Source organism: Anomaloglossus baeobatrachus, chromosome 1 (assembly GCF_048569485.1).
Source record: "Anomaloglossus baeobatrachus isolate aAnoBae1 chromosome 1, aAnoBae1.hap1, whole genome shotgun sequence".
Classification (NCBI taxonomy): Eukaryota; Metazoa; Chordata; class Amphibia; order Anura; family Aromobatidae; genus Anomaloglossus; species Anomaloglossus baeobatrachus.
This window is the reverse complement of record NC_134353.1, coordinates 162,239,743-162,311,831: the sequence shown is the minus strand read 5'-3', so window position 1 is coordinate 162,311,831 and position 72,089 is coordinate 162,239,743.

Here is a 72,089-nt window from a genome sequence, read left to right as displayed (position 1 = left end):
GTTACCCGATGTTTACCGTGGTTACCAGCGTCCGCAGAAGCCGGTTCCTGACCGGTGACACAGCCAGTCAATAATGGAAATCACCGTTGCCATAGCAACGCGCTTGGTAGCGGTGACGGGGACGTCCCCCTAACAAACGCAGCGGCACCGGAATCACGTGATCGGAGCACCGTTGCTATGGCAACCTGTACCACCGCTTAGAGCCGGGAGCCTGTGGTCACTCTCACAGAGTGATTTCTGCACGGAGCACAGTGTCCTTTCTCCCATGCATTGCTGTCTGATGGAGCAGACAGAGCTGCATGTGATGAAGGAGAAAGAAGACGGAAGACCATGGATCGTGGAGGGATGACAGGGGGTAATAAAGATGAAGTCTCAAGTGTGTCTGTGTATTTAATTCTATTAAAGTATTTTTTCTCTGTGTGGTGTTTTTTTTTTTAACCCTTTATTGGAGATTCTTAATGGCTGGGTCAAACTTGCCTGACATTAAGAATCTCTGGCTTAATACTAGCTAGTAAAACTAGCTACTATTAACTCATTATTACTCAGCAAGCCACCCGGCTTCAGGGCTGCTGGAAGAGTTGGATACAGCGCCAGAAGATGGCGATTCTATGAGAGCGCCATTTTCTGGGGCGGCTGCGGACTGCAATTCGCAGCAGAGGCGCCCAGAAACCTCAGGCTAACCTGAGCTACGGATCCGTACCCGGCTGGACACAAAAATAGGGCGAAGCCCTTGTCGTTTTTTTTTTTTATTTCATGAAGTTCATGAAATAATTAAAAAAAGGGCTTCCCTATATTTTTAGTTCACAGCCGGGTACAAATAGGCAGCTGGGGGTTGGGGGCAGCCGTACCTGCCTGCTGTACCTGGCTAGCATACAAAAATATGGCAAAGCCCGCGTCATTTTTTTTTAGTTTTTTGGCAAAAAAATGCTTCCCTGGATTTTCCCTTGCCAGTGAAGGTAACACCAAGCAGTGGGGGTTAGCAGCCAGTAGCTGCTTGGATTACCCTTAGCTAGTAATACAAAAAATGCAGCGGGAGCCCATATATTTTTTTTTTAATTATTTATTTAAATAACTAAAAAAAAGGGCTTCCCTGTATTTTGATTGCCTGACATGACAGTGCTGTAAAAATAAATCATTAAAAAAATGACATAGCACTCCGTGATATTATTGATTCTCAGCGCAGATAAAGCAGACAGCTACGGGTTGCCAACCCCATCTGCCTGGCGTTACCTTGGCTGGCAACCAAAATACAGGGAAGCCCATTAATTTTTTTTATTTAAAAAAATAGTTTAAAAAAAAATGACGTGTGGTCTCCCCATTTTTGATAGCTAGCTAGGGTAAAGCAGAAGGCTGTAGGCTGAAAACCACAGCTGGCAGCTTTACCGTGGTTGGGGATCCAATGTGGAGGTCACCCCAGGCTCTTTTTTATAACTATTTTATACATAATAATAATTACAAAAAAAAAAGTAGGGTTCCCCCCCAAATTGGATCACCAGCCAAGGTAAAGCGGACAGCTGTGGTCTGGTATTCTCAGGGTGGGAAGGTCCATAGTTATTGGCCCTTCACAGCCTAGAAATAGCAGGCCGCAGGCACCCCAGAATTGGCGCATTCACTAGATGTGCCAATCCTGGCACTTCACCCCAGCTCATCCCATGTCCTGGTGCAGTGGCAAACGGGGTAATAAATGGGGTTGATACTAGCTGTAAAGTCACCTGACATCAAGCCCAGCAGTTTGTGATGTCATGGCGTCTATCAGATACCCCGACATCAAAAACTGTCAGTACTAACAAAACAAATAGACAAAAAGAAATGTATTTGAAAAAACACTCCCCAAAACATTCCCTCTTTCACCAATTTATTGTAAGGAAAAAAAATAAAGGGGTCCCACGATGACTATGGACCGTCTAGAATATAGGGGTACAAGCTCAGGGAACGTATACCCCATTTTCTAGGAGTGCAGACCCTCCATGTGAGGAGTGTGGGTGCAATGAATCTGCACCCACTCTCCCCAGCTCCACAGCAGCAGAGTCCATGTCATAACTGTTGCTACCAAAGCTGCAATGCCCTGCTCATGAGGTAAGGGCATGCCTAATCAGGAGAACTATTCTACATTTCCAAATATTGGTACTTGCTGATATTATTGCTATTCCACCTACTATATATTGGGGATAGGATCTTGGAGATGAAATACCCCTTAAAGTCCAGTTATCCAGCTGAATGAATACTAAACAACAGAGCTCTCTATTTAGACATGTTTTCTTGTGGCGTATAACGAACTCTCATGTTTGGTAGTCGTTCAGCAGGACAACTATAAAAGCAAATCCCTCCATTTGGAAATGTAGTATAGCTCTCCTGATCAACTATGTTCCTTACCTCATGAGCAGGGCATTGCAGTAGCTTACAGATGCATGGTTATTACCACTTCCTGTGTCTGAACACAGGAACTTGAGCTGACAGCCGCTCTGTGCATATGTCAGCGTTTATTGTGAAGGAAGGGGCCGCGGGGGATCAACTCTGCACAGGTACTGTGGGACACCGGGGAACACCGGTGGGGTTATAGGGGGTGACCTGGCAGGGCCTGCGGAGGAGTTCTCTGTTGCATGTGTCATGGCACATGCCACAGAATCTAGAGGAGTAGGGTGAATGCGGCCGGCGCGCTGCTGTGTGCGCGGCCAGCTTGGATTTTCCGGGAGGGGGTCAGGGGGGGAACTTTGGCGACACCGGGGGACCGGGGAGGAGATTTATCTCCCATCTGAGATGTTTGTTCATGCCAGATGGGAGATTAATTTTTACCGGCGCTGTCATTTACTGTAATATGATCATCGGTATACGGTGTATACTGGTGATCACGTGACCGGGGACCGGACAAACCGACCTGAATCATGATCTCCAGGGTCTCAGCTACCCCTGAAACCCCCTTAGATTTTCTGACGCTGGGGGGCGCTATTCACTTATTTTTGCCTGCTGTTTATAAATGGCAGATTAGAATAAGGCTACATTCGCACGACCGATCCGTTTTTGCGGTTTGCAAAAAAAGGTCCGTTTTTTTCACGGGTGCATCCGTGTGGCTTCCGTTTCCGTTCCGTATTGTTAGGTCCGGGTGGTGGATCCACTGGGCCGTGCACCCCACCGGAGGCCTGGGTGCACAGTAGCCGGAGCACTAGCATGGCAGGGACTGCGTCCCACAGGGGACAGGTAGAACAGTCACTGGGGCTTCAGAGTTCCTGGAGACAGTGCAGGAATACGGCACAGGTGCTGAGTAGGAATGTCAGGCAATATTATGACCACAGGACATGGCACAAGGGGGACCTGAGCACCTAGCTTTCAAGACAAGGCTTACAAGACACGTTGATCAGGCCCCGCCTACATGGCAAGGCCAGTCTTATATACCCAGCACAGCCTCATGTCATATCCTGCTGCAGCAGTGCTGGGTTCATAAGACCAGATGAGTGGCCGCTGCCCGACCCTATACAGAAGCATGAATCAGACACATGAGACTGAGGACAGGACATAGGAAAGCATGAGCAGGAGAGGCAGCCGTGACCGGTGGACACGTGGACTGGATCAGTGGGTAAGGAGCGGTGCCGAGGCATCGGGAGCGTGACACGTATACGGTCCGTATGTCATCTGTTTGTCATCCGTGTGCCTTCCGTTTTTTTGGCATACTGCCAAAAAACTGAAGGAGGGAAAATACATCAATTTACCAAGGATCCATAGCTTCAACCTACATGAGGCGGTCACATGTTCACTCCAGTGCCATTTTCAACTGCTTTTCACAGCGTAGAGCGCTCTGGTGATTTTCCTTTGCTTGTACACTTCATATCAGTCTTTTCTGTCATTATAATGGCAGAAAGACACATAATGTCCCACTCTCCTGCATTTTGTAATCTTGCACCCTTTGGTGCCTTTCATGTTGCACTAAGGGGTGCTTAGCCTTGTATGTACCAAAAATAAATAAATAAATTTAAAAAAAAAATGACGTGGGATTCCCCCTATTTTTGTAGCCAGCTAGGGTAAAGCAGATGGCTGCAGCCTGCAGACCACAGCTGGCAGCTTCACCTTGGCTGGTAATCCAAAACTGAGGGCACTCCACGCTGTTATTTTAAATTAAATAAATAATTTAAAAAAAAAAAACACATAGGGATCCCCCCAAAATTGGACCACCAACCAAGGTAAAGCAGACAGATGGGGTTTGATATTCTCAGACTTGGGAGGTTCACTGTTATTGGACACTCCCCAGACTAAAAATAGCAGGCCGCAGCCGCCCCAGAAGTGGCGCATCCATTAGATGCGCCAATCCTGGTGCTTCGCCCCAGCTCATCCCGTGCCCTGGTGCGGTGGCAAACGGGGTGATATATGGGGTTAATACCAGATGTGTAATGTCACCTGGCATCAAGCCCCGGGGGTTGGTGAGGTCAGGCGTCTATCAGATACCCGACATCACAAACCAAGTCAGTAATAAAAAAAAAAATAGACGATACACACATTTTTATTTGAAAAAACACTGCTCAACACATTCCCTCTTTCACCAATTTATTAGAAAGAAAAACAAATCCAGGTCTGCTGTAATCCAAGCGGTTCCCATGACGATCCATACCATAGTCACTGTCCCAGTCAATGAAGAACAGAATGTTCCCCATTGGCTGGGAGAGCAATGCAGTGACCTGAGCTAACATCAGAAGGTCAGCCCAGGTCACTGCAGGGCATGACAAGTACTGCTGTCAGGAGCGAGGTACATTACCTGCGCTGATCTCCTGCACTGCTGATACTGCACACTGACTTCAATCAGCTTCACAGCCAAGTATCGCGAGCGGCTCGTGACGTCACCGCTAGTCACAGTCTCGGGCCGCATTGACAGATGTGAAGCGACAGCCATGGAGGACAGTGTCAATGCTGAGGTCGGGAGGGCAGGACTTCATCACAGCAGGTAACCCGAGCGGGGTCATGTGTGCGGTGCGATATGAGCGGAGCCTAGCGAGGTAATGTGTGCAAGTGCGAGGTGGGCGGAGCCTAGCGAGGTAATGTGTGCGGGTGCGAGTTGGGCGAAGCCTAGCAAGGTAATGTGTGTGGGTGTGAGGTGGGTGGAGCCTAGCGGGGCTATGTGTGCGGTGCGAGGTGGGCGGAGCGTAGCGGGGCTATGTGTGCAGAGTGCGAGGTGGGCGGAGCCTAGCGGGGCTATGTGTGCAGAGTGCGAGGTGGGCAGAGCCTAGCGGGGTAATGTGTGCGGGTGCAAGGTGGGCGGAGCCTAGCGAGGTAATGTGTGCGGGTGTGAGGTGGGCGGAGCCTAGCAGAGCTATGTGTTTGGTTTGAGGTGGGCGGAGCCTAGCGGGGTAATGTGTGTGGGTGCGAGGTGGGCGGAGCCTAGTGGGGCTATGTGTGCGGGTGCGAGGTGGGCGGAGCCTATCGGGGCCATGTGTGCGAGCGGCGGAGTGCGAAGTGGGTGGAGCCTAGCGAAGCCATGTGGACGTCAGTGCCGGGCGGGGACTGCATTTCTGGGGACAGGTGAGTGTGAGTGTGTGTGTGTGTGTACATGCTGAGTACAGGAGGGGGCTGAGCCTAGCGGGGAAGTGTCGGCTCCCTGCACGCGTAACCAGGGTAAATATCAGGTTACTAACCAAAGCGCTTTGCTTGGATACCCGATGTTTATCTTGGTTACCAGCTTACCGCAGGCTGCCAGCAATGGCTCTTGCACACTGTAGCTGTAAAAAGCCCTGCTTTTGCTGATAGAACTGTTCTCGAACGTAACTCGAACTGTTGCGCTTTTAGCAAAAAGCTCGAGTTCTAGTTCGATCTAGAACATCCCCCAAAATCATTCGAACAGCGAACTGGCGAACCTCGAACCGCGCTCAACTCTAGTTATCACCTTCAGTTCTATACTGGGTCCAAAAGGATAATCAGGGAAGTCGGTTACATAATTATTAGTCCAATACGTTAGACACTGTATAAACGGTTCAATGTCACAAAAAGGCTGAAAAAGTAAAGCCCTCATTTAAGCCCACAGGAGATTGCGAATTCAATCTGTAGATCCATTTGGATTCTTCTTGTAACAGCAACCTATCCAGGTTGCCTTTCCTTGGGCCCAGGAAAATTTTTCTAATGTCCCGGAAATGTAAATCCAAAGGGGTATCCTCATGTTTAGTTCTCATATGTATAGAGAAGGGCATATCAGCCTTGGTATTAATACAACTGATATGTTTGGAAATTCTTCTATGGAACGCCTGTATTGTCTTCCCCACGTAAAGTTTGGGACAGGGGCAAGATGCAATATATACTACCCCTTTAGTTTTACAATTAATATTGTCCCTTATTGTATATCTCCTGTTATCCGCTGGATTTACAAATTTGTTTATTGTCCATTTATATAATTTACTAAAGTTTATTTGATTATGTCTTTAGTTAGGGTACCTCTTGTTGCCCTTCGGGCAAATAGTGTTTGTATAATTACCCCTACGCTGACCGGGTGTGACAATCAGAGGATAGTGTTTATATTTATGCCAGAACTCTTAAGGCTGCTTTACACGGTACGACCGATTGTGCAATTTCACAATCGATCGTACCCGCCCCCGTCCTTTTTGCATCACGGGCAAATCGCTGCCCGTGTCGCACAAAGTCAGTAACCCCCGTCACACATACTTACCTCTCGTGTGACCTCGCTGTGGGCGGCGAACGTCCACTTCCTGGAGTGGGAGGGATGCTCGGCGTCACAGCGACATCACACGGCCGCCGGCCAATGGAAGCGGAGGGGCGGAGATGAGCGGGACGTAAATATCCCGCCCACCTCCTTCCTTCACATAGCCGGCGGCGGCCGCGTGACGCAGGTGAGCTGCTGTTCATCGTTCCCGGGGTGTCACACGGAGCGGCGTGTGCTACCCCGGAAACGATGAACAACTAAATTAAACGATATTATGGAACCTAGCGAGCAGTACATGACTCACGATTTGTGAGCGATACTGCGTCGCCAGGAGGTGTCACACAGGCCGGCATCGCCAGCGATGCCGTATGTGCGTCACAAAAACCGTGACAAACTGCCTTTGCTAAATCTATAGACTTGAGTTCTATCTTGATGCGATGCATCACATATTTAAATGTCCCACTGAGCAAAGTAATTCATTGACCCGCATTCTGAGATTACAAAAACTGAAATTAATTACATTTATTTTGGTAATTTAACACACCATTACAGTCACCCTACTGTTGTGTTAAAAATAAACGTAAAATAAAAATACCTTTAGAATTTTGCAAATGTGTGTACTTGCAAAGGGAAGATTTGTAAATTACCTATGAAATTTAATTAAGCTTTTTATTTTTATTTTTAAATGGGTGTTTGGAAAATGTAATAGTTTACTTAGTTCACAAAATGTAACTAAAAGCGTAACTAAATGAGAGCCATGATATACATTTTTAGCTCCCCAGTGTGATCTTCATCTTCATCACTGTTTGTCTTTTCTGGCCATTTGGCAGCAGCTCAAAATGAGAATGATGCCCGTAATGGTTCTTTGTGTGTTCTACAATGGTGTTGCAGTCCAAGCCTCAGATCTTGGGGAAAAAGTTTTCTTTTGGAAGCTGCTATTTCTTTGAATTCTCCTCACACTCATCTTTTATCGTCTTTTGTCTTTTTCATTGGAAAGGTGATTGATCTAAAAAAATTACCGGCAGCTTGATAGGTCACACAGTGCCAGGGTTTTAATGTTTATCTAGTTTTTTTAGGGTTGCTTGAAGGGTATCCAAGAATTATTGCTATTGGTGTCCATATTTTCTGGTGTTAGCTCAATTGAAATGCTGAAAAAACGATATACTGTACTTTTCAGATTATAAGATGCACTTTTCCTGCCAAAAATTGAGAGGAAAATGAGGGGTGCATCTTAAAATCTTACCTGGAGGTGGTGGAGAGGGTCACAGGATGCAGGCACTGTGCTGGGGCCTGTGCAGCGGCAGGCTGTGCTGGGGCCTGTGCAGCAGCAAGTTGTGCTGGGGCCTGTGAGGCGGTGAGCTGTGCTGTGGCATGTGTGGTAGCTGGTTGTGCTGGGGCCTGTGTGGTGGTGGGCTGTGCTTAGGGCCTGTGCGGCAGTGGGCTGTGCTGGGACGTGTGCAGCGGTGGGCTCCGCTGGGGCATGTGCGGTGGTGGGCTGTGCTGGTGCCTGTGTGGCAGTGAGCTGTGCTGGGGCAGGTGCGGCAGTAAGCTGTGAGGTGGACAAGACTGAAAAAAGTCTACGGTTCGGGGTTCAAATAATGGTGCCCGGAGCGGGCGCGTGCACAATTGGCGCTCTTGGCTTAAGATCTAATTTGCACATGCGGAAAATGACACCCGGAAGTGGCACGTGCTCAAATGACATCTCAACTTGTCATTGAACTGATTGCTCCATCTGCGCACGTGTCGTATTCGGGTGCCATTTCTTTGAAGTCCTCACCGCCAACAGTTTCTGAAAGTTACCTACCTCACAGCATCTGAGACACCTGCCTTTTATTTTTCCATCAATCTTGCCATATAAGGGCTTTTTTTTGCCGGATGAGCTGTCGTTTTAAGTAAAATCAAAAGTTTTACCATATAGTGCACTGGAAAACTGCAAAATAAGTGTGATCGCACAATTGTTTTTGGGATATTTTTGTCACCATGTTCACTATATGGTAAAACTTACTGTCAGTGTGATGGCTGAGGTTGGTGTGAGTTTGGAGACACCAAACATGAATAGGTTTACTTGTATCTAAGGGGTTAACAAAACTTCACAAGCTTGTCCAAAAAAAGTGGTGCACGTTTTGCGCCATTTTCCGAAACCTGTAGAGTTCTCATTTTTCGGTATCTATGGCTCAGTGATGGCTTATTTTTTGCATCTCGAGCTGACTTTTTTTAACGGTACAATTTTTGCGCAGATGCTACGTTTTGATTGCCTGTTATTGCATTTTGCGTAAAATTTGTGGTGACCAAAAACCGTAATTTTGGTGTTTGGATTTTTTTTTGGTGCTACGCCGTTTAATGATCAGATTAATTGATTTTATAGTTTGATAGATCGGGCATTTTTGAATGCGGTGATACCAAATATGTGTATATTTTTAATTTTTTTAAAGCTTTAATTTTCAATGGGGCGATAGGGTGCTGATTTGAACTTCAATGCCGCCACCATTATTGAGAGAAAGTGACTCATGTTAGCTACTCGGTCCAGGGCAGTGTATTACTGCAATGTGTCACTGGGTGATCGTTGCTCAGTTCTATGACCCTGGGGGTCGCTTGAAAGGGGGTTATGTACAGGGGAATATTTAATTAAGTGTTTTTTTGTGACGCCACTTGCAGGTTGCGGTTATGGAGATGGAACCGCCACTGCACAGTCTCGCACCGCTGAGGCTAATGGTAATGGCAGCCTGGATGTTGGGTCCTCCACAAGTAAGGCCAGGCCCCCAGGGGGTAGGTGATGGAGTTAAGCGCGGAAAGAAGGTAGGCCATACAAGGGATTGCAGTGTAACTGGGTTCTTTACTCACAGCAGTTTGATGGCTAGTATGTGGAGGAAGGCTGGTCCTCACCACTGGTTCCCTTAGTCCCAGTTCCGGTTTGGTGACCTGTTGGCTTCGTTAGTGTTTAGTCCGTACGGCGGGCAGTTTGATGCCTGTAGGGTCGGTGTTCCATTCCGGTCCCTGGTTCTCCTGTCACTGCTGGTGCCCCCAGACTTTACGGTCAGTGAGGTCCTCAATGGTCCCCTCACTGTGCAGATTTTTCAGGTCTGCCTGGAGCGTTTCCCTGACCTAGGGCTCTGTACCTCATCAGTGCTATGGTTCCAAGAGTACTCCACCGTACTCCTTCAGCAAAAACATGCCTACACCTGACAGGTCACTTTTACACACTCCCGTCAGTACAGGTACGTCCGTCTCCTCTCACTTTCACTTACTGACTCCTACTATCTCCTACTGACTGTCTGACCCGTCCTGCCTTGGTTCTCGTCTAGTAGACATAATCGGCTCCACCCCTGGGTGGCCATCCATTGGGTCCAACTCTAGTCTGTCACCAGTCCTTGGGCAAAGGAAAATCTGGGATTTTATATGCGTTTTGGAGTTACGGGGACTGGTCTTCCAGGTTCCGGGGGTTAAGCCCTAAATCTTTGACAGGATGCAGTACCTTATAACTCCTGATAGCTTCGGGGGCGCTACACATATACATCTCGGTGCCATATTTTGGCAGCGAGATGTAAGGGGTTAATAGTCGCAGGTGGAACGCGATTCCACTGGCGACTAACAGCCTCACATGTCAGCTGTTGAAATCAGCTGATATGTGTGCGGATCTCCGCGGTCTGCTCACGGCATGGGGTGGGGATTAACCTCACATGATCCATGATGTACCCAGTACGTCATGGGTCGCTAAGGGGTTAAAAACAGTTTCCCATTTATTACATTTGGTGATGTAAGATCGTGGCTATGATACCAATAACACAAGTATGCAATATTTGGGTTGATGAAAATAATTTCAACTCCAATAACTGATTGTTATGTTTTCTTAGGCCCTGATTTTTTTTTAAAAGAAAAAAAAAACTTTTATTTTTAGCCTTCACTTATGGAGTTTCCAAAAGACATGCATGAAATGACATACATATATATCACACATACACTATATCAATTTTTATATATATAATATGTATGTATCAGATAACTAACCAACAATGAGGTAGGATTGCAATTATAAATCTACAACAGAATCATTGTGAACAATATCGCTGCTTACTCAATGCACCTAGTGTCTATGCCCGAAACATCATGTCTTTAAGGACAATACAACAGTAGAAATAGTACCAGCACAAATCCGTAAAAAAAGTTTAAATTTTATTGAATGCAAGAAGGCATACCCTATACCTGTCTTGCATCAATTTTTTATTTTTAAACCACTTAGCTTCTTGTTTTTATGCCCTTTTGCATTGAATAAAATTTAATACAATTTTTACCGACTTGTGCTGGTTCTATTTCTACTTTTGGATTGTCCATGGAGCTGCTCTGCACTGTGCGCACTTTATCAGGTGAGTTGAAATGCCATTTTCTATATCATGCTTTTAATGTTTTAAGCTTTAAGCCCTGGTGAGGTATCTGAGAAGACACAAAGGAATGCACAGGGTATCAAACAAAATAATTCCAAAGATATATAAAGCAATCAACAATGGGAGGGTGCAGAATACCTACCAGAATACAATGATTAGAAAAGAAAAAGTGTAAGGCATAAAAAAGCACTCATTCCACGAAATATAAAAGAAAATATAAAGGTTATGTCACATTAAAACCAATTAAACAAACTACAGCTTCAGTAGAAGATGGAAGGTATAAATGTAGGTATCCTGGAGAAAGCCCACATAATCTAGCAAAAAACACCAATAACAGTGAGGCAAATTCCTCCTGAAGAAACACAAAGCAAAATATGAAGAAATATAGATTTTAAAAATCATATGAACATATACAACCTTCCTGTCAAAGCACATGAACAATAGACATGATGGGGTGATAACCTTACCCGACACTTGTTGCCATTAAAGCTTTATCAAGGGATTATTTTGTGAAATTATTGCTTTTTATGCCTTACGCTTTTTCTTTTGTAATCACTGGTGAGGCATTTTTGACAAATATTATTAGGTATGGGTCCCAACAAAGAAAAGAAAATCTTGTATAGGGTTGTTTGCTTTCATGAACTAGCCAATTTATGCTTGAAGTATATTCATTGTTATTAAAGATTAGCGGACCGGTGGATGCTCGGGTTTGCAAAGTTCGGGGGTACTTGAAAAAAAGGTTGATTCAGGAGGTGGAATTAAAGTGATCTTTTCCTCGGACGCTGAAACACATACAAGTCAATGGGGACCTGAACTTTTGTGCTGAGGAATGGCTCTCAAATGGTCCCAGTAAGGGCTAGGTGGCAGCAAAAGGAGGAAAAATGGGGAGTAAGAGCAGGGTAAGGACAGTTCTTTGAAGATAACACTGCAGTCAGACTCTTTTTTGGGCCTGCTCAATAGACTACATGGATATTCACTGCTCCCCCAGCCACCCTCTGTGCCAACAGATTGATTGTTGCAGTCAGACTTCAATACACCCCCAACCTTTATGTTGGCATCTGTGATTGGTTGCAGATTGGTTTCCTGTGTTGTAGTGTAAAAATAAATTTAAAAATTAGATTTAAAAATAGCGTGAGAACCCCTATATTGCAAATCAGTCAATTTAAAGCAACACCTAGGGTCTAATATCAGTCTGGCAAGGAGCCAATATCCATGGACCTTCCCATAATAGAAGCCCCCAACTGTCACTTTTACCTTGGCATATATAGGGGGAACTCCCTGACACACATGCTTGACAGCATATGAACCAAAAGGTATATCTTGGTCTCATCAGACCACACGACATGGTTTCTGTAATCCATATTTTTAGTTTGCTTGTCTTCATCAAACTATTTGCCGGCTTTCTTGTGCATCATCTTTAGATGAAGCTTCCTTCTGGGTCGATATCCATGCACATCAGTTTGATACAGTGTGTGGTGTATGGTCTGAGCACTGACAGGATGACGCAACCAACCCTTTAACCTCTGCAGCAATGCTGGCAGTGTCAGGGTTAAAATGACGATGATGATGAGACTCAAGCGGTCCCTTGGGATCTGACTGCCGTTCCAAATTATATTGTCATGTGTGCACGTGAGACTGAATAACGGACGAGTCAGCTACATCTATCTCCATGACTGGCACTGACCAAGTGGTCTTTATTCTTAGACAAAGCCCCTATACCGAGAAGTAAAGGGGTGTAAACAAATGTTTTAGTCCAATCAAGTATCGTAGGTCGGGGTTTCAAGATATATAGAAATCTGCATATCCTCTTCTTGATTGGTTCAGTTCTGTCTCTTAGGAATTCCTTTGTCCATTGTCTTGGGAGTTGGCCAGGATGTAGGCACCATCTTTAAAGTTACATATACTAATATATACTGTGTTTAAGGAAAATCACTAAATATACAATACACATATATACACATATTAGTAAAAAACAAGAACATTCATAAATATGTGTGTTAGTTTACATCTACTAAACTATATACCTGAGTCTATGAAATGGCTGAATTAAGTATTTTTTGGATACTCAATTCTTATCCTCAACAGCAGCACTGATGTCTATTTTGAAATGACAACCTCTGGATATGACGCTGAGCATGTTAACTGAAATTTTTTGGTCGACTATGGCAAGGTCTGTTTTGAGTGAAACCTGTTTTGCTAAACCGCTGTATGGTCTTGGCCACTGTGCTGCCTATAGCCTAGGCCATCTTAATGTAAAGCAAAAAAAATCCTATTTTCTGGTTCTCAGATAAATCTTTGCCATGAGGTGCCAATATAGACCCTTCACCCTCATTTATCAGAATGAGAGAATGTGGGAGCGATAGCACAAAATTAACACAGCTATTCCCATTTTATACCTAATACCTTGTAAAATTATCACATGACACTGAATAGGATAAAGGGCTAATTTAGCCGAATATGGGCATTTTCACTTAGGGATGTGCTCACATTGCTTCCAGTGTTTTAGAAATCAATGTATGTGTTGAGTTATTTAGAGGGCATACTAAGTTTATATTGTTATACAAGCTGTACACTGATTATATCAAAGTGTCAACTCTCTCTTTATATATATGTATATATACAGTACAGACCAAAAGTTTGGACACACCTCATTCAAAGAGTTTTCTTTATTTTCATGACTGTAAAAATTGAAAATTCACATTGAAGGCATCAAAACTATGAATTAACACATGTGGAATGAAATACTTAAAAAAGTGTGAAACAACTGAAAATATGTCTTATATTCTAGGTTCTTCAAAGTAGCCATCTTTTGCTTTGATTACTGCTTTGCACACTCTTGGCATTCTCTTGATGAGCTTCAAGAGGTAGTCACCGGAAATTGTCTTCCAACAGTCTTAATGGAGTTCCCAGAGATGCTTAGCACTTGTTGGACCTTTTGCCTTCACTCTGCGGTCCAGCTAACCCCAAACCATCTCGATTGGGTTCAGGTCTGGTGACTGTGAAGACCAGGTCATCTGGCGTAGCACTCCATCACTCTCCTTCTTAGTCAAATAGCCCTTACATAGCCTGGAGGTGTGTTTGGGGTCATTGTCCTGTTGAAAAATAAATGATAGTTCAACTAAACTAAAACCGGATGGAATAGCACGCCCCTGCAAGATGCAGTGGTAAGCATGCTGGTTCTGTATGCCTTCAATTTTGAATAAATCCCCAACAGTGTCACCAGCAAAGCACCCCCACACCATCACACCTCCTCCATGCTTCATGGTGGGAACCAGCCATGTAGAGTCCATCCGTTCACCTTTTCTACAAAGACACGGTGGTTGGATCCAAAGATCTCAAATTTGCACTCATCAGACCAAAGCACAGATTTCCACTGGTCTCATATCCATTCCTTGTGTTCTTTAGCCTAAACGAGTCTCTTCTGCTTGTTGCCTGTACTTAGCAGTGGTTTCCTAGCAGCTATTTTACCACGAAGGCCTGCTGCACAAAGTCTCCTCTTAATATTTGTTCTAGAGATGAGAAGGTGTGTCCAAAGTTTTGGTCTGTACTGTATATATTATATATATATATATATATATACTGTATATAATCATGGCCAAACGTTTTGTCACTAGAGATAAACAGACAAGTGTATATTTGGTATTTGGATTTGCATGGTCTTGAAAAAAAATTTGACTCAGGAACTGGATTTGAGCCAAACTTGACCTTAAATCCCATACAATTCAATGGGGATTCAAATTTCTGTGCGGAAAAAGGTTGTAAAATGGTCATAGAAAGGGCTAGAAGCAGGCAAAAGGAGGCAAAGTGTGGGTAAAAGCATGCAAAAATGCATATTGTGTTTTCCCGAAGATAACACAGCAGTAAGACTCTTTTCTATGCCCTTGTGTGGCCCACTAAGTAAACCACATGAATATTCACTGCTTCACCCAACCACCCTCTGTGCCAGCATCTGTGATTGGTTGCAGACTGCTATACACATTCCCACCCTCTGTGTTCATGTCTGATAGGGTTGAAGATCAGATTGCTGTATTGTAGTATAAAAATAAATAAATAATTCTTTAAAAAATGGCGTGGGCTCTCACCCTATTTTTGATATGCAGCACTGGTAAAATAGACAACTATGGGCTGAAACCTTCAATGATCTGCTTTATTGTGGCTGGTTATCAAAAATCCCACACCATTTAAAAAAAATATTTAAATAAATAATTTAAAAAAACAGCATGTGGTTTTCTCTATTATTCTTAACCAGCCATGGTAAAGCAGACCACTGGGGGTTGATATCATCAGGCGGGAAGAGCCATGGTTATTGGCCCCTCCCAGTCTGAGAACCTCAGCTGTGATTGCCAGTGAATTTGTTGATGGATTGATGTACTGCTTTGCAGCTGTGTCATGCAATCTGACAGTCCAGCAATCCTACAGTGCACTCAACTGATGGTGCAGCTGGTGGTTCAAATGGTACCGTCTGTGTGAGCCACCAACTCCAACTATGACCGCAATTGAACTCGCTGCATAATTGCCAGACTGCATTGCAGCTGTGTCACGCAATAAGACAGTTCGGCAATCTGACAGCGAGTTTAACTGTGGTGAACGTGACATTATAGCTGGCCCTACTTTATATTCCATCATGGACCCTGTTGGAATTGCAGACTTTGTCTCCCCAGGTGGCTTAATTAAAGGGGGTGGTACAGAATCCACATCGGTGTAATCTGTTCTGATCACTGTTTCATCCAAACCTCAACTGCTCCTCTGGGAAAGATATTAATACAAGCTTGGTCAGTTTGTTTCCTTTAGAGAAGCATGTAAACTATGATTTTGTCTACGTCTCCACTCCTCTAGTAGTGAGGAACAGCAGGTTGCAATTATGATTTCACTCTCGAGACGGGACCCACAAGTATGGGCTTTTTCTTTGTCCCCTGAGTCACCAGTTCTTTTGTTGGTGGACAGGCTTTTCTCAGCATTCGGGCTCATCTATGATGATCCAAACAACCATGCATTCAAAAAACAGTTTTTCCAGGGTAAATCCAAGTTAAGGATGGATTGGTAATGTATGAGACTCCTCCTGCACTTGAGTGTGCCATGTCTCTATTAATACAGCAGTTAGAAAACTTTTAGACCCAGGTCATTTAGGGATTCCAACTTGGGTTTACGTATTTCCTCCACTATGGTGTTTCAATGTTTATTTCCCTCAATGGTCAAAAGTTATGGGACTAGATGTCCCTGTTACAGTCTTTGGGAATAGTGGTTAAGGGGCAAACATAATTGATGATAATTCTTCTGAGTTAGAAGCTAAGTGTTATCTGAACCGGTATGATTTTTTGCCATTGATTCATCACTTCCTTCTCAAGGGGTTTTGTTGAATGTGTAAAGGAGCTAGAACGTCATATAGGGGTACTCCATTCGGAGCTCATAAGTTATGAGTTAAAGGGCCTTCCTGCACAAATTGTATTAGGATTCCCCTGGTTTGAATTACATAACCCCACTGTTGACTGGAAAACCCAAGACATAATTAAATAGAGCACATATTTTAAAGAACACTGATGAGGAATGAGTATTTCGTAGGTTACCTCTTGTCTTCTGGATCCTCTCTCAAGTTTTTGTGATGTTTTCTGAGAGGGGTTGTCAGGAGTTTTTACCAAGTAGACCTTATAACTACACTATAAGGATGAGGCCAGGGGCAAAATTGCCCAAGTCCAGATGGTATAACTTGTCGGGCCCTGAGAGATTAGCTCTCAAGGGGTATATAACAGATATTTTGGCTAAATGGCACATCAGGCTATTCTTATTTCTGGTGGCTGCTGGTTTCTTCTTTATTAAAAAGAGGGATGGTGAACTATGGCCATGCCTGGACTTTTGTGAGCTCAACCAGATAATGGTTCATGATTTGTATCCCCTGCCACTCATTCCTGACCTATTTAATCTGATTGGCGGTACTAAATGGTTCTCTAAACTTGACCTTAGGTGGGCCTATAATCGTATCTGGGTCAGACAAGAATTTGAGTGAAAAACAGAATTTAATATTTTGTACGGTCACTTAGAATATCTGGTGATGTCATTTGGTCTAACCAAAGCCCATGCTGTATTCCAGTATTTTGTTAATGATGTGTTTTCCCATTTGTTACAGAAATTTGTATTTGTTTAACTTGATGTCAATCACATATACTGTATTCATGGAATTTTGGGTCTCATTTGGAACATGTCAAATGAGTATTACAAATTCTCAGAGTGAATAAATTGTACTCTAAGAGAGAAATATATATGAAGAACTTCCATTTTTTGGGTTACATTATTTCAGCTGAAGGTTTTGTGGATGGATTCCACTAAATTACAGGCTATTTTGAAATTGGACTATCCCAAGAACTTCAAAGCTCTGCAGCAATTTTTAGGTTTTTCTAATCGTTACTGGAAGTTTATTAAAAATGTCTTGGCTATAGCAAGACTGCTTACTGATATGACTAAGAAGGGTATAGACTTCTCTATATGGAGTCAGTGTGAATTATATAATTTCAATTGTCTTAAGAAGTGCTTCTTGTTGAAACCCGTATTGATACAGCCTAATGTATGTTAACTTTTTAAGGTGGAGGTTGATGGGTCAAAAGTGGAGGTGGGAGATGTATTGTCTGAATGTCCATCTCTTGATAAACTGTATCCATGTGCCTTCTCTAAGAAATGCTCTTCCCTTCATTAGCTGCATGGAGCTGATAGGAGCGGCGGTGTCTTCTGCAGCTCCGGTCACCTTCATGCAGCAGAGCTGGAAGCGACGCTGGACCATCCTGGATTACGCCGGACATGGAGGGCTTTTTCGGGCTTATTAAATTGGTGAACAAGGCAATTTGTTAGTGTTTTTTTTTTCTAATAATGCATTGTTCGGGTGTGTGTGTTTATTTACTGTAATTTACAGATTAATCATGGAAGGTATCTCGGGGAAACGCCTGACATGATTAATGTAGGACTTATTGGCAGCTATGGGCTGCCAAAAACTCCTTATTACCCCTAATGCCAATGCACCAGGGCAAATCGGGAAGAGCCGGGTACAGTCCCAGAACTGTCGCATATAATGTATGCGGCAATTCTGGGCGGCTGCTGACTGATATTGTTAGGCTGGGGGGCTCCCCATAACGTGGGGCTCCCCATCCTGAGAATACCAGCCTTCAGCCGTATGGCTTTATCTGGCTGGTATTAAAATTGGGGGGGACCGCACGCCGTTTTTTTAAATTATTTATTCATTTATTTTACTGCACAGTATAGACACGCCCACCTGCTGCTGTGATTGGGTGCAGTGAGAAAGCTGTCACTCAGCGTGGGGGGCGTGTCTGACTGCAACCAATCACAGGCATCTGTGGGTGGGGAAAGCAGGGAATACGAGATTGATTAATGAGCGGCCGGCATATTCAAAGTAATTGTTGCCGCGTATTCTCTGCACAGCTGTTCCTCGCCGCACTGGTGATTGGGGAGCGGTATGAGCCGGGGAAAAAAAAAAAACGAGCGCCAATGTAAGTATGACTGAGAACAGCAGAAAAAAAGGTTAGTATACTGAATTTAATAAAAAAATAAAAATAAAATCGCTAGTGTAAAAATGCACACGCATGAAACGTGCTTAACACGGACATACTCCGTGTGCGGTCCGTGCAGGCATGGACCCATAGACTTTAGCGGGTCCGTGCCTGCGTGCTGCCGGCCAAAAACGGACATGTCGTTTGTGCAGAAAAGCGCACACACGTACTTATCACACGGACACACGTTCCATGGGATTTTACGTGTGTGTGCCATCTACCATTAAATAACATGGGTCTCCGTGTGTACGTGTCTCCGGTACGTGCAAATACGTACCGCACACGTACAAAACAAACGGATGTGTTGCGGGTCTAAAGTGGTATGGTATGTAAATTATTTCATCAGCTTTATAATCATTGTTACTTTCCAGAGTTTAGTAACTGATAAATATCTATTGCATTTTGCAGATATCCCATTAATTCTTGTTTTGCCAGAGGATTACACTCCCTTTCAATGAAAGGATTCATGCTATTTTTGTGAGCCGAAATTAATTGGTGTGATTTTAATGTTTCACTTTGTAATACTGTTAATACTGGTGTCATTTTAGATTTGAAACCTTGGTTTACAGCTGAAAATAACACTTAACTTACCGATGTAATGGTAAATTTACAAACTATTTATATGCGTTTCATTCAAATTAACCACATTTCTTGTCTTCCTGCCAACTTAGATGGTATTGTAGGACCCTGTTTACTTCATATTTTGGTTCAAATTTAATTTTATTACATTTGTTAAGCAGTAAAGGGTATGATGGTAGATAAGAGGTATATTCCTCCTAGCATGTGTCTTTTTCACTTGTGAGTAGCAGCGAAAAGGGTCAAACCCTGGCCTGGACCTTCTCTGCCAGTTCAGGTTTTTTGAGGCAACTACTGATGTGGACAGATACATGATTGGCACAGCATCAATAGGCAGCTAGAACTTCTCAGTGAGAGGGTGGTTGGGCTAGAGAACTGAAGCAGTCTGTCTTTAGTGAAGGAAAAAAAAAATCATAAAGGACTTGTGTGTCCTGGACTTTTTGCTGTGCTCTATGTCAAGCTGGACATTTGTACACTTATGTTTTTTGTCCAGTGTAATAAAAACCGTGACCCTTTGTGGGACTGAAAACCTGTGTGGAACTATTTACTGCGTCCCTGCCATTGCCTACCAGATCTGAATACCTACACATTAGAAAGAAAAAAAAGTTTCCTCTAAACAGGATTGAACAGCATGATTATCCTTGTGCATATATCTTGATTGATAAGTTCATTCACAGGGCAAGCAGAAGGGCACCTGCATCATTTTTGCATCCACTTGATTAGAGTTTAAGTTATATATAGCCAAGACAAAATAGGTAGTACCATTAAACAAGGTGAAAAATATCATGTAAATCTTACATATTATGATTAGAGTTGAGAAAACTGGTTTAAAGGAACCTGGTGGTCTATGGCCACCAAAATGAAGCCCTTCCAGTCACATCCTACCTACAAGAATCCTCAACACCTCTCCCGATTTTAAGGCTCAGTTTTTCATCATTGCAAAATAATTGAAGCATAATGTCATGTTGGGTTTACTAATCAGAACAGGCACCATAATTTCTGGTAGGTAGGATTCAGGTCACATGGTTCCTGTCCAGCAGTCATGGACAACTGACTAAACTAGGGTCATGCTGGACTAGGGTCATGATAAATCATGTTATTATCTCGAAAGACTAGTTGATACAAACATATTTTTTGGAAGTTCTGCTATCTTCATAAAAATCTAACCACACACTGACCAAACTAAAGCCTGCTTTACACATTTCAATTCTGCATATGATATCGCATGCGATCGTACCCGCCCCCATCGTATGTGTGACACGTTCAATTTGTGCCCGTGTCGCACAAATGATTATTTCCCGTCACACGCACTTACCTGTCCATACCACCTCGCTGTGGGCGGCGAACATCCACTTCCTCGAGTAAGAGGGACGTTCGGCGTCACAGCGACGTCACGCGGCAGCTGGCCAATAGAAGCGGAGGGGCGGAGATGAGCGGGATGTAAACATCCCGCCCACCTCCTTCCTTCCGCATTGCCGGGCGGGAGCCGCAAGACCCAGGTAAGATCTGTTCATCATTACAGGGGAGTCACACACTGCGCTGTGTGCTACCCCGGGTACAATGAACAACCTGACATTCAATTTTTAGGAAATGAACGATGTGCATGTGATGAACGTTTTACCATTCAATCGGACGTAGCTGTTACATGCTACAATGTAACTTACGATGCCGGATGTGCGTCACTTACGACGTGACCCCGGCGACACATCATAAGATATATTGTAGCGTGTAATGCGCCCTTAATTCCAAAAAGTTGTTTAGATTTTTTTCACATAGACTGAGTCTCCATTAAAAAAAATTGCAGCATGCACTTTTCTTTTCTGATTTTTTTATGAAACCTGTCTATTTGAATCTACTGTATTGATGCACACCTCAAAAAAAATGGATCCCATATAGAATATCTGTATTGTATATGATTGCTACAGATACATGCCATAATTAACGTAGGAAACTGCATTTGATCATCATACATACATTTTAAACTGTTAATGCATAAATGTCACACAGATGGCAATGAAAATCTGCATCAACATCCAAGTTTTTTAGATGAAAATTGGACAGTTTTTTATTTTTTTGTATGAACTAGGCCTTAATCTCAAATTATCATTCAAAATCCTGCAAAGGCAATTTTCTGCTAGATTTCTATCTTCTTTTTATTCTGTGAGTATAGTTTAGTTTTGTACAAAAAATAAAAATAAACTTTGCCATATTAAACAGCTTAAAGTATTATTCTCAAAATGCAGGTTTAGCATCTATCCAGAGTTCAGAATTTGCTAAAGGGGGATCTCGCTGATTCTGAAAATAGAGCTCTGATCGGAATCAAGCAGTGACAGGATCACAACATCTCAACTTGATTTATTAGTTTTGAACTGACATAGTTATATAGTGAACATTAGAGATGAGTGAGCTTGTTTGAAAAAGGTTCGCCAATTTCAAATTCGGAATGAGCCTTGGCTTGTTTGGGATTGAATTCATGAGCACTTTTCTCAAAAATCGTCAAACATCGGTTTTGTTTCGTAAGTGTTTGTGGTTACACTAATGCTTTTCTTCTACTTTATTATCACTTTGGCTAGGATGGTGTTTCTGTATGATGAGTGGGATGAACATGTTTGATGAGGAGAGTGGGTGAGGAGTAGAGTTGAGCGCGGTTCTAGGTTCGTGGTTCTCCAGTTCGCGGCTCGAGTGATTTTGGGGGCTGTTCTAGATCGAACTAGAACTCGAGCTTTTTTGCAAAAGCTCGATAGTTCTAGATACGTTCGAGAACGGTTCTAGCAGCAAAAAACCCAGCTAATTCCTACCTGGCTTTCCGCTGTAATAGTGTAAGTCACTCTGTGACTCACACTATTATGAAATTTCAGTGCATAGTGTGCGGGAACAGCGCATTCAGATCACTGCTGTATGGATAATAGCGATCGACATTTTTTTTTTTCCTTGTCTTCCTTCCCTAAGCGCACGCGTGTAGTGGGGAGGGCCAGCATGTCAGCCAATCCCAGACACACACACAGTTAAGTGGACTTTTAGCCAGAGAAGCAACGGCATGTGTGATAGGATGTCCATGTCACATGTCCCTGCATTATAAAAACGAGTATCTGCCCGTCCGGACGCCATTATCTCTTCTGCGTCCTTGGTGTCAGACATCACTGGCGCAGCTCCGTCCTGAGTCCTATCGCCGATACTGCTGTATGCGCTCCATACACAGCGCTGGACAGCTTAGGGATAGCACTTTCTATCAGTCCTTTTAAGGGCTCATACGGGCAGGGTCAGAGCCATAGGTGACAGGTCCTGAAAACAGAGTTTAACAGCTACACAAGATGACAGTGTCTGTGTCTGTAGGTCAGGGAATTCCTCGCTGCATTTCCCCATTAGGAGGGATAGAAAGGCAGGCTTCCTTTCCTCAACCCAGAGACCCACAACCCTGGCACTGTACCCTCCTGTCCTCTGCACACTCCAACTCATTATAACTAAGCCATTATACTAGCAAACACTGAGTGAACTTAATGGCATCCTAAACGTGGCTATTGGACGTCTGTATAGTCCCAGTAGTGCAAAGATATTTGCAGCACGTCTGCCTGCATTGCACACTCCAACTCATTATAACTAAGCCATTATACTAGCAAACACTGAGTGAACCTAGTGGCATCCTAAACGTGGCTATTGGACTTCTGTATAGTCCCAGTAGTGCACAGATATTTGCAGCACGTCTGCCTGCATTGCACACTCAAACTCATTATAACTAAGCCATTATACTAGCAAACACTGAGTGAACCTAGTGGCATCCTAAACGTGGCTATTGGACTTCTGTATAGTCCCAGAAGTGCAAAGATATTTGCAGCATGTCTGCCTGCATTGCACACTCCAACTCATTATAACTAAGCCATTATACTAGCAAACACAGAGGAAACTTAGTGGCATCCTAAACGTGGCTGTTGGACTTCTGTATAGTCCCACTAGTGCAAAGATATTTGCAGCACCTCTGCCTGCATTGCACACTCAAACTCATTGTTACAAAGCCATTATACTAGCAAACACTCAGTGAACCTAGTGGCATCCTAAACGTGGCTATTGGACTTCTGTATAGTCCCACTAGTGCAAAGATATTTGCAGCACCTCTGCCTGCATTGCACACTCAAACTCATTGTTACAAAGCCATTATACTAGCAAACACTGAGGAAACTTAGTGGCATCCTAAACGTGGCTATTGGACTTCTGTATAGTCCCACTAGTGCAAAGATATTTGCAGCATGTCTGACTGCATTGCACACTCAAACTCATAGTTACTAAGCCATGATACTAGCAAACACTCAGTGAACCTAGTGGCATCCTAAACATGGCTGTTGGACTTCTGTATCGTCCCACAAGTGCAAAGATATTTGCAGCACGTCTGCCTGCATTGCACACTCAAACTCATAGTTACTAAGCTATTATACTAGCAAACACTCAGTGAACCTAGTGGCATCCTAAACGTGGCTATTGGACTTCTGTATAGTCCCACTAGTGCAAAGATATTTGCAGCACGTCTGCTTGCATTGCACACTCAAACTCATAGTTACTAAGCCATTATACTAGCAAACACTCAGTGAACCTACTGGCATCCTAAACGTAGCTATTGGACTTCTGTATAGTCCCACTAGTGCACAGATATTTGCAGCACGTCTGCCTGCATTGCACACTCCAACTCATAGTTACTAAGCCATTATACTAGCAAACACTCAGTGAACCTAGTGGCATCCTAAACGTGGCTATTGGACTTCTGTATAGTCCCACTAGTGCAAAGATATTTGCAGCACGTCTGCCTGCATTGCACACTCAAACTCATAGTTACTAAGCCATTATACTAGCAAACATTCAGTGAACCTAGTGGCATCCTAAACATGGCTGTTAGACTTCTGTATCGTCCCACAAGTGCAAAGATATTTGCAGCACCTCTGCCTGCATTGCACACTCAAACTCATAGTTACTAAGCCATTATACTAGCAAACACTGAGTGAACTTAGTGTCATCCTAAACGTGGCTATTGGACTTCTGTATAGTCCCACTAGTGCAAAGATATTTGCAGCACGTCTGCCTGCATTGCACACTCCAACTCATTATAACTAAGCCATTATACTAGCAAACACTGAGTGTACCTAGTGTCATCCTAAACGTGGCTATTAGACTTCTGTATAGTCCCAGTAGGGCACAGATATTTGCAGCACGTCTGCCTGCATTGCACACTCAAACTCATAGTTACTAAGCCATTATACTAGCAAACACTCAGTGAACCTAGTGGCATCCTAAACGTGGCTATTGGACTTCTGTATAGTCCCAGTAGTGCAAAGATATTTGCAGCACGTCTGCCTGCATTGCACACTCAAACTCATTGTTACTTACTAAGACATTAGAATACCAAAAATTGAGTAAACTTAGTGGCAGACAAGAAGTGGCTGTTGTACTCCATTAGTGCCCCACTGGTGCAAATCTATGTGCAGCACCTCTGCATGACACCCTCCTGCTCTGTTTTTAAAAGCTATAATAATTAGTGATGAGCGAGTACTAAAAAGCTCGGGTGCTCGAGGCTCGGGCCGAGCATCCCAAGATACTCGTGTACTCGGCCCGAGCACCGAGCCCAATGTTATCCAATGGGAGACCCGAGTATTTTTCTGAATAGACCCCCGGCAGCATGTAGAAACCCTAAAAATGTCACAAAAGTCTCAGAAGAGTGCTGAAATGACATGGCAACAGTATGGGGAAGACCCCTTGAAGCATTTATCACTCAAAAGTCACAGCTGTGAACAATTTTGTCAGCGTTTTACGCCATTTTTAGGGACTCACCAGAAAACCTTCAAAAATGACACCAAAATTAATTTTCATGGCGGAAATGTTAAGGGCACATATCAAATAGTGAGATAGAGCTGGTGTATGTTACTTTTGGAGGTTACATGAAAGACTTTACGTGAAAACATTGTGTGGCACTCCGATGTCCCTGAGAAGAGACGTACATGAAGGCCTCTTGAGTCTAATGTGCCCATTTTGAGGAAGTGAGTCTTTGTAGTATTTTCCTTTGCCAGGGCAGTCCAAAAGTGGCAGGCTCCACATTGTCCCTGGATAGGGACGTGCATGATGGCCTGTAAACCAGAAGTGCCCATTGTAAGGAAGTGGGTCTTTTGTAGTATAGCCCTTTGGCAGGGCAGCCAAAAATTGGGAGGCTCCACATTGTCCCTGGATAGAGACGTGCATGAGGGCCTCAAAACATTGTTCCCATTGCAAAGGAGCGGGTCTCCTGTCGTTGTAATGTCCATTCTGAAAGAATGGGCGAAAAAATTTACCACTGGGGGTATACCTGAAACAACGGCCTAACTATTGTAACGGTCATCATGGTGGCGCATGAGGAGAAGGAGGAGCAGTCCAGCGATTATCCAAAGTCTAGAAGTGTGTACCCATGGGTGAGTGTAGGTACATGGCAAATTCCCGTTACAAACGTTAAATTCCGCTCTCATTTGCTGGTGGTGTGGTGAAGTCTGGCCCAATCCAACCCTTGTTCATCTTGATCATAGTCAGCCTGTCAGCATTTTCAGTTGACAGGCGGGTTCGTTTATCTGTAATGATTCCACCTGCGGCACTAAAAACACGCTCTGACAAAACGCTAGCGGCAGGGCAGGCCAGGACTTCTAAGGCGTAGAGAGCCAATTCATGCCACGTGTCCAGCTTGGATACCCAATAATTGTAAGGCACAGAGGAATGTCGGAGTACAGTTGTTCGATCTGCAAGGTACTCCTTGAGCATCTGGGCAAACTTAGGATTTCTTGTGGCACTACCCCGCACCTCAGGGGCTGTGGTACGTGAGGGGCTGAGAAAACTGTCCCACATCTTAAAGACTGTTCCCCTACCTCTGCCGGATTGGACTTGTGCCCCTCTTGGCTGTACGCCTTGGTTGTCCACTGATTCCTGACCTATGCCGCTAGCGTTTTGTGAGGGGAATGCTTTGCCTACTTCCGTGACTATGGCCTTCCGGAACTGCTGCATTTTGGCTGACCTCTCCGCCTCAGGAATAAGAGACATAAAGTTCTCCTTGTAGCGTGGGTCTAACAGTGTTACCAACCAGTAATGATTGTCGGCCAAGATGTTCTTAACGCGAGGGTCACGAGACAGGCAGCTTACCATAAAGTCAGCCATGTGCTCCAGACTCTTAACAGCCAGTACTTCAGTATCCTGACCAACACGATGACTGAACATGCTGTCCTCCTCCTCCTCCTCATCTACCCTGTCCTCTGGCTAGCCACGCTGAACCGAGGATATGACTGGTGTGCATGTTATATCCTCAATTTGGCCGGAGAGTTGCTCCATGTCTTCATCCTCCTCCTCGTCATAGTCCTCCACTGCACGTTGTGATGAGACGAGGCTCGGCTGTGTGTTATCACCCACACCCACTACTGTTTCTTGCTCCAACTCATCGCGCTCCGCCTGCAATGCATCATGTTTGTTTTTGAGTAGAGACCGTTTTAGAAGGCAGAGAAGTGGTATGGTGACGCTAATAATGGCGTCATCCCCACTCACCATCTTGGTGGAGTCCTCAAAGTTTTGGAGAATGGTACATAGGTCGGACATCCATCTCCACTTTTCAGGTGTTATGTGTGGAGTTTGACCCATTTCCCGACGGCTTAGGTGATGCAGGTACTCAACAACTGCCCTCTTCTGCTCACATATCCTGAACAACATGTGCAGAGTTGAATTCCAACGCGTGGGGACATCACACACCAGTCTGTGAGCCGGAAGATGCAAACGGCGATGAAAGCCGGCAAGGCCGGCTGAAGCAGTAGGTGACTTTCGAAAATGTGCAGACAGGCGGCGAACTTTTACCAGCAGATCAGACAGCTCTGGGTATGACTTTAGAAACCGCTGAACCACGAGGTTGAGCACATGGGCCACGCATGGAACATGTGTCAGCTGGCCTCGCCTCAAAGCCGCCACCAAGTTCCGGCCATTGTCACACACGACCTTTCCTGGCTTTAGGTTCAGAGGTGTGAGCCAGTGATCTACCTGCTGTTTCAGAGCTGTCCACACCTCTTCTGCATTGTGGGGTTTGTCACCTATGCAGATTAGCTTCAGCACAGCCTGTTGCCGCTTCGCCGAGACAATGCTGCAGTGCTTCCAGCTTAGGATTGGTGTGGAGGGTAAAGTGGATGAGGATGCGCAGGAGGAGGATGAGGCTGAGGAGCATGACATTCCAGAGCTATAGAGTGTGGGTGAAACCCTGACTGAGGTAGGGCCTGCAAACCTTGGTGTGGGAAGGACGTGTTCCGTCCCTCGCTCAGACTGGGTCCCAGCTTCCACAATATTAACCCAGTGTGCCGACAACGAGATGTAGCGTCCTTGCCCACAAGCACTTGTCCACGTGTCTGTGGTTAGGTGGACTTTGGCTGAAACAGCGTTGTTCAGGGCACATGTGATGTTTTGTGACACGTGGTTATGCAATGCGGGGACGACACACCGGGAGAAATAGTGGCGGCTGGGGACCGAGTAACGTGAGACAGCTGCCGCCATCAGGTCGTGGAATGCTTCTGTCTCCACCAGCCTAAAAGGCAACATTTCCAGCGCAAGCAGTCACGAAATGTTAGCATTTAGAACTGTGGCATGTAGGGCGTTGTAAGTGTATTTGCGCCTGCGTTCAAAGGTTTGCTGAATGGATAACTGAACGCTACGCTGGGACAAGGACGTGCTTGATGATGGTGTTATTTCTGCGTAGGCAACTGCAGGTGCAGGGCCGGAGGAGGCTTGTTCGCAGGCAGCATGGACAGGGGATTGGCTCGCATGCACAACAAGCGAAGACGTAGCAGTGACATCAGCAAGCACTGTTCCTCGACTCTGTTGTACCTCCCACAAAGTCGGGTGCTTGGCTGACATTTGCCTGATCATGCTGGTGGTGGTCAGGCTGCTAGTTTTGGTACCCCTGCTGATGCTGGCACGGCAGGTGTTGCAAATGGCCTTTTTAGAATCATCTGGAGCCAACTTAAAAAACTGCCAGACTCGGGAAGACCTAACATTTGTACAGGCACCTTGTGTCGTGTTGTTGTTCCGGGGAACGGTTGCCTGACTTCTGCCTGGGGCCACCACCCTGCTTCTTACTGCCTGTTGGGATGCTACGCCTCCCTCCCCCTGTGCACTGCTGTCCTCGCTCTGCATATCCTCCTGCCAGGTTGGGTCAGTTACTGGATCATTCACCACGTCGTCTTCCTCTTCCACACCCTGCTCCTCCTCCTGACTTCCTGACAATTGTGTCTCATCATCGTCCACCCCTTGTTGAGACACATTGCCAACTTCATGAGAATGTGGCTACTCAAATATTTGGGCATCTGTACATACGATCTCCTCATCACCCACTTCAACAGGAGCTGGCGAGAGGCCAGAATGTGCGAATGGAAACGTGAACAGCTCTTCCGAGTGTCCAAGTGTGGGATCAGTAATGTCCGTGGACGTGTACTCAGCCTTGTGGTAGGAAGGAGGATCAGGTTCTGAAATGTGCGGTGCAGTATCACGGCTACTGACACTTGACCGTGTGGAAGACAGAGTGTTTGTGGTGGTGCCAATCTGACTGGAAGCATTATCCGCTATCCAACTAACAACCTGTTGACACTGGTCTTGGTTCAAGAGCGGTGTACTGCTGCGGTCTTCATGAATTTGGGACAGGACGTGCGAGCGAGTAGATGTGGCCCTTTGTTGTGGTGAAATTAGAGCTTGCCCACGACCTCGGTCTCTGCTTGCACCACCATCACGTCCACTTCCTTGTTCGTTGCCAACGCCCTTGCGCATTTTGCAATGCTGTGCTGACGTGTATTCACTAGACTTGTGCGTTATATCCAAGTTTGTGCAAAACGCACACAAGTGCACCTGTACGCTGCCACCGACAGGCACACACGTGTGGTTTTTGAATGCAAGCACGGACGCACTAAGAACCTAACAGGTTTTTAGGAGCGACAATTACTGAGAAGTTTGACACTATCAGACACTGCTGACTGACGTGTATTATTCACTAGACTTGTGCGTTATATCCAAGTTTGTGCAAAACGCACACAAGTGCACCTGTACGCTGCCACCGACAGGCACACATGTGCGGTTTTTAAATGCAAGCACGGATGCACTAAGAACCTAACAGGTTTTTAGGAGCGACAATTACTGAGAAGTCTGACACTATCAGGACTGTTTTAGACTGTGTACACCAGCCCCAGATATGGTGATGAAGCCTGGTATACGGTCACCACTAGGAATGGCTATATACCCTGCCTGCCTGCCTGTATACAGCTACAATAGTCCTGAGAAGGACTCTTCTGGTCACTAGCCTGTATTCCGACCTGGCTATACCCTGCCTGCCCTGCCTGTATACAGCAACAATAGTCCTGAGAAGGACTCTACTCCTGTACTCCGACCTGGCTATACCCTGCCTGCCTGTATACAACTACAATAGTCCTGAGAAGGACTTCTGGTCACACTGTTTGCAGATCTGCTACGGAAATAACTATAAAGGGCCGCAAACCTTTCCCTGAAGCAGCAACACTCTCCCTGCACTGACTGTCTGGATGACTGTGTGCAGAGCACAGCGCGCCCGCCGGTATAAAGGCTCGGTCATGCTGTGCAGGCCGGCCAATCACTGCAATTCCACAACTAACAGGGCTGTGGCATTGCAGTGGTCTGCCAGCCAATCCCTGCATGAGGGCTGGCTCTCAAAAGAGCGCCAACATGCAGGGATGAAGACCACGAGTACAACACGAGTATCGCGAGATTACTCGGTCCCCGCCGAGTAGCCCGAATACAGTGATACTCGTGCGAGTACCGAGTAGTGACAAGCATACTCGCTCAACACTAATAATAATAGCAAAAACTGCTGCAACTTAGTGGCATACAAAAAGTGGCTGTTGTACTCCATTTGTGCCCCACAGGTGCTAAGCTATTTACAGCACCTCTGCAGGACACCCTCCTACTCTGTTTTTAAAAGCTATAATGATAGCAAAAAATACTGCCATTTAGTGGCATCATAGAACTGGCTGTTGTATTTCATTATTGTCCCACTGGTGCCAAGCTATTTCTAGCACCTGTGCAGGACACCCTCCTGCTCTGTTTTTAATAAGTTATAATGATAGCAAAAAATGCTGCCATTTAGTGGCATACAAGAAGTGGCTGTTGGACTCCATTAGTGCCCCACTGGTGCAAATCTATTTGCAGCACCTCTGCATGACACCCTCATGCACATTTTGCTACGCTAATTTTATAGCAAACTCAGGGAATTCTTTGCTGCATTTGATCATTCGGAGGGATAGAAAGTGAGGCTTCCTTTAGCTTTTCCTTCTGTTCATAGACAGCATCTCCAAGTCCACACCCGAAGAGCAATTTCTCCTCCACGTGTAAGTGTGGAGAGGCAGCTAGTGCGCATGCGTGTGCCGATTTACCCCAGCTGCAGCCTAACTACAGTGTTTCGCCTAGTGAGTATGCTCAGCCTGACTGTGCCATTCCTGAGGCTAAGTCTTCATTTCGGGATACAGTGCATGCTCCCACACTTAGTGTGAAAAGCCTCTTTGCACAGGTACTTGCATTCTGTGCCGGGTCTAAGTCCTGTTTTGTGCTGAGACACCATGCTAAAGCTGATAGTCTTTTTTCAGAGACTCTATTTCATGCAACTGACCATGCTCAGGCACTTACTGCATCAGAAACTAGGTCCGGTAATGAACTCTTTGGCCCTGCCCCTGATGTGGGGGGGCCCATATAGACCACAGGGCATCAGGTGTCCTGACGATGTGGCCAGGCCACACCCAAATGGCTTGCAGAGGCCCGCCCCTATGACTTGTCACCTCATTATTGATGGTCAGACGATGACTGGTGAGGTGTTTGTGTCGTGGCAGCCATGAGGTCATTATTGAAGTTGCGGTTCCAAATAGGACGCTAGTTATGCCACTCATGACGTGTCACTCTGCTTTTGTCTCCAGGAGGTGCATTGTGGTCCACCCTGGTTTGGGGCGGACCCAGGTTATAAAACGGGCTTGAGCCAACAAGGAGGTGCGCAGTCTTCTATTATGCTCCAAAAGAGCACACCTCCATGTGTTGAACCCATTGCGGCTTTAGGCCAGAGGTAGGCAGGGATAGGGCGTCAATGCAGGCCGCCACAGTTGGTAACGCAGAATGGTTAAGACCAGCTCCTGTCCTACAAGTCCTGCTTGTGCAGCCCAGTGGCATTAACAGGCCTGCTGCTGCGCCTGCTGTCCACAGGTGTGGCCCCAATGCACACGGTCAGCGTACTGAATGGCGCCTGTGATGTTAACAGGGAGTTCCTGGGCTGGGTGGGCGTGTGGACCCTGTGACGCTAACAGGGCTCCCAGTCTCCAGATCCGAGTGGCGTCTAACTCGGTTCAGGCAACTATTAGTTTCATAGCCACACAGATCTGTATCCTCCACCTAACCTTCCATTTGCCAACCTCTCCTTTTCCATCTGGGAGCACGGTGGACATTGACTGCTGATGGGGATATATACATTTCTCTTTCTTTTCTTAGTAATTTTCGTTATATACCGGTAACATAGTATATACCACCTTATCCAAATCTGCCAGTCCCACCGTAACAGATGGTGTTTGTTCATCAAATGTTACTTTTGCTTAACCACCAAACCCACAGACAAAAACCTTTTTCCCCTTTCCAACACACCTGTTCCCCTTTCCACCAGCATTTGTCCTTTTTCAACTCATTTGGTATATGACCAAAAGTGAGGGACACCGTACTCAATGCCATCTCAGCCCAGCAGCCAGCTCTCGGTCCCTCAGATGTGGACAAGTAAAAGCCCATTTCCTCCTATCCATGACAAAGCGTTGAGATTCACTCTGTGCAGCACTGGTGTTTACTGATAAAAGCAGATCTAAGAATCCGTACCACCTTCTACAGATACTCCTGTATACGTGCGTCCCTTTCTATGGCAGGATTTATTTAGCCAAATTTGGTCTTGTACCGAGGATCTAACAGTGTGGCAACCCAGTAGTTAGCATTACTTCGAATTCGTACAATCCGAGGGTCATGTTGTAGGTAGTGCAGCAAGAAGGCGCTCATGTGTCTTGTGCATCCAGGAGAACCAAGTCCTTGGTTTGTTGGTGGCAGAGAGGTGAGAATCGTGCCTCCTTCCTCTGCCCTCTCCCCCCAACCTCGTACAACCAAAATGTGAGCAAGCTCTCACTCATCTGCTGAGTCTTCCATGCCCATCGCAAGTTCGTCCTCCATTTCTTCATGGGCTCCTGCACCTTCCTCAACAATTTTTGCTAATACTATGCGCCCTTGTTAATCCCTATCCCCCACCATGACTGCCGCCTAGGTGCCGCTCAACGTATGGACCTTGTACATCTTATTATCCCTTCTGCATATGACTCCTCCTGTACTTCCTCCCCTTCCTCTTGGACCAACACCTGACTCCGAATAATGCTTACAGTGTGCTCCATCTTGTAGATGACCAGAATTGTCACGCTGAGAATGGCATTGCCAGTGCTAAACATCTTCGTCGACATTTGTAAACTGTGTAGAAGGGTGCATAGGTCCTTGATCTGACACCACTCCAGCAGCGTGATCTGCACCACCTCTGGATCAAGTTAGCCCAGGGTATACGTCATACCGTATTTCAGCAGGGCTCTGCGGTGCTGCCACAGACGCTGCAAAATGTGCAGATTACAATTCCTGCGTGTCGGAACATCGCATTTCCGGCGTTTAACCGCCAGACCCTAAGACTTCAGGAGCGATGAAAGTTGTTGAGCTGCTGGGTACGAAGGATGGAAGTGAGCACATAGCAGCGTGCCCGCTGCACAAGGCCAAGTAGGCCAGGATGGTATTTTAAAAATTGCTGATCAACCATGTTCAACACGTGAGCCATACAAGGCACGTGTGCCACATTGCCCTGAAGAAGGTTTGCAGACTGGTTTGCATCATTGTCGCACCGGACCTTCCCTGGCTGCTGGTTGAGTGGAGACAACCATTGATGAAACTCGGTCTCACTCTCCAGAGCTATCCGTCCACAATTCCTCAGCGGTGTCTCACATTTCCCCTACATTTCAAAGTAAACATTTGACCGCCTGATGGCCTTGAGCTCTGCTGCCAGCATAGTAAGGAGGTGTGTGGGATTCCTTGGGCGCAGTTACAAGGAAGGGTGGCCTGACCACACAGGGTTTGGGCCGAGGTGGAGGACCCACACGAGGTTGAGGAGGCAGAAGCAGTTGAGGAACTTGTACATAAAGAGGAAGGATTGACACACAAGTCGTGGGGACGGCAAGACTTGTACAGCAAACTCTTCTCCATCTCTCACCATAGTTACCCAGTGCCCAGTCAGCGACATGTAACTCCCCTGTCCATGCTTACTGGTCCAAGTATCTGTGGTGAAATGCACCCTGTCACACACAGAGTTTCTTAAGGAATTGGTGAGGTTGTGTGCTACCTACTGTGGTAGCGCGGGCACGCCTTTCTTGGAGAAGGAGTGATGACTTGCCATCGGCTCTTGGGGCACTGCAATGGGCATAAGGTCTCGAAAATCCTCGGTCTCAAAAGGGTGTAAAGGCAGCCTTTCTGTTGCCAACAAGTTGCAGATGATGTCTCCCTCGTTTACACTAATTGGGCTACACACACCCCACTTGACTGGCATCAGTTGATCCCCCTTTTCAAAATGAAAAAGATGCTTTGCATGAAGCACTCTCAAAAATACGCGTGCCTTTCCCGTCCCCTGGATGACCCAGGGGAAGAAAAGTCCTCTGAGAGCCATGACTTGTTCATCTTGGTTCTTTTAGAAACACAGCGAGGGGACTCCAACCACAGTCTCCCTCGTTGCCACTAATTGGGCCACACACACCCCGCAATTTATCCAGATTGGAAGCCTAAAATGAGCAGGGCTCAAGTTGCACAGTAATGGCATCGATGTTTCCTTGCATATACTCATATATCTGTGTCTCCTCCTCTTTTTCCTTGTCCAGCTGTTTTGTTTTCACATGAGTATATGTCCTTGTCACTTTCCCATGTGTTTGTGTTGTGTTGTGAGTTGTTTATCACCTTTTGGACACCTTTGAGGGTGTTTTCTAGGTGTTTTTATGTGTTTGTGATTGCCTGCCATTGTTTCCTATGTAGTTCGAGTTCGGTTCGTCAAACGTTCGACGAACCGAACTCGAACGGGACCTCCGTTCGGTGAACCGACCTCGAGCCGAGTCGCGACCGGTTCGCTCATCTCTAGTGAGGAGAAGTCAGAGGAGCGGCGGGATGTTCCGGCAGCCAATCCACACTTTTTTACAACTTCCAGACACAAGAGCTTGTGTCATTGACTGCTTAAGTTACATGTCTCTTTGCATATAAAATGACATGTAGCATTGGCAACGTATTGTGATTGCTACAGCTTAGGAATGGTGCTGCTGCCGCTGCTGCTAGACAGTTACCTTATTTAGTGGGTTTAATTTTAGCTAGTTGAGATAGCTGAGAGGATGATAGTGTAGAATAGGGAAAAGCAGTGTATCAATCGCTGTATGCCACAAATTCACATTTCATAATATAGTAATTGCCAATTGTGTGGTCTTTCCAACAATTGCTATTTCATCATCTAAATAGAAATTTCAAAATCAGAGATCCTGCCAAAAATTACCATTTAATCGTCTAAATTGTAGTAATTGTGTGGTCAAGTCCAAGATTGCTATTTCATCATCTAAATCAGTGTTTCCCAAACTCCAGACCTCATGACCCCCAACAAGTCATGTTTTCAGGATTTTCTTACTATTGAACAGGTGATGGAATCATTATCAAGGCATAACCTGTGCTATATTAAGGAAATCCTGAAAACATGACCTGTTGGGGGCTGTGAGGACTGGAGTTTGGGAACCACTGATCTAAATAGTGCAAAATCTGTATAACCATTTATTCATTTAAATAGTAGTAATTCTGTGGCACAGCCAAAATTGCTATTTCATCATCTAAATAGAGATTGCAAAATCTATGGTCCAGCCACAAATGGCCATTTCACCATCTAAATAGAGATTGCTACTTCTGTGGTTTTGCCAGCAATTGAAAGTTCAACACCTAAATTCTAATAGCTAAAAATCTGGTCCTGTGGCCTGCCAAAAATAGACATTTCGCAATATAAATACTGATTGATAATTGTATGCTTCTGCCACAGTATCCCAGCAGAGAACAAAAGATTTGGATTTGGAGTATATGGGCTTTCAAAACATATATCACTGGAGAAAAATACTAATTCATAATCCTGTGCCCTTTTCAAAAAATTAGATACAGACACCATGAACGTGGCATCAATTTCCCCAGAGAACCAATAGTGTGCCGCAGCAGTCAAGCCTGAGCCATGCACAATACAGGGTCTTGACCAGCATTTATAGCTTTCTAACTAATGTAAAATGAACAGGTTGATGAGTGACAGGTTTATGCCTGGTGCTCTGAGATGCCTGCAATACAGGCAACACACAACATGGAGACCCAACTTGGAGTCTTGACATTTAAAAACATTAGGGGTAGGCACCACAAAAGTGGCTTTAATTGCCTCAAAGTACAAATAGTATAATGGTGCACCATGGATGCATGGGACAAGGCATGGGAAAGGCCTGGCCCAGCATGTCTGCATTAAACATTGATCAGTAAGAGGTGCATCAGTTTGAGGTGTAGGCCTGTTGCTCCGAGATCACTTCCACTACTAGCAACACAAAAAAAGCTGTCCAGGTCACCCCCCAGCCATGTATCTAATCCATGATCTGTGAGATAATTCTCACACATTGCACCACTGCTTGCATAGGGGTCATATTACACCAGCGCTCCCGAAGAAATAGATGACGCGGACTCACACATTATACCACTGCTCCCATTGAAGTATAGTAGTGGAGCAGGGCCACAAATTTAAGCCCATCTTGTGTGAAACACTACATTGATCCATGTATCTAACTCCAGCATGTGCATATGTAATCGCAACATTTAACACAGCAAGCAGCAACTAATTATCAGCTATGCCAGCTGTCTGTCATATCACTGTCCACATGTCAGTACCACTTAGCAGCCAGCAGTAATGTCTCTGCACTGTGCAAATGGATATGGGAGGTTAAAGTTTTGATTTAAAAACCCAGAAGGGAAGAGAAATCAGACACGAGAGCAAATCCTGCGGTACGTTAGGGTTTCAAAGCAAATTTCAGCAGACGCTCACAGCTCAAATTATACATTTATTTTAATTATATAACATTAAAAAGTACATTTTTAAATGAAAACTTTTTGCAATTTTAAGTGAGTTGATTTTGTTTAAGGACACTTTTAAAGAAATTGTCAGCAGGTGCTGATCATGCACAATCCTGTTGGAATGGATGACAGGCAGTTGATACCAGTTTACATGCTGGTACCTGTCAGATGTGCCAATACAATGTCACCTGCATGACCATTTTTTCAAACTGGTCTGATCATAACTAGAGATGAGCGAACCGGTCGCGGTTCGGCTCGATTTCGGTTCGCCGAACGGGCGTCTCGTTCGAGTTCGGTTCGGCGAACGTTCGACGAACCGAACTCGAACCGCATAGGAAACAATAGGAGGCAATCACAAATACATAAAAACACATTATAAATGTACACATACAGTTAATAAACATTGCCATAACACTTACCGGTCCCCGCGATCCCTCCTGCACTCTGTCTCCTGCCGCTATTCCATCCGATGATCGCTGAATCCTCCCGGTAACCAGCACTGCCAGCAGTGATGCAGGACCTATCGTGAAATGAAAAATAGCCATGTGACCAGTCACGTGCCTGTTATCTCATTGGCTACAGACTGTTCACATGACTATGACGCGTCATGTAGGACCTGTCATTGCATCTCTCTGTTCCACGGTGCACGTTTGTGTATCGCCGTGTACCGGCAACATGCTCCAGCTCGACTCCCCGCTCTGCTTCCCCGTTCCCTTAAGGTACCGTCACACTAAGCGACGCTCCAGCGATCCCACCAGCAACCTGACATGGCAGGGATCGCTGGAGCGTCGCTGCACGGGTTGCTGGTGAGCTGTCACACAGGCAGATCTCACCAGCAACCAGTGACCACAGCCCCCAGCCAGCAGCACACGTGGAAGCGATGCTGCGCTTGGTAACTAAGGTAATTATCGGGTAACCAACCCGATATTTACCTTGGATACCAGCGCACACCGCTTAGCGCTGGCTCCCTGCACTCCTAGTTACAGTACACGGCGGGTTAATTTAACCCGATGTGTAGTCTGGCTATGTGTGCAGGGGGCTGGCACTGGCAGCGTGAGAGTGGCGGATGCTGGTAACTACAGTAAACATCGGGTAACCAAGGAAAGGGCTTCTGGGTTACCCGATGTTTACCGTAGTTACCAGTGTCCGCAGAAGCCGGCACCTGACCGGCTGACACAGCCGGTCAATCACGGAGATCACCGTTGCCATAGCAAAGCGCTTGGTAGCGGTGACGGGGATGTCCCGCTACCAGCACGCAGCGGCACCGGAATCACGTGATCGGAGTAGCGTTGCTATGGCAACCCGTGCCACCGCTTACAGCCGGGAGCCTGTGGTCACTCTCACAGAGTGATTTCTGCACGGAGCACAGCGTCTTCCCCCATGCAGCTGTGCTGTCTGATGGAGCAGAGCTGCATGTGTTGAAAAGGAAAGAAGACAGAAGAGCAGGATCGTGGAGGGTTGACAGGGGGTAATAAAGATGGAATCTCTAATGTGTCTGTGTATTTATTTCTATTAAAGTATTTTTTCTCTGTGTGGTGTTTTTTTTTAACCCTTTATTGGAGATTCTTAATGGCCGGGTCAAACGTGCCTGACATTAAGAATCTCTGGCTTAATACTGGCTAGTAAAACAAAGCCAGTATAAAATCATGATTACCCAACAAGCCACCCGGCTCCAGGGCTGTTGGAAGAGTTGGATACAGCGCCAGATGATGGCATGGCGCTTCTATGAGAGCGCCATTTTCTGGGGCGGCTGCGGACTGCAATTCGCAGCAGAGGGGCCCAGAAACCTCGGGCTAACCTGTGCTGTGGATTCCAATCCCCAGCTGCCTAGTTGTACCCGGCTGGACACAAAAATGGGGCGAAGCCTACGTTGTTTTTTTTTTTTTAGTTATTTCACAAAATTCATGAATTAATTGAAAAAAGGGCTTCCCTATATTTTTAGTTCCCAGCCGGGCAAAAATAGGCAGCTGGGGGTTGGGGGCAGCCCGTACCTGTCTGCTGTACCTGGCTAGTATACAAAAATATGGCGAAGCGCACGTCATTTTTTTGGAGTTTTTTGGCAAAAAAAATAAAAAATGCTTCCCTGGATTTTCCATTGCCAGTGAAGGTAACACCAAGCAGTGGGGGTTAGCAGCCAGTAGCTGCTTGGATTACCCTTAGCTAGCAATACAAAAAATGCAGCGGGAGCCCATATATATTTTTTTAATTATTTATTTAAATAACTAAAAACAAAAAGGGCTTCCCTGTATTTTGATTGCCTGACATGACAGTGCTGTAAAAATAAATCTTTAAAAAAAATGATGTAGCGCTCCGCGGTATTTTTGATTCTCAGTGCAGATAAAGCAGACAGCTATGGGTTGCCACCCCCATCTGCCTGGCGTTACCTTGGCTGGCAATCAAAATACAGGGAAGCCCATTAATTTTTTTTTATCTAAAAAATAGCTAAAAAAAAATGATGTTGGGTCCCCCCATTTTTGATAGCCAGCTAGGGTAAAGCAGATGGCTGTAGCCTGAAAACCACAGCTGGCAGCTTTACCGTGGTTGGGGATCCAATGTGGAGGTCACCCCAGGCTTTTTTTTATAATTATTTTATAAATAATAACAATTACAAAAAAAAAGTAGGGCCCCCCAAATTGGATCACCAGCCAAGGTAAAGCGGACAGCTGTGGTCTGGTATTCTCAGGGTGGGAAGGTCCATAGTTATTGGGCCTTCACAGCCTAAAAATAGCAGGCCGCAGGCGCCCCAGAAGTGGCGCATGCACTAGATGCGTCACTCCTGGCGCTTCACCCCAGCTCATCCCGTGCCCTGGTGCAGTGGCAAACGGGGTAATATATGGGGTTGATACTAGTTGTAAAGTCACCTGACATCAAGCCCAGCAGTTTGTGATGTGATGGCGTCTATCAGACACCCGACATCATAAACTGTCAGTACTAACAAAAAAAATCGACAAAAAAATGTATTTGAAAGAAAACTCCCCAAAACATTCACTCTTTCGCAAATTTATTGTAAGGAAAAAACGGGAACGTATCCCCCATTTTCTAGGACTGCAGACCCTCCATGTGAGGAGTGTGGGTGCAATGAATCTGCACCCACTCTCCCCGGGTCCACAGCAGCAGAGTCCATATCGTAATGGTTGCTACCAAAGCTACAATGCCCTGCTCATGAGGTAAGGGCATGCCTAATCAGGAGAACTATTCTACATTTCCAAATATTGGTATTTGCTGATATTATTGCTATTCCACCTACTATATATTGGGGATAGGATCTTGGAGATGGAATACCCCTTTAAGGTCTCCAGGTGAATGAATACTAAACAACAGAGCTCGCTATTTAGATGTGTTTTCTTGTGGCGTATAACGGACTCTCATGTTTGGTAGTCATTCAGCAGGGAAACTATAAAAGCAAATCCCTCCATTTGGAAATGTAGTATATAGCTCTCCTGATCAACTATGTTCCTTACCTCATGAGCAGGGCATTGCAGTAATAATAATAATTTATTCATTTATTTAGCGCTATTAATTCCATAGCGCTTTGCATACATTGCGAACACTGTCCCCATTGGGGCTCACAATCTAAATTCCCTATCTGTATGTCTTTGGAGTGTGGGAGGAAACCGGAGAACCCGGAGGAAACCCACGCAAACACGGGGAGAACATACAAACTCCTTGCAGATGGTGTCCTTGGTGGGAATTGAACCCAGGACTTCAGCGCTGCAAGACTGCAGTGCTAACCACTGAGCCACCACAAGACTGCAGTGCTAACCACTGAGCCACCGTGCCGCCCATTTAGCTTACAGATGCATAACCACCACTCACTGTGTCTGAACACAGGAACTTGAGCTGACAGCCACTCTGTGCATGCGGCAGCGTCTATTGTGAAGGAGAGGGCCGCGGGGGATCAACGCTGCACAGGTACCGTGGGACACCGGGGAACACCGGTGGGGTTATAGGGGGTGACCTGGCAGGTCCTGGGGAGGAGTTTTCTGTCGCTTGTGTCATGGCACATGCGACAGAAATCAGAGGAGTAGGGTGAATGCGGCCGGCGCGCTGTTGTGCGCGCGGCCATCTTGGATTTCTGGGAGGGCATCAGGGGGGGCACTTTGGCGACACCGGGGGACCGGAGGGGACCGAGTAGGAGATATATCATGTTTGTTCATGCCAGATGGGAGATAAATAATTTTTTTACCGACACTGTCATTTACTGTAACGTGATCATCGGTATACGGTGTATACCTGTGATCACGTGAGCGGGGACCGGAAAAAACGTCCTGAATCAGGATCTCCAAGGTCTCAGCTACCCCTGAAACCCCGGAGATTTTCTGACGCTGGGGGGCGCTATTCACTTATTTCTGCCTGCTGTTTATAAACGGCAGATCAGAATAAGGCTACATTAACACGACCAATCCATTTTTGCAGTCTGCAAAAAACAGTCTGTTTTTTTTCACGGGTACATCCGTGTGGCATCCGTTTCCGTTCCGTAGACGGTCCGTATGTCATCTGTTTGTCATCCGTGTGCCTTCCGTTTTTTTTGTGCACTGCAAAAAAACTGAAGGAGGGAAAATACATAAATTTACCCAGGATCCATAGCTTCAACCTACATGAGGCGGTCAAATGTTCACTCCAGTGCCATTTTCTACTGCTTTTCATAGCGTAGAGCGCTCTGGTGATTTTCTTGTGCTTATACACTTCATATCAGTCTTTTCTATCATAATGGCAGAAAGACACATAATTTCCCACTCTCCTGCATTTTGTAATTTTGCACCCTTTGGTGCCTTTCATGTGGCACTAAGGGGTGCTTAGCTTTGTATTTAGCCAAAAAAATGAAAAAAAAAATGACGTAGGGTTCCCCCTTTTTTTGTAGCCAGCTAGGGTAAAGCAGACGGCTGCAACCTGCAGACCACAGCTGGCAGCTTCACCTTGGCTGGTAATCCAAAACTGAGGCACCCCACGCTGTTATTTTAAATTAAATAAATAATTAAAAAAAAAACACGTAGGGGTCCCCCCAAAATTGGATCACCAGCCAAGGTAAAGCAGACAGCTGGGGTCTGATATTCTCAGACTAGGGAGGTCCATGGTTATTGGACTCTCCCCAGCCTAAAAATAGCAGGCCGCAGCCGCCCCAGAAGTGGCGCATCCATTAGATGCGCCAATCCTGGTTCTTCGCCCCAGCTCATCCCGTGCCCTGGTGCGGTGGCAAACAGGGTAATATATGGGGTTAATACCAGATGTGTAATGTCACCTGGCACCAAGCCCTGGGGTTGGTGAGGTCAGGCATCTATCAGATACCCGACATCACCAACCCAGTCAGTAATAAAAAAAAAATAGACGACAAACACATTTTTATTTGAAAAAACACTCCCCAATACATTCCCTCTTTAACCAATTTATTAGAAAGAAAAACAAATCCAGGTCTGGTGTAATCCAAGGGGTTGCCATGACGATCCACACTGTCCCAGTCAATGAAGAGCAGGATGTTCCCCATTGGCTGGGAGAGCAGTGCAGTGACCTGAGCTAACATCAATGGGTCAGCCCAGGTCACTGCAGGGGATGACAAGTGCTGCTGTCAGCAAGGTACATTACCTGCGCTGATCTCCTGCACACTGACTTCAATCATCTTCACAGCCAAGTATCGCGAGCGGCCCGTGACGTCACTGCTAGTCAGTCTCGGGTCGGAAGCGAGAGAAGGTGATGTGACAAGCGGCGGCCATGGAGGACAGTGACAGCGCTGAGGTCGGGACTTCATCACAGCAGGTAAGCTGAGCGGGACCATGTGTGCAGAGTGCCAGGTGGGCGGAGCCTAGCGGGGTAATGTGTGCAGAGTGCCAGGTGGGCGGAGCCTTGCAGTGCCATGTGTGCAGAGTGCCAGGTGGGCGGAGCCTAGCGGGGTAATGTGTGCAGACTGCCAGGTGGGTGGAGCCTAGCAGGACCATGTGTGCAGAGTGTCAGGTGGGCGGAGCCTAGCGGGACCATGTGTGCAGAGTGTCAGGTGGGCGGAGCCTAGCGGGACCATGTGTGCAGAGCTTCAGGTGGGCGGAGCCTAGCAGGACCATGTGTGCAGAGTGCCAGGTGGGCGGAGGCTAGCGGGGTAATGTGTTCAGAGTGCCAGGTGGGCGGAGCCTAGCGGGACCATGTGTGCAGAGTGCCAGGTGGGCGGAGCCTAGCGGGGTAATGTGTGCAGAGTGCCAGGTGGGCGGAGCCTAGCAGTGTCATGTGTGCAGAGTGCCAGGTGGGCGGAGCCTAGCAGGACCATGTGTGCAGACTGTCAGGTGGGCGGAGCTTAGCGGGACCATGTGTGCAGAGTACTAGGTGGGCGGAGCCATGTGTGCTGGCGGCGGAGTGCGAAGTGGGTGGAGCCTAGCGTGGTCATGTGGCGCTGAGGACGTTAGTGTCGTGGACTGCATGGCTGGGGACAGTTGATTGTGAGTGTGTGTGTGTGTATGTATGTGTACATGCCGCGTGCAGGAGGGGGCGGAGCGAGCTGAGCCGGGAAGTGTCGGCTTCCTGCACACGTAACTAGGATAAATATCGGGTTACTAACCAAAGCGCTTTGCTTGGATACCCGATGTTTATCTTGGTTACCAGCTTCTGGCAGGCTGCCAGCAATGGCTCCTGCACACTGTAGCTGTAAAAAGCCCTGCATTTTGCTGCTAGAACCGTTCTCGAACGTAACTAGAACTATCGAACTTTAGCAAAAAGCTCGAGTTCTAGTTCGATCTAGAACACCCCCCAAAATCACTCGAACCGTGAACTGGAGAACCTCGAACTGCGAACCGCGCTCAACTCTAATCATAACCAAAACAGTGCTCAATAATTTTTTTTTTTTATTTATAGCCTGTTACGGGGGGACTGGCGGATTAGGATAAGGTGGTGTATTCCCAATTGCAAGTCGGGGTCCACCATGCTCCCAGATGACAAAGGAGCTGCTGGCAACCCAAAGGTTAGGTGGCGAATACAGAGCTGGGTGGCTCTAAAATAACACTGGAGACCTGGGAACTGGTCACGTGTGTAGGGACACGTCAGACCAGATTACAACCCAAATAGCGTTTTGGTATTCCTGTGGTGCTGCATCGACCACGTGTGCAGGAAACACATCTGTCCGAGTTGTGACCAGGTAGCGTTGACCGGAAGACCGCCGCAAAATTGCCCTGTTGGCCACGTGTGTACAACTCGTCAGACCGAGCAGTTCCCCGATTAGCGTTTCTGGCCACCAGGGCTCTCAACTGGCCACGTGTGTACAGGACACGTCAGGCCAGGTGGTCACACCAGTAGCATTAATTGGGAAGCCGATACGAGAGGAACAGGGTCCACACACCGATCCCAGGAACTCACTGTTAATGCCACAGGGATCCTGGAATACACTGTCCATGTGCGTAGGGGACACAACCGGACAGATGGTGCAGGAACCGCAGACCAGTTAACTCCATTGGGCTGCTCTAGCAGGGCTGAACGGTAGGAGGTGGAAGCCCGGCACCTGACCCTAACGTGCTGAGCCACGGGTGTCTTGGCGGGACAAGCACCGGACGCCTAACCCTACCTACCGCTTTCTAACAAAGGCTTATGCTGCAATGGGCTCTATACATGGAGGTGTGCTCACAACAAGCATATGAGAAGATTGCGCCCTTCCATGTTGTCTCCAGCCCCTTTTATAACCTAGGTCCGCCCCAAACCCAGGGTGGAACACAATGGCACCTCCAGGGTCCAATAGTGGAGTGCCACGTCATTAGCGACATCACCATCGCCTATCCGGAATGCCGCTCACTAATGACCTCATAGCTGCTACGCCCCAAACACCTCACCAGTCATCGTCTGACGACCAATGGTGATTTGCTGTTTCATAGGAGTGGGCCTCCACGAGCCAGTCCGGAGTGGCCACATCATCAGGACACCTGATGTGCGTCGACCTATCAGAGCCTGCCATCTCACGGACATGCACAGTGAGGTCCTTACCGGACCTACCCTCTGATCCAGCGCCTAAGCATGCTCAGTAGCCTGAACAACAGTCTCAGAATCAGACTATCTGCCCGAGCATGCTCAGTAGGCACAAAACAGGACTTAGACATGGCCCGATGTCCAAGTACCTGTGCAAAGAGACTTTTCGCACTGTAGGAGCATGATCAGTAGCCTGAACTGAGGACTCAGTCAGGTTGAAACTAGGTGAAACACTGTACTTTGGCTTTGGCTGGGGTAAATCGTCAGGCATGTGCACACTAGCCGCACCTCCACACTTAGACATGGAGGAGGAAGCAGCCAGCTGGATGACCCAAGGCACGGCCAAAAATAGCTGCCAGTGTCCGGGCGCAACTGGAACCGCAGCAAGCTGCTTGCAGCTATGGCAGCACCGATTCGTAACAATAGCCATTTTGGGCTAAAAATTGTTGCAACAGATATTAAGTATAAAATTAGCATAAAAAAAGACAAATTGTGGGGGGCGTGGCTGTAACTCCTTGCAGACGGACGTCTGAAGGCTGTGCTCTGCCATTCGGGACTCTAATTAGTGGACCATAAATCAGCACGGAGGAGCTGGGATGAGGAAGAAAAGACTGGTAAAAAAAACCAGGGTCCCGGTCCCTGCAATCCTGGACTCATACCTCACACAGGAATTCCTGGAGATCCGGTGTGGCCTTCCTGCCATCCACTCGGAGTGTTCTCACTCCTCTCCGGCCTCAGCAGTGTCGCTCTCGCTATATTTTGATCACCAGTCAGGTAAAATCAGGCAGCTGGGGGCTGGGATTCTCCACAGCCTGCAGCTGCCCCTGAAAACGGTGCATTGTTTCTTAGCGCCATTTGATTGAGGTGGCATGCTGGGTAATAAAGGGGTTAATACCAGCTTTGTATAATCAGCTGATACTAAGCCCGAAATTCATGGTGTCATGCAAAATTAGACATGGCCACCATGAATTTCTAGTAAACAGTAAAAAAATACAACACATAAAAAAATGTTGTTTATTAGAAATATAAGAAAAAAAACATTTAGAGACATCATCTTTATTATAAAAAAAACTGCTTGATCTGATGTAGTCCAGAGGTAGAGCAATGTCAGTTATGCTTTATCGCTCTGTGCAGACCAGCATCGAGAAGCAGGCTGAGAGTGAGGGTATGATTCTGTACCGCCCTGAGAGGGGCTCGGCCGCTCCGCTGCTCGGGCCGAGCCGCTCGAGGTCCGGGCTCGGGTTGTCGGTGGCACGAGCACCTCTGGACCGGGGGCCATGTCACTCTGTTAAGGGGAGGCAGTGGGGTGGTGGTGTGGGACGAGGTTCGCAGCCGGGGGCCGTGTTGTCGTCATACAGGTCGTGAAGCCACACACGGGTCATGGTGAAGGGATGCACCACCGCTGCGGCTGGAGTGAAGGGGGCTCCCGGGATCGGTGTTGAAGGCGCAGCCTGGATGTCAGCCCCTCTGTGGGTAGGGGCGGTGTGTCCCGGGAACCAGTGGGGACTGGCAACGGTGTTGTTGTCGGGGTGCAGGGTGCCGTGCTGCGGTGCAGTGTCATGCCCGGATGGCACTGGTGTACTCACGATTAATTCACACTCAGAGTCACTGGTAAACCAAAGTTCGGGTCTGGTCGGGTCCCGCAGCCGGCTGCTTGTGTCCCTTGTGAGGCTGATGGTGGCCCCTTTCCCTTGCACCTCTTGTTTGACTGTTGGCTCCCCTGCCTGGACAGTGGTAGCCCGCTCCCCGGCGTTTTAGCTGCCGGATGAGCCCTCGGTTGCCCGCAGGCGCTGGCCCGTCGGATGTTTGGCCCTTGGCATTGGCTCTCACCCGGTATCAGTGGGCTTTTGCTTTCTTTCGGGACTTTGGGTGAGGATGAACCCGTGAAGTCCAGACTGCAATCAGTTAATTTGCCCAAACTCAGTGCCTTCTAAGCTAGGAGGAGGTCTGGGTTCCCGGTTTCTGGTGCTCCAGTCAACGGTTGACTCCCCGGTTTAGGGCCGGCGGGCTCCAACCCTGGCCTGGTCCCTACGGTTCTGCCGGTTGCTGTACCGGTACTCCTGCAGGCGGCCACCACCGTCTGCCTGCCTGACGTTACGGGGATCCCAGGCTCCAACCCGGGTCCCTCACTGCTTTACTCCTTCACTTCACCTAACCACTAACTGTTTGTATTTCTTGCCTCAGGACAGTAGTCTCCTTGGTGGTGTGCCTTTCCCCCTGACTTTGCCCACCTGGTGTGCCCTACTGGCCCTGAGGGAGGCATCAGGTCTCCCTTTCAGGTGACGGGTGTTTCCTCACAAGGGATGGGGGTGTGTGTGTAATGTGGTAGGTGTTGTTACCTGTGACCCCTGGGGTCCAGGGCGTCACATTCCCCCTTGGTTTAATGCAGACCGTCCGCGGGCTGCCCGACCAACTCCGGTTTATTTTTATTTTTCTTTTAACTGTAAAAACGGAAAACGGAAAACATTTACAATTATAATAACATTTGTACAATATATGATTTCTGCAGGTCTTCCCATAACGGGAGGCATTTTTACTTTAACGTTGTATAACTTTATTTAACGGAACGGGTCCATTTCCTTCCACCTTTCCCACTCAAACAACCTAGCCTTGATGCTGCCCCTAAGAAATGGGCAGCACCACTTTTCCACAGTCCGGAAACAGGAACATGGCCAGATCACCCAGGCGGGAACGGGTATGGTGCGGCACACCTGGCAGTTGTCAAAGGGCTCCCTGGAGGATGGTCACCTGTCCGGGTGGTGACCGGACCCTAGCCTGCTCTGCTGCGGGTCCTTTCTCCAATCTTCCTCTCCGGAGGCTAACGGGATGGGAAGGCATGTTAAAAGGGGCAGATAAGGCAATATTTACAAGCCCAAAAGTTTTTGGGTGGCCGGCAAGTCCACGGCCTTGTCCATGAGCAGTCACTCATGCAACAGGGTTGTCAACGGGGGTCAAACACAAGTCCCAACGGGGACAGGTCCTTTTTAATAGCCAACGGGCTACCAGCTTTACTCTGCAGCGGTGAATTCTTCTTCAACCTCCACATCGGGGCTGTACGGTGGAGGAGGGGGCTGTCTGCCGCTCTGGACATCCAGAGCAAACCAGCCCCTATCCCCTCGGTGCCGGGTGTAGTGCACCAAATCTCCAGGCAGGAGGTCGCGGTCTGGGTGCCCGTACGGGAGATGGGCATTCACATCCCGCCGGGAAAAGAACATTTCTCTATTCAATTCGAGGTCGTACAGAAGTCCCCAGCCCTTGTCCTTGTTGAACCTCCTGACCTGGCCCTGGTAGGTAGGGCCACGCACACAATATCCAGTGCTCCTCAGGTGCTCCTTCCCCTCGATGGTGCGGGCAAGTACCTCCTCTCTCCTTTTCTCTCTGGCCACTATCTCCTGGCTCAGTTGGCTAGGCTGCCGCTCCCAGTACGGGGCATTCGCACGCCTGGGGTCTACTGCGGTGGGGGTCTGGCCCAGCCAGCGCTCCTCAGTGTCAACCACGATCGGCACTCTCAAAAGGGAGCACCGCTGTGTTGCGGCCGGCTCTGCTGCCTTGCAGCTGCCTCCCCGCGGAACCTCAGCCGAGGCCCGCGACCCTGGAGTGGCTTGCCTTGCCTTCTGGGCCTTCTTGGCTGAGCGGACTGCTGGGGCCTGGGCACTCTTGGGCACGGTCACTTCCGGGACAGCCGGCATCACCTTGTGATCAGGTGCTGGCCGGTAACGGATCCCCTCGGGCAATGGGCACAGCGCGGCCGGGTTCCACAGCAGGTCTGGGCCAGCCTCCGCAAGCAGCTTCCCATGAGCACCCGGGACGGACTCCGCCACCGGTGTTGGGGGTGGGGATATGGGTGGAGGAGCAGCGACAACCACTGCGGGCAATGGAGGAGGTGATATGGCGGGCAGCAGCAGACCGTGCCCCTCAGCCGCGATGGCTGACCCCTCAAGGGCATAGGGACGTGGGTCGCCTTCCCACCCTGCCAACACCGTCATCCTTTCACGGGCCCACACGGCAGCCACTATCTCCCCCATCTCCGCCGCCCAGTGCTTCACCAGGAAGCTTACCTGGTGCTGGAGGCGGTGACTCATCTCCTCTGTCCGGGCCTTCACCCATACTGCTGTTCCTTGCACAGGCTCCGGACTATCGGGATGCTGGACGTGAGTCACCATGCTGCACTGTCGGGGTCCAGGAACGGAACAAATGCAGGGTCCTGGAGTGCCTGCCTTTTTATCTTCTCGGTTACATCAGGCAGCCTCTCCGCCCGCCTCCCCCTTGGTTTTCTTTCAGCACTCCTCCTTAGAGGACGGGGCTTCACTTTCACGCTTTCACTGCTCGGGGAAGACGACTGATGGCGGAACTTCAACTTTTTCAGCAGGACGTCGCTGACGGATACCTCTAAGGCGTACTTCCACAGGTAAGTGGACTGTCCAAATCCTGTTCGTGACGCCAGAAGAGTCGATGTGTACCGCCCTGAGAGGGGCTCGGTCACTACGCTGCTTGAGGCTGAGCCGCTCGAGGTCCGGGCTCGGGTTGTCGGTGGCACGAGCGCCTCCGGACCGGGGGCCATGTCGCTCTGTTAAGGGGAGGCAGTGGGGTGGTGGTGTGGGACGAGGTTCGCAGTCGGGGGTTGCGTTGTCATCGTACAGAGCATGACGCCACCCATGGGTCGTGGTGAAGGGATGCACCACCGCTGCGGCTGGAGTGAAGGGGGCTCCTGGGATCTGTGTTGAAGGCGCAGCCTAGATGTCAGCCCCTCCGTGGGTAGGGGCAGTGTGTCCCGGGGCCCGGTGGGGACTGGCGACGGTGTTGTTATCGGGGTGCAGGGTGCCGTGCTGCGGTGCAGTGTCATGCCCGGATGGCACTGGTGTACTCACGATTAATTCACACTCAGAGTCACTGGTAAACCAAATTTCGTGTCTGGTTGGGTCCCGTAGCTGGCTGCTTGTGTCTCTTGTGAGGCTGATGGTGGCCCCTTTCCCTTGCACCTCTTGTTTGACTGTTGGCTCCCCTGCCTGGACAGTCGTAGCCCGCTCCCCGGCGTTTTAGCTGCCAGAGGAGCCCTCGGTTGCCCGCAGGCGCTGGCCCGTCGGATGTTTAGCCCTTGGCAGTGGCTCTCACCCGGTATTGGTGGGCTTTTGCCTTCTTTCGGGACTTTGGGTGAGGATGAACCTGTGAGGTCCAGACTGCAATCAGTTAATTTGTCTAAACTCAGTGGCTTATAAGCTAGGACGGGGTCTGAGTACCCAGTTTCTGGTGCTCCGGTCAATGGTTGACTCCCCGGTTCAGGGCCGGCAGGCTCCAACCCTGGCCTGGTCCCTATGGTTCCGCCAGTTGCTGTATCGGTACTCCTGCAGGCGGCCACCATCATCTGCCTGCCTGATGTTACGGGGATCCCAGGCTCCAACCCGGGTCCCTCACTGCTTTACTCCTTCACTTCACTTCACCTAACCACTAACTGTTTGTATTTCCTGCCTTAGGACAGTAGTCTCCTCGGTGGGCGTGCCTTTCCGCCTGACTCCGCCCACCTGGTGTGCCCTACTGGCCCTGAGGGATGCATCAGGTCTCCCTTTCGGGTGACGGGTGTGTCATCACAAGGGATGGGGGTGTGTGTATAATGTAATAGGTGTTGTTACCTGTGACCCCTGGGGTCCAGGGCGTCACAATTCCACTTGCGTATGACTCCTGCGAGTCTTGCATCAGTATCACCCAGCACAATGCACACTCTCCTGACAGGAGCACCTCAGCTGCATGGAAATACATGCAGATAACCCGCTTCTAGAGTAAAAGATAACTCGGGCACACAGAAAAAGTAAGAGTCTGAAACAAAATGTTATTTGAACTTCAGTTCACTTGTTTTATTGATGCAAAGGTCCAAAAAAATTAAATCTAACTTGTCGGCCTTCACATACAGGCCTTCCTCAGAGATAGTCTATATGGTTGTGGAAGAAACAATATGCATTCAAGTAGCTACTCAAATATTCGAGGTCTTCATGATATACACGAATGCCTTTGTTAACATCAATGATATGGTAAGTTGCACACAGGTAATGTAAAAGTAATACTGGACTAGGGGAGTCCACTATGCGGTACTAGTAATAATGTATACAGTAGAGGCAGGACTGCCAATCAGACATATGCCTTTTGTCATCACAAGTATCAGATGTCTGGACTGGTAACTTATGTAATCACTTGGTAGGAGTACTATATAAAGAATCTGAGATCAGGCAAGTACCCAAAGGGTGTATGAAACCTAATGTTATGGTCTTAATCCTTTTTGGATAATAAGGCCAGACAGTTTTGTAACAGGAGATAATGTTACTGGAGGGATGAGATAAACTCCTTGTAATGGAGAAACTCCTGTGTGATGGTCAGTACCCGTGTGAATTCCTGCAGTATTACTTTTACATTACCTGTGTGCAACTTACCATATCATTGATGTTAACAAAGGCATTCGTGTATATCATGAAGACCTCGTATATTTGAGTAGCTACTTGAATGCATATTGTTTCTTCCACAACCATATAGACTATCTCTGAGGAAGGCCTGTATGTGAAGGCCGACACGTTAGATTTAATTTTTTTGGACCTTTGCATCAATAAAACAAGCAAACTAAAGTTCAAATAACATTTTGTTTCAGACTCTTACTTTTTCTGTGTGCCCGAGTTATCTTTGACTCTACTACGTTTTTTTCTCGGAGGCACCTAATAACTGAGTGAGCCAGACTCTACTCTGTATTGATGCTAACCCGCTTCTGTCAGGAGAATGTGTGCCATGCCGGGTGATACCGATGCAAGATTTGCACGGTGACAGCCAAACTTCAATCTACTGCATGGTTCATGGACTCAGGTGAACCCTGACATCACTGCGAACACAGCTGAAGACAGCCGAAGACTGTCGAGTGTGAGCAGTGCAGTAAATACCACAGGAAGTTAATGATCGGACCCAGAAGCAGAAGCGGCTGGAAGACAAAGTCTGCAGGACTCGTTGCAGGATCAGTAAATATAATGACAATGTTTATTATTAACTATATTCTATAATTTACAGACCCTTCCACCCCACTCCATAACTGTAAATTCCACGTTTGGGGTTCGGACACAAGTTCGCAAGATCTCAGAACCTGAACTCAAACTTTACAAAAAGCTCAGGCGAGTCTCCTGAACACGAACATCGGAGGTTTAACCCATCACTAGTAATGAATCCACCATTACAACATTATGTGACAGAGAGTTCTACTGACTCACCACTCTTATAGTAAAGAGTCTGGATCTGTAATTATAATTAAACCTCCTTTACTCTAACGGTAGTGGATGCCCCCTTGTTCCAGTTGTAGGCCTAGGTGTAGAAAGATTATCAGAGAGAGCTTTGTACTATCCCCTCATATAATTGTACATAGTAATAAGATTGCCCTTAAGACTTCGTTTTTCCAAACTGAATAACCCCAAGTTTAATAATCTTTCTTGGTACTGCATTCCACTCATTCCTTTAATAATGTTGGTTGCTCTTCTCTGCACCTGCTCTAGTTCAGCTATGACCTTATTATACATGGGAGACCAAAGTTGAACACAGTATTCTATGTGTGTTTGCACTAGTGACTTATATAGGGGTAAAACTATGTTCTTCTCATGAGCATTACTGCCTCTTTTAATGCATACCATTATTTTATTAGCCTTGTCAGCAGCTGCCCAACACTGGTCAGTAAAGAGGAGTTTGCTGTCAACACATACAGCAAAGTCTTTTTCAGTGACCGTTTTTTCAGTGTTTTACAATTAAGTACATAGTTTTACACTTTATTTCCTGTGCCCTAGTGCATGACCTTACATTTATCCACATTAAACTTCATTTGCCATTTCTCAGCCCAAGCCTTTGGCTTACACAAAACCCTCTGCAATATTAAACTATCCTCCTCTATCTAAATTGATAACCTTGCATAGTTTAGTAACATCTGAAAATATTCAAATTATTCTCTGATATCCATCTAAAAGGTTATTAATAAATATGTAAAAAAGAAGAGGGCCCAATGCTGATCCCTGTGGTACCCCACTGTTAACTGTGAACCAGTTGGAGTGTGTTCCATTAATAGCAATTCTTTGTTTCTTATCACTGAGACAGTTTTAAACCAGCTACACATATTTTCCCCGATTCTGATTAATCTCATTTTTTGTATTAATCTTTTGTGTGGCACTGTATCAAACACCTTTTAGAAAAGACAACATCCACTGCATTTCCATGGTCCAGTCTAGAACTTACCTCCTCATAGAAGCTGATCAGATTAGTTTCACAGGACCAATCCCTCATAAACCCATGTTGATACTGGATGATGAGGTTATTTTTCTTGAGATTTTCCAAGATGGTGTTTCTTCAGATGGAAACCTTCAAGGATGTTACCGACATTAGAGGTTAAACTTACCAGCCTATAATTACCAGGCTCAGATTTTGTGCCCTTTTTGAATATTGGCATTACATTTCCTATGCAACATTCCTGCAGTACAGTTTTGGTATTATGGTATCTGTGAAGATTAAAAGCAATGGTCTGTCTATCACTGTATTTAATTCCTGCAGTACTCAGGGGTTTATGACATCTGGGTGGGGGTTTTTATCTACTTTAGTGATTTTGAGGCAGCGCCGTAGTTCTGCTGAGTTAAGTAGATGACATTTAATAAGGAATTGATGGTATACCTGATCATGCCATCTGTCATAGGATTTTGTTGTATAAATACTGTAGAGAAAAAGGAGTTTAGCAGATTGGCCTTCTTTCATCCACTTCCACCATTTCACATAGACTATTTTTGAGGGGGCCGACATCATTTTTGAGTTTCTTACTGTTTACACACATGGTCAAAATTGTTGGTACCCCTTATTTAATGAAAGAAAAAGCCACAATGATCACAGAAATAACTTGAATCTGACAAAAGTAATAATAAATTAAAAAAAATCTATGAAAATGAACAAATGAAAGTCAGACATTGCTTTTCAACCATGCTTACACAGATTTTTTTTTAAAAATTAAGACTCATGAAATAGACCTGAACAGAAATGAAGGTAACCTTATATTAATATTTTGTAGCACAACCTTTTGAGGCAATCACTTCAATCAAACAATTCCTGTAACCGTCAATGAGACAATGTATTATGTATTACCATATATTAATATTTATTTAATATATTATGATTGCACACATGAGGCCTTTTAGTTCAGCAACAATTATATATTAACATTAGTAAAAGCAAGTGGGAATAATTACAATGCATTCACAGCAACAAAAATATGATGGTCAGACAAATAATTGAAAATTAATATTGCTACAATCGATTGAAAAACACACCATGCCTTTATTACTTTAGATCTAGAAACAAGGCTAGCTACTAGTGTAAATTAGTATTCTATTTTTTCTTATCTATACGTTTTGTCACTAGCTGGTTACAAGCTGTACTGGTGATTTACTATTCTATTATAATATCTTTTTAACTTCCATTCCCATTGCAGAAAATAGATTATTGCAGAGCAGTATCGGCTAACATGTATCTTTTTTGGATTCTTCTTTGAGCTATGCGCAGAGCTTTTTGTCCAGATAAGAGAGATTCGATTGCTAAGTTGCTTATTTTGTTGGTCTTCAATTTTATTGTACTGAGAAAAACCAAGTCTATCTTATGTATTGTGTCACAAGAAAAACTCTTGAATAAAATTGCCCTCTTTTCTAATCTAAAACTAATATTGAGATACTTGTTCAAGAACATTTCATATGGTAAGAAATAAAATATTATTTTTCATCATGAACATATGTCACAATTCCCCAAAATACACATTTGCTCACTTATGATGCTTGTAAAAATGATATGTGAGTTTCAGTCCATTTAAACTTCCAATAAAAACAATATTTCTAGCCTTTATGAACTCTATGTTAACCCCTTCACAACATAGGATGTACTGGTATGTCCTACAGTTCCTACAAGTAGTATTCAACCCCCTGCAGATTTAGCAGGTTTGATAAGATGCAAATAAGTTAGAGCCTGCAAACTTCAAACAAGAGCAGGATTTATTAACAGATGCATAAATCTTACAAACCAACAAGTTATGTTGCTCAGTTAAATTTTAATACATTTTCAACATAAAAGTGTGGGTCAATTATTATTCAACCCCTAGGTTTAATATTTTGTGGAATAACCCTTGTTTGCAATTACAGCTAATAATCGTCTTTTATAAGACCTGATCAGGCCGCCACAGGTCTCTGGAGTTATCTTGGCCCACTCCTCCATGCAGATCTTCTCCAAGTTATCTAGGTTCTTTGGGTGTCTCATGTGGACTTTAATCTTGAGCTCCTTCCACAAGTTTTCAATTGGATTAAGGTCAGGAGACTGACTCGGCCACTGCAACACCTTGATTTTTTCCCTCTTGAACCAGGCCTTGGTTTTCCTGGCTGTGTGCTTTGGGTCGTTGTCTTGTTGGAAGATGAAATGATGACCCATCTTAAGATCCTGGATGGAGGAGCGGAGGTTCTTGGCCAAAATCTCCAGGTAGGCCGTGCTATCCATCTTCCCATGGATGCGGACCAGTTGGCCAGGCCCTTTGGCTGAGAAACAGCCCCACAGCATGATTCTGCCACCACCATGCTTGACTGTAGGGATGGTATTCTTGGGGTCGTATGCAGTGCCATCCAGTCTCCAAACATCACGTGTGTGGTTGGCACCAAAGATCGAGCTTGTTCTCATCAGACCAGAGAACCTTGAACCAGTCTGTCTCAGAGTCCTCCCAGTGATCATGAGCAAACTGTAGACGAGCCTTGACATGACGCTTTGAAAGTAAAGGTACCTTTACGGGCTCGTCTGGAACGGAGACCATTGCGGTGGAGTACGTTACTTATGGTATTGACTGAAACCAATGTCCCCACTGCAATGAGATCTTCCCGGAGCTCCTTCCTTGTTGTCCTTGGGTTAGCCTTGACTCTTCGGACAAGCCTGGCCTTGGCACAGGAGGAAACTTTCAAAGGCTGTCCAGGCCGTGGAAGGCTAACAGTAGTTCCATAAGCCTTCCACTTCCGGATGATGCTGCCAACAGTAGAGACAGGTAGGCCCAACTCCTTGGAAAGGGTTTTGTACCCCTTGCCAGCCTTGTGACCCTCCACGATCTTGTCTCTGATGGCCTTGGAATGCTCCTTTGTCTTTCCCATGGTGACCATGTATGAGTGCTGTTCACAAGTTTGGGGAGGGTCTTAATTAGTCAGAAAAGGCTGGAAAAAGAGATAATTAATCCAAACATGTGAAGCTCATTGTTCTTTGTGCCTGAAATACTTCTTAATACTTTAGGGGAACCAAAACAGAATTCTGGTGGTTTGTGGGGTTGAATAATAAATGACCCTCTGAATAAACTTTTCTCAATTTAAAAAAAAAAATAAAAAAGAAATAACATTCTTTTTTGCTGCAGTGCATTTCACACTTCCAGGCTGATCTACAGTCCAAATGTCACAATGCCAAGTTAATTCCGAATGTGTAAACCTGCTAAATCTGCAGGGGGTTGAATACTACTTGTAGGCACTGTATATCAGCAACCTGATTTTGATGCTGATCCAAAGGCTGAGTACACATCTGTCATGGGGTATGTAATGACAGGCAAGGGGCATCAAGGCTGACCCCAGAGTTGGGACCCTATGCTGTCCCTTACCTTGATAGTAAGCTTGATGGTAGCCAGGGTCGAGCCTCCAACATTGTCCTGTCTCCTATCCAAGCCCCGATACAACCTCCCCCCACCTCGGCTGGGAACCCAGAAACAAATCCCTACAAAACAACACAGACAAGGGTGAACGGAAACTCATACACACTGCACTGAAATCACACAGGAGAGACAATACATGTACAGGGAAGCAAAGAAAATGGGAATATAGTAACGTACAACAGGAGAACGTTCTCACCACTCAATGTCGCAACAAAGATCACCATCAACAGGTTCACCTATAAGACCGGGATCGCTTGGAGCAAAAGCTAGCAGCTATAATCGGCACTGAGTAGTGAGATACAGGATCTTATATAGGAAGTATATGACCTTGATTGGAAATTGCCAACCTGAGCTCCTAGCAGAGTTCCCCAGGAATTAAATCCAGCAGGAACAGAGCACATTAAACATCCGACGCCCAGCTCTGCCTGAACAACTAGGAGACATCAGGTTTCTTGTCAAACTCTGCAGTGTGAACAGAACCCGACACTGCTTTGACACGTAATGCATCAAAACCTAAACACCGCATGACAGCATCTTTCCCTACACAATTCAGCTTATCTGATCAGCCTACATATGCCTCTAACAGCTACTGGTGGATTGGAGATCTGCCTATGTGACGCCCCAGGGGTGCTGATCCTTTTCGGGGATGCCACAGGGATTATTCAAGATGGCGAACAGGTAATGTCAGGGTTTTTTTTATATGTCATGGCGCCACTCACGGCTTGCGGTCAGAGATGTGGATGACCACTGCTGCAGGTTTTACGAGCGTCTGGGACTGATGGGGTCTGCAGCCAGATGTTGTAGCCTCCCGTGAGTGAGGCAGGCCCCAGGGGCTCGGGTGAGTAGGATAGCGGGTCCTGCAATATCACAGGCTGAGTCCAAAAGTCTTTCAACTGGTTTTTACTCACTTCAGATGTTGTTGTGAGCTAACCCAGGCGTTGCTGTGATTAACCAGGTAGGACCAGGGTTCCTTTGGGCCAGTCTGAGGGTAACCTGTTAGCGCGCCTTCTAGCACTCTGTGTTCAGATAACCCCCTGACGTGGAGTACCATGGGGGTCTATCCAGGGAGTCGCTACTGCCTTTTCTCCCCTATGTTCGGCCTATTTAACAGCAGTGTGGACCAAGTGAGATGGCTCCAGGCTCTGTCCCCTTATGGGTCCCTGCGTTGCTGCTGAGGCTCGGACTCTGTGAGGTTGGTGAAGTAACTGTAGTTCCCCTCACTGACAGGTTTAGCAGGTAGTTAAACTGGAGCCTGCTCTAGGGACCTGTACCCCATACGTGCCTAATCACCAGAAGGACCGTATTCTTTCTACCAGGTGACCGTTCTCCCCCGCTAACCGTTACTACCCCGTGCAGGGTCTGACTAGTGGCTCTCATGACAGCCGCTCACCACCACCATATGGAGATAAGGTATGCACACCAGCGACTATGCAAGGGGAATACATGTAATAGCAGAAACTGCTGTGTAAATACTGAAATGAAAAATTCAATAGCTATATGTGAGAATGAAATGTGAAATATGGAACCTGCATTACTGCCATGAACATATGAACAAAGAGAAATGTAGCTACTGAATTGATCAATGCAATAGAGCCCCAACACTACGCCAAAGTATTTCTCTACGTTTGGGTCCCTAGCTTGTGTGTGTCCTCTCATGCAGTTAAAAAACGTACGTGCAGGTTCCATTTTTCACATTTCATTCTCACATATAGCTATTGAATTTTTCATGTCAGTATTCACACAGCAGTTCCTGCTATTACATGTATTCCCCTTGCATAGTCACTGGTGTGCATAACTTATCTCCATATAGTGATGTTTTTTAGGTTTTTGCACCCAGTTCAGACATAGAATGGAGTTCCAAACGTTATTCCTTATTTGCTCACCACCACCAGACTGGCTCTCCTCCTTATTCTGACAACCTCTGCACTTTAGCTCCCAGCCCCTTCGCTTCACCCCTTGACAAGATTTGAAGGCCAGCCCCCACCGGAGACTGCCCAAGTGTCCCATCTACTGGTGTGGGAGAACTGGTTGCTATGTGTCTGTGCATACACACCTCGTTCTGGCCCTTAGGATTACCTGGAAGTACTGTCCTAGCATGGGTGCAGTACTCAGTGGTTCCTGACCGGGTCAGGGGCGCCACACCTACAGCAGATTTAACAACTTAAATCGTAATGTAAATCTCTGACAGCAGGATCTAACTTGCCATGGCTGGGAGAGTGTCATTCCCCTCACCCATCAATGGCTCTGTGATGTGATTGCGGGGAGCTGATGGGTTTTAATGAAAGCTAGGGGTCAACTGAGGACCCTGTGTTTGTCATGAAGAACTTCCTGTTGACACTGGCTCCTTACCGGCGGTCATAGGAAATCAGCATATCTCCTGCAGAGAGAAGTGCAAGCAAAAGTGTATAGCTGATCTCAGCTTCAAGTCCCCTAAGGAGGCTAGTAAACACAATAAAAAGTGGAAAAAATATAAAAAAAAGTTACAGTTTAATTCAAACCCCCTTTTGCCCCATTGAAAAAAAAAGTCATATTTGGTATCATTCAGAAATGCCTAATCTATTAAAATATAAATTAAATTATTTCAATATGTTAAGTGCGTAATAACAAAACAAAATCAAGACCCCAGAATTACGTTATTTTCGGTTGCCGCAACATTGCAACAAAATGCAATATGAGTCAATTAATACATTGCATCTACACCAAAATTGTACAATTAAAAATGTCAACTTAGGAAACAAAAAAGGAGAATGTTATGGGTTTTAAAAATGGCACCAAAAGCACCTTTATATTTTTTGAGGGACATATTTCTAAATTGTTTTTCACCTCTTAAAGGGAACTTGTCAGGGGTAATATGCACCCAGAACTACGAGCAGTTCTGGGTGCATATTGCTAATTCTTACCTAACCGTCCCTGTATCTAGTAGCATAGATAAAGAGATCTTTAGAAAAAGTATTTCTAAAGATCTTTAATCATATGCTAAAGAGGCCAGCAACCATTCATGAGGGCGTTACTTTCCCTGGCTAGAGTGCCCCTTTAGCATGTTAGTATGCCCCGGTGGGTGTGCCAGCATGCTAATGAATACACAGTATCAGAGGATGGTTGTGCTCTCCTCTCTGCTGCCATTGCGTCCGAGTACTGATTTCAGCTCAGTGCACAAGACACCGGACTTTCGGTCATGCACACTGCATGGGCTTGAAGCCAGGACTCGTACACCTGGCTTCTTAGTGCGCATGGTCGCCGGTGAGTCCTCGCTTCAAACCCTTGTAGTGTGCATGATTGAACGACCGGGATCATGTGCACTGAGCTGAAATCAGGACTCGAACGCAATAGCAGCCGAGAGGTGAGTGCCACCATCCCCTGACGCTGTGCATTCATTAACATGTTAGCACGCCCACAGAGGCGTACTAACATGTTAAGGGGCCGACTAGCCAGGGGAAGCAATGCCCTCATGACTAGTCACTGGTCTCATTAGCATATCATATGGGATATTTAGAAATACTTTTTCTGAAGATCCCTTTATCTATGCTACTAAAGACTGGGACAGGTAGGCAGGGATTAGCAATATGCACCCAGAACTGCACGTGGTTCTGGGTGCATATTGCACCTGACAGGTTCCTTTAACTAAAAAAAAACTATACATGTTTGGTATCTACAAACTTGTACTGATCTGGGGATTTATACCGCCAGTTCAGTTTTACCATGTAATGAACATGATAAATAAAAAAAAGAAAAAAACCTTTTATTTGCAATCACACTTGGAATTAGGCTCGATTTAGCACTACTTGAGTTTCTCACACCAGTCTTCATGAGGAGATGGGATGGATACAGATGGTTTATAAATAGGTGTACATGTGTGCACCTAACCACAAATTCTGCCGCTCATTATGCCTCTACGGATGGAGTCACACTTGCGAGTGACTCGGTGTGTCTCGTAGTGGCATCACCCGACATGGCCACACATTCTCTGGACACCAGCATCTCAGCTGCATAGAAATACATGCAGCCGACCCACTCCAGTCAGGAGAGTGTGCGGCCATGCCAGGTGATGCCGATGCAAGACTCGCTGAGTCACTCGCAAGTGTGAAGCTGGCCTACTTTGTCGAAGCTCTACTTTGTCGAAGCTGGGCAAATATAACATGAAAACACCAAAAGTTGAAAAATTTAACATTGCCACCAGTTGCACCAAAACTATGAAACTTTTAAAACCTTTTTCGCCAGAACAGGGATTTAAAAGTTTTGGGAGAATGGGCATGGCTCATGCCAACTTTGAGATTCTCTGTCTATGAAGCTAATATTGGTGCATGAGTGTGGCTGAGCAGATAAGCAGTTTGAGCTGTTGCATAAGGTATGAGGGCTCCCAGGACAGCAGGGCTACAACTGTCACTCACCCACCACTTAATTTTAACCTAACATGATTACTGTGATGACTAATCTGGATATTCGACTCTTCGACAAATCTTAAAATAATTAGCTTATTTGAAATGCATTTTTAATATTTTTTGGTATATACTGCGATCACTACTGTATGTTCACACATGAAATTTTTGCAGTGTTTTTTTCCTGATCAAAACTTGACCTTGTGGCAGGATGTCTCCTGGGAGTTATCTGCGGTTTTGGTGCAGTTTTGGTGCGGTTTTTGTGGCTTTTTTTGTGGTGTTTTTACAGCGCTTTTTATGTGATGTCAAGACCTTCAAGGGTTTAAGAGTACCTGAGTGCTGAACTGGACCAAGATTGACCTGGATCTGGCACTCAGGTAGTAAAAAAAGGTAGAAATAAAAAAAAAAAAAGTAAAGCAAGCGGGCTATATTTACCAGTCTCCGGTAGATGCTAGAGTGTTACGAGGGGGACCCGGGGAAGCGTGCCAAGATGGGAAATGGACTGCTTCCGCCGGTCAAGGTCCACTGTGCGGTGTAAGGGACCGCCGCTATGGTGGGTGAAGAGTGAGCGGGTTGCTGCTAGCGATCGTCTGGAATGTCACAGACGATCTATGTACACCGATCTGCCCTAACCCGTGAGGGTTGTATGGCACAGATCTCACGTCTCGGTGTACCTGTTGCACGGGGAAGCACAGAGGTGCCCACGCACGTGTGCCAGTGGAAGTCACGAGAATATGGCACGAGGGTAGCACAGAGGTGCCCACGCACATGTGCTTTCAATAAGCAGGTGAGTCCAATGTAGACTTGAGGAGCTCACCTGGGACAGGAACACGGCCTGTTGACGGGGGTACTGCCGGAGCAGCAAGGCAGGAACACGGCCTGCAAACGAGGTACTGCCGGAGCAGCAAGGGCCAAGCCCACAAGAGACAGTAATGCCTGAGCAGTGGCGTGGCAGCACGCTGCCAGACATCCAAACATAGAAGGACGGTCGCGCGCCGCCATGATGGCAGGGGGAGCTTTTAAGGAGGTGCAGCTCCACCCGAGGGCGGGCGCGAGGCGGAGATGACGGACTTGACCCAATCAGGGTCCACGATGTCCCAGCCTGGCCAGTCAGGATTGACCACGTCACCAGCCTTGTCATCAAGCCGTGTGACGTCAGTGAGCGAATCAGGACCCACCACGCATTGCACATGCTCACCCTCCTGCCTCTGGGAAATAGAGGCGGGATCCTCGGTCTCACAATGTGCAGAGATAACGGGAATCTCACTGCTTCCCTGAGCAGTAAACCTCTGCACATTGCGCAGCCTCGCAGACCTTCGGGGCCGCTGAGCAGGAGAGTCTGCGGCAGGCCAGGAATGGGAGACCGCTTCACTCCTTGTAACAGAAGAACCACTAGGTGTCACCCTTCTGCTGCCTCTCTGAGAAGGTATCTCCTGCACACTGCGCAGTCTGGCAGACCTTCGGCGCTGCTGAGCAGGAGTGCTCGTGGCAGGCAAGGAATGGGAGACTGCCTCAGTCCTTGCCTCAGGAGAGCCACGAGATGTAACACTAGAGTGTATGGACTCCTTCCATGTATGACATCCTTCAACAGGCCTCTATCACATGGGAGCAGGGGGGCAAAGCATGATTGTAGTGGAAGAGTGAAAACATCGCCAAGTTCACTAACCCAGCTGGTCACACCAACTAACCCAGATCGTCACTCCCATTAACCTGGAAGGAGCCCATACATTCTAAGATCATCGTATTTTCTCCCGCCTCCCCTCCTACTTCTGGTGCCGCTCAGTAGCTTTATGCATATTCACTGCTTCCCACCCCCCCCCACTGGAGCATGAGTCTGATAGACCCATAGAGTAAAAAAAAAATATTTTGTTACTCAGCACAAATAAAGCCTACAGCTACAGGCTGCAGCCTCCAGCTGTGTGCTTATCTTGGCTGTGTATCAAAATAAGTGGGACCCCATGCTGTCTTTTTATTATTTAAATATATAATTAAAAAAAAATCAGAGTGCGGTCCCCCCCAATATTGATAACCATCCAAGATAAAGCCCAAAGCTGGGGGCTAGTATTCTCAGGCTGCGGATAAAAAGCCTAAAAATATCAGCCTACAGCCGCCCAGGATTGTTGCATCCATTAGATGCGACAATCCCAGCACTTTACCCAACTCTTCCCGAATTGCCCTGGTGCGGTGGCAATTGGGGTAATAAGGGTTTAATCGCAGCTCATAACTGCGACTAAGCCCTTGATTGGTAATGGCAGGTGTCTATGAGACACCCCCCATCACCAATCTGTAAGTGAAAATAAATAAACCCAAACACCAAAATATTCTTTTATTTAAAATAAAATACAAAAAGCCCCCTCTTTCACCACTTTATTAACCCCATAATCACCCCTGCAGGTCTGACGTAATCCACACGAGGTCCCACGGCGTTTTAGCTCTGCTACATCTGAAGATCACAGTGAGCAGCCATAGAACTGGACTGCCTGTTGTGACCTCCAGAGAACGAAGAGCCGCACAATCAATAGTCACTTCACTTAGGTGATTCCCGGTCACAGCTGGCGATACCTGTGGCCGTAAATAGCCTGAGTGAGGTTACCGCTGAATACGCGGCTCACTCATTCTCTGTATAGACCCGCAGACAAGGTCTGTGATTGGTTGCAGTTAGATGCTGGAGGCGCGTCTGTCTGCAACATACCACAGATGAAACCAGTAAATATGTAATGGGCGTGGAAGTGGAGGAGCCGCAGGAGCTTACAGCTGCGCCGTTGATTTGGTAAATATACCATGCCTCCTACAATCCCCCTATCCCCACCACCATTTAAGTGCCGGCCAGATACCCTGGATCAATTCCGGGCTTAACCAGGTTTTTTATTAACCCGGTTAGACCCGCTGCTCCAGGGTATCTGTGAGTCCACCTGTCACCAGGGTGAAAAACCGTAGCAAAAGTGCTGAAAAGAATTGACATGTTAATTATTTTCAGAACGCAGCAAAACCAGAGGTGGTTCACAAAGCCATCAGAAAAAAATCCTGACGTGTTTTTGTTTGTGTGTGTGCAAGAGATTTCAGAAATCTCACACTTTGCTGGGACTGTAAAAAGCAGCATTTTATTAGCATAGATTTGCATAAAACCAAGGCAAATCCGTAGCTAAAAAACGCTGCAAAAATGATGCAAAAACGCCCAGTGTGAACATAGCCTTAAGCAGGTTGTTATCGTAAGAATAAGAATAGAGAAAAGAGTCCTCCTTGTGTGTATCAGCAATGATAAAGCAAGATAAGTGAATGGTGTTTCACTCACCTAGTGTGGTTGTGCATGGCAAGAACAACACTCTATATAGTCAGCATTCATTCCTCCAGAAGGCTGCTGCTGTGACTGCCGGTTCCTGAATTCATGAGTGCCAGAACTGCTGACCACTGGATTGCAGAAAAAAATAGCGGATTTGGGGAGCGCTTACAAGGATGTGGATGATCCGGAGGAGATATTGTAAAAAATCTTTATTAAAACATTAGCTATGCTTTATGGAGTTGGTCTAAAGGGCCATTTACATGCTGCAACATCGCTAATAGTTTATCATCGGGGTCACGGTGTTTGTGACGCACATCCAGCGCTGTTAGCGACGTTGCAGCATGTGACAGGCAGGAGCGACCTTAAACGATAGCAAAAGAGACAAAAATAGTTGGTATATGAGAGGTCGTTAATTTACCAAAAATCATGGTCTCGTACCTAGCGAGGTTGTTCCTTGTTCCTGCGGCATCACACATCGCTATGTGTGACACCGGAGGAGTGACGATCATCTCCTTACCTCAGTCCACCGGCAATGAGGAAGGAAGGAGGTGGGCGGGATGTAACATCCCACTCATCTTTGCCCTTCCTCTGCTATTGGACGGCTGCTGTGTGACGTCGCTGTGACGCTGCACGAACTGCCCCCTTAGAAAGGAAGCGGTTTGCCGGCCAGAGCGACGTCGCAGGGAAAGTAAGTCCGTGTGACGGGTGTAAGCGATGTTGTGTGCCACGGGCAGCGATTTGCTCGTGACGCACAACCGACGGGGGCGGGAACGCTTGCTAGCGATATCGGTACCGATATCGCAGCGTGTAAAGTACCCTTTACTCCTTCAACAGGCCTAGACTTTGAAACTTGATAAAGGAGCTGGGCCAACTTCCAAACGTGTACCTACTGTATTAATCAAATATTTGATCGTATCTCCTTTGGATCATCCACATTCTTTTCAGCACTCCCAAAAACTGACTACGTTTTTTTTTGTTTTTTTTGCAATCCAATAAGCATAAGAAGAAACACATGCTGGAGATTTGGGACCATGGGGGACCTGTCAGGTTCTCTTTAACCCCAATACGACAGCCTTACGTATTAAAACGGCAGCAAAAAAGGGTACTTATTCTGATCCGCCATTTTAAAACGGCAGGCAGAACTAAGTGAATAGCGCCCCCCAGCGTCAGAAAATCTCTATCTCTAGGGTTTCAGCTACCGGGGGTAGCTGAGACCCTGGAGGTCATGATTCAGGCCGTTTTTTTCCGGTCCCCGTCACGTGTTCACCGGTATACACTGTATACCGATGATCACATTATAGTAAATGACAGCGCTGGTAAAAAATGATTTATCTCCCATCTGGCATGATCAAACATGTCAGATGCAGGATAAATCTTCTCCCAGGTCCCCTCCGGTCCCCCGGTGTCACCAAAGTGCCCCCCCGACCCCCAACCCCCTCCCAAAAATCCAACATGGCCGCGCGCACAGCGGCGCGCTGGCCGCATTTACCCTTTTCCTCTGATTTCTATCGCATGTGCCATGACACATGTGACAGAAAACTGCTCCCCAGGCCCTGCCCGGTCAACCCCTATTCCTCCCTGGTGTTCCCTGGTGTTCCCCGTATCTCTTACAGCCTTCATCCACCGAGATCCTTCCTCCTTCACAATGCACGCTGGTCATATGTGCAGAGCAGCTGACAGCTCAGCTTCCTGAGTTCCCTGAGAACGGCTGTGGAGCTCACTGCAGCTGTGACCCGGGGAGGGTAGGTGCAATGTGATTTTACCCTCTCTCCTCAAATGGAGGATCTGCATTCCTAGAAAATGGCGGATACGTTCCCTGAATGCGCCCCTCATATTCTAGAAGGTCCAGAATAGTCGTGGGACTTTCAAAATGGATTACAGGGGACACGTTTTTTATTCTTTTTCAATAAATTGGTGAAAAAGGGAATGTTTTTTCAAATATTTTTTTTTTTTCTTGTCAATTTTTTTTCTATTACTGTCAATTAGTTATGTCTGGTATCAGATAGACGCCGTGACATCACTAAATTGCTGGGCTTGATGCCAGGTGACATTACACATCTGGTATCAACCCCATTTATTACCTCGTTTGCCACCGCACCAGGGCAACGAGATGAGTTGGGGTGAAGCTCCAGGACTGGCGCATCTAATAGATGCGCCACTTCTGGGGTGGCTGCTGCGGCCTGCTATTTTTAGGCTGGGAAGAGTCCAATAACCATGGCTCTTCTCATCCTGAGAATACCACACCCCAGCTGTCAGCTTCACCTTGGCTGGTGATCTAATTTGTGGGGACCCCACGTTTGTTTGTTTTTTAATTATTTATTTATAAAAAATTAAAAAAAAAACAGCTTGGGGAGCCCTCCAAATTGATCACCAGCCAAGAGAAAGCTGTCAGCTGTGGTTTGCAGGCTACAGCTGTCTGCTTTAACCTAGCTGGCTATCAAAAATAGGGGGGACCCACGTCATTTATTTTAATTTTTTTTTTTGGGGCTAAATACAAGGCTAGGCACCCTTTAGTGCCACATGAAAGGCACTAAAGGGTGCCAGCTTAGAATGTGCAGGGGGTGGGACCTTATATATGTTTGGCATCTATCCATTTATCCATTGTAGCATTTTATGCTGTGTGCCCACAATCAGGGTTTGCAGCGTTTTGGACGCAGAGTGTTTTGCCTGCATCCATAATGCTGCGTTGTGCAGTAGAAGCACAGTGGATGGATTTTTAGAAATCCCATACACACTGTGCTTCTTTTCTCCGCAGCATAAACCGACCTGTTGTGCAGCTTTCCGAGCCTCAGCATATCAATTTATGCTGTGGAGACAAGAGTGTTCTCTGCAGGTAGAATAGAGCTAAAGTCCACAGCAGCCTGAACCCAAATCGTTGGCATGGACAGCTGCGTTCTCCCATGGACAACACTCACATTTCTGCAGGAAGGCTAACACTGTGTACTAGATGCCATGTCGCTGTATCATGGCCACATAGCCTAACAGTGAGAAATTTGTTGCTACAGCAACATTTTTGTGAACTACTTGTGGAATCAAAATGCTTACTATACTCCTGAATAAAATCCTTGAGGGGTTCAGTTTCCAAAATTGGGTCACTTGTGGGGAGTTTCTTATGTATAGGTACCCAAGGAGCCCTGCTAATGTGACATGGTGCGCGCAATTTATTTCAACTTTTCCAAAATTCAAATGGTGCTCCTTCCATTCCAAGCCCTCCCATTTATCCAAACAGAGGTTTTTGGCCACATTTGGGGTATCCCTGCACTCAGAAGAAATTAGATAACAACCTTTGGGGTCCACGTTTTGTTGTTGCCTCTTGAAAAAGTGAGAAATTTGATGCGAAATCAACATTTGTGTGAAAAAAATGAAAATTTTCAATATGGCAACCTAAGCTTATCAAAGTCTGTGAAGTACTCGTGGAATCAAAATGCTCACTATACACCTAGATAAAAGCCTTGAGCTGTCTTGTTTCCAGAATGGAACAGTGTGGGTGACCTCCACTGTTTAGGCACCTTATGGGCTTTACAAATGCGACATAGCGTCCGCTAATTATTCCAGCCAATTGTTCAGTCAAATGGCACTTTTTCCGTTCTGAGTGCTGCTGTGCACCCAAACAGTTGATTTCCGCTACACATAAGGTATCAACATACTCAAGAGAAATTGCACAATAAATTTCATGCAGATTTTTTTCCTTTTACTCTTGTTAAAAAAGCTATCTGGTTGAAATAACAATTTTGTGGTAAAAATGTATTTTTTTATTTTCACAGCTCAACATTATAAACTTCTGTGAAGCACCTGGGGGTTCAGGGTACTCACCAAACATCTAGATAAATTCCTTGAGGGGTCTATTTTCCATAATGGGGTCACTTGTGGGAGACCTCCACTGTTTAGGCACATCAGGGGCTCTCCTAATGCAACATGGTGTCCGCTATTGATTCCAGCCAATTTTGCAGTCAAATGGCACTCCTTCTCTTCCGAGACCTGCCGTGTGCCAAAACAGTTGATTTCCACCACATACAAGATATCACCAAACTCAGGAGAAATTGCACAATAAATTTCAAGGTGATTTTTTTTTCTGTTATCCTTGTGGAAAAAAAAAACTACCTGGTGGAAGTAACAATTTTGTGGTAAAATTTTATTTTTTTATTTTCATGGCTCAACGTTATAAACTTCTGTGAAGCACCTGGGGGTTCAGGGTACTCACCAAACATCTAGATAAATTCCTTGAGGGGCCTAGTTTCCAATATGGGGTCACTTGTGGGTTTTTCTTGCTGTTTACGCCAAATTTCCTTTCCAAAATTCAAATATTGCTCCTTCCGTTCCAAGTCCTCCCATTTCTCCAAACAAAGATTTCCGATCACATGTGAGGTATCACCGCGCTCAAAAAAAAGTGGGTAACAAACATTGGGGGTCACGTTTTTGGAATTACATCTTGAAAAAGTGAGAAAATTGATACTAAAGCAACATTTTTGAGAAAAAAAATGAAAATTTACAATATGACAACGTAACGTTATCAAAATCTGTGAAGTACCTGTTGGTCCAAAATGCTCACTATACCCCTAGATAGAAGCCTTGAGAGGTCTAGTTTCCAAGATGGCATCACTTGTGAGGGGTTTCTGCTGTTTAGGTACCTTAGTGGACATGTGAATTAAACATGGTGCCCGCATTCTATTTCAGCCAAATTTGCTTTCCAAAATTCAAATATTGCTCACATGTGGGGTATTGGCGCGTTCATAAGAAAGTGGGTAACAAGTTATAGGGTCCATTTTGTTGTGTTATTTCTTCTAAAAGTGAATAAATTTGGGGTGGATCAACATTTTAGGTAAAATTTTATTTTTTGCTTTTCTTCATTCCACTTTGCTTTAGTTCCTGTGAAGCACCTGAAGGGTTAATAAACTTCTTGGATGTGGTTTTGAGTACTTTGAGGGGTGCAGTTTTTAGAATGGAGTCACTTTTGGGTATTTTCTTTCACCTAGGCCTCTCAAAATCACTTCAAATGTGATGTGGTCCCTAAAAAAATGGTTTTGTGAATTTTGTTCAAAAAATGGGAAATTGCTGATGAACTTTGAACCCTTCTAACGTCCTAACCCCCAAAAAATTTGTTTCAGAAATTGTGCTAACGTAAAGTAGACATGTGGGAAATGTTTTTTATTAAGTATTTGTGTGATATAACTCTCTGGGTAAAGGGCATAAAAATTAAAAGTTTGAAAATTGCAAAAGTTTCAAAATTTTCATCAAATTTCTGATTTTTTCACAAATAAAAGCAAAAAATATGATTCTACATTTCTAACTATCATGAAGTACAATATGTCACGAAAAAACAATGTCAGAATCACGGGGATCCATCGAAGCATTCCAGAGTTATAACCTCATAAAGGGACACTGGTCAGAATTGCAAAAAATGGCCTGGGCATTAAGTACAAAACTGGCTTCGTCCTTAAGGGGTTAGGAAAAGCAATTTGTGCTCTTTGCACAATTGTCTCCTAGCATGGATTTATCTTTATAATGACAATATTTTTAATACATATTTACATTTTTTTTACCAGGAATGCAATGGAAAAATAACACAAAAATCAAAAATACTGGGCTATTTTTTTAAAACATTAAAAATGACAGTTTTCATTGCTATATATATTAATTTGGTGAATAAATATAAAAACAAATCTCATAAAAATATTAAATTTTTCCTCAACAGGAGAAAGCATTTTTCTATTTTGTAATACAAGACGATGTTTGATGGATGAATCATTAGTAAGAGAATTATGTGCTATTTTATTATTTTTCCTCAGGAAAACCTATTCACGTGCTATTATGTATTGGTGATTAAACAATTTTTTATTTTCGTCAAGCTTCCCTTGGTTTTTATACTATTTGGTCAGGTTTTGGTTTTTTTTTTAAATATCATTTGTATATTGATATCAACATAAAGTGAATCAAAAAGATCATTTAATGAGTTTTAAAAAATGTCATTAGCCCACAGGGTTAAATTTTTTTCTGAGATGCGAAAATTATGTATCACATCTTGGTTTTTAGGAATTAAAGTTATTAGTTATTAAATTATCCATGAAATTTGACACCACCATAGACCAAATATCTCCTGCGGCTTGCTTATATTTTGGAGCTAAGCATCTGTAGCTTTTAAAAAGATTGTATTTGTTTCCTTTCTGTCTTATGATATAACATTCATATGTATGTTATGCAAAATGAGACAATTTAGAGAATAAAGAAAACTTTATAAAAAGTTTAAATTTTATATATAACATAAATGCCCAGAGGTAAAAGAATGCTATGTCTTTGTTAATGACAGATTTCAAGAAATGATGTAATTGTTGTCACTACAGCTAGAACAGATGTGTGATCCAAATAATTTATGTTACTAATATACTTTAGATCAAATATTCATATTATAGATCATATTGAACAATTTGAGCATGTTATGTCAGATACGATTGTATATATAGTACTAGAAAACACTACTACCAAGAGGCATTTGGAGACTCTCGTTGAAGTTCTTTACAAGCTCAGTTGTATAATTTAAAAAAAAAAAAAATATTTTGCATAAGAAACACTTTGTTAAAAGAAAAGAGTAATAGCAATGGAGTAATCCAAAATGTGCTGACCTAAAGCATGTAGACAATTCAGAAAAAGCAAGATGACAATGTGTATAAAGGTTTCAGTCAGAAATCAGACAATCAGCTAATGGTTTCAAACCTTCAAAGCTCAAGAGGAGAAGGGGTTAATGCCGCGCTGTTGTCAAAAAGGATGAAAAATTGTTGATTAACTAATAATTATTTTATTCCATAAGTATATGCATTTCAAGGTTCAAGACCTCTTCTTCAGGACAAAAAAAACAACAATATATCATTTTTTGGTCCTGAAAAAGAAGTCTTGAACCTTGAAACGCATAGACCTATGGAATAAAAAAATTATTAGTTAATCAACAATTTTTCATCCTTTTTGCCGACAGCGCGGCATTAACCGCGTCTCCTCTCCAGCTTTGAAGACTCATCCAAGTGGGGATGCAGCAGCCGCCATTACTTATATGCTATCTATGGTGTTTGTGACCCTCACAACCATGTAAGGTGAGTGTATATTACTACACACTGCCCTTTTATATATCTGGTAAGAACCTATTTGCGCTCTTTTTTCCCTAGTCTGCATTATTGGTTTCAAACCTGACAGATCAGATTTTTGGCAGTCAGTAGTCTACTGTCAGTCATAAAGATTGATTAATGCTAATGATCAACTCTAATTTTCTAACTTTAATCATCTTTATGGGAGAGATTTGCAATAAAACAAATATGCAACAAATTGATCACATGTACATACGAATAGAGCTGAATAGGTAGTAACGAAAGATGAGCAAATCGATTTTATGTGAAACAAAATCATGCAAAAAAGTAGGAAATTTGAAGGTTATGGCAAATAGAAACAATTTAATTTCTGACTTACACAAACCACCCCCCAAAAATTAAACCACCATTTTACACATTCCGGAAGATTCCGGAAGACATCACCTCAGGCGAGACCATACAAGTTTCAAAAAATGTCGTGCAGCTATCACATCACATGTAAGGACATAACCAAAAGGGGGCTATCATAGCTTGCATAAAAGCCAAGGCCGAGAAACATAGCAGCCTTGATAGGGAGATATAAAACATCAGCTCTATGCTATGTAACAGAAGTAGGAAGAAAAAATATGCAAACTATTGGACAAATGCTGCAGGCATTACAATGTTATACAACTGCAACATTGAAGAAAATGAGTGTAGTAGTCTGAAAATAATGTAGACATTACATTGATAGTGGGAGAGGTAAAAGAGGTGCTAGCAGCAGTGCCAAAATAAGCATGATTGGTATAGCTGTCAAATGTTCTGCTGCTTTTCAATTATAACTACATGTTTTTCTTAATTTTCTATGCACAAGAAAGCAGAAGCTACAGCAATAAAATAAGTCAGTATAAGTCAGAAATGGTATACTTGTTAGTAACAACTAGAGGTGAGCGAACCGGTCGCGGTTCGGCTCGAGTTCGGATCGCCGAACGGGGGTCCCGTTCGAGTTCGGTTCGTCGAACGTTCGACGAACCAAACTCGAACCTATAGGCTATAATGGGAGGCAATCACAAACACATAAAATCGCATTATAAATGTACACAAACAGTTAATAAACATTGCCATAACACTTACCGGTCCCCGTGATCCCTTCTGCACTCTGTCTCCTGCCGCTATTCCATCCGATGATCGCTGAATGCTCCTGGTGACCGGCACTGCAGCAGTGAAGCAGGACCTATCGTGACGTCAAAATAGCCATGTGACCAGTCACGTGGCTATTATCTCATTGGCTACAGACTGGTCACATGACTATGACGCGTCATGTAGGACCTGCGAGTGCATCTCTCCGGTACACGGTGCACATATGTGTATCGCCGTGTACCGGCGACATGCTCTAGCACACGGTCGACTCCCCATTCCGTT